The sequence below is a fragment of the Arvicanthis niloticus genome, chromosome 4 (genome assembly GCF_011762505.2).
Source record: "Arvicanthis niloticus isolate mArvNil1 chromosome 4, mArvNil1.pat.X, whole genome shotgun sequence".
NCBI lineage: Eukaryota > Metazoa > Chordata > Mammalia > Rodentia > Muridae > Arvicanthis > Arvicanthis niloticus.
The window spans coordinates 101,752,764-101,824,852 of record NC_047661.1 but is presented as its reverse complement, the minus strand read 5'-3'; positions in this window follow the sequence as shown (position 1 = coordinate 101,824,852).

Below are 72,089 nucleotides of genomic sequence, written 5' to 3'. Positions count from 1 at the left end.
AATCACAGACATTCCACTCTATTCTCTCTACAGCCTTGCTTTGATTGTTCTGATACTCACTATGGCCCATTACATTTTGGTATTTATACATGAACAGAGAAGAGTATGAGGAGGGGGCGTTCTTTACTGCTCCTATAGACACCACAGAAGAAAAGAGCAGTGCATGTTCAAAGGGAACTCAAGGGAAACTTATAAAGGCATCACTCTAATGCTATATCAAATATGTTGTGTTATTGGGAGAAACAGAATGAAAATAAATAAATAAATAAACAAGCAAATAATGAAAGTTCTTGAAATTCATTCGACTGTCCCATCGCAGTAATGACCACAAAAATAGAGTCTTGTTTTACTGTCAAGAGAACATGTCAACAGCTTTCTTTACAATTGATAATTATTGCAATTGCTCAATACTAATATCTACAATAAAACAAAATAAGATAATGTTGACACACAAAAGATGGTTTTCTCTGGTAATACATATTCAGCATACCTGCACATAGTTACTATCAGTTTTGACGTCCACCCAGATTAGAACATTTTTTAGAACCTTTGTGCCACAGCACAGACACTGAGGAGTAATGTTAGAGGTGAGTGAACACTTGCAGTTCTTTCTACTTTGTGGCCAGTGTACTTGATGTATTCTTTTATCTCTATGCTTACAAAGAAACAAGTTTGTGATTAGGCTATACAAAATATTTCTTTCAGAAAAAAAATGTGCTTATGAAATTACTTTATTTTTAGCGGCCAATAGTGAATTTTAAATGCTGGAGGGTTAATTCTCTGTGTGTTCAATATGAAGAAAAATAAACAGTTTGGCTGAGGGTTAATAATCAAAATATAATTCTCTCTCTTTTTTTATTTCAATAGGAAAATTTAACATTTCTTCAATTTCCATTTTTTTATATCAGTAGTGAAGGGCAGTTAGCAGAGAATTATGGATGGGTACTGCCCCCAAACTTAGCTATACAGTTCCTGATTCCTGCTAGTGGGGTACCTGTGCTGTGCTCTATGTTACTGCTCTGGGCATGATAGGTAATGGATAGAAAAAGAACCTAGTTGTCCATCAACAGATGAATGGATAAAGTGTGTGCCTACACAATAGGATCTTAGCCAATCCCCGAAGAAAACGGAAATCATGACACTTGAAGGAAAATGGATGTAAGTAGGATGCTAATTAGAATAGGCCAGATAAGATAGGAAAGATAGGAAAGATAGATACGTTGTCTTTCAAAATTATATTTATCCCTATTGCAAATTTCAGTGGGTGGAGAGGCGGGGAGGATCTGAGAAGGGAAACCATAATCAGAGTATATTGTATGGAAAAAAAACTATTTTCAATAAAATAAAAACAAAATAAAACTGCGTCTAATGACTTTGCGGTGTGTATAGATGTCTGTGCACTTGTTCCGGCTACAGAACTTCTGTGTGGTCAGAGGACCACTGGCCGGAGTGGATTTTCTCTTTCCATCCTGTGGGCGGGGATGGAACCCAGGCCATCAGCTTGGTACCAGATGCTCTCACCGGCTTAGCCATCATCATTCAGCACAAATATTACATTTTCTTTCACATTCAAATCCCAGACCCTCATCTTTGTATGTGTGTGAGTAGAGATTGTGAAATCAGAAAGACAACCCTAACGGAGGATTACGAGATATTTAAGAGGCAGAAAAGGAGAAGGTCAAATACAAGAGAAAGACAGAGCTGGGGTAATTGTACCATGAGGGTGAACTGGGGATTCGGGAGGCCAGGAGGCCAGTGAAATGTCGGGGAGTCAGGGAGAAAAAGAGCTTGTGAGGAGGCAGAAGAACAAAGTGTATTTTTAAATGCCATAATAGGATCCATTACTTTTTATAACCTATAGAACTCACAAGAAAACTCATAAAAACCAAGGCAGTAAATGTTCTCAAAGTCTTGAAAAGAACTTGAAAAGTCTGAAAGTCTGACCTTCCTTATTCATGGACTCGGTCAAATGAAGAGAGCTGGTGTCTATGAAGTGGTGGCCTCTTCTCCATGAAGCCTCAATAACAAAGTGAGTAAAACCCCAATCCAAATACTCTGTAGCTACAGTGATTTGATCATTAAATAATTAGAAAAACTTTTAATCAAAATGATTTTTTATTTAATCTTATTAATGGTTATGTTTTTTATTTTTTTACCTGGATATATATTTTTCCTTCTATACAATGTTTAGTGTATATAATTTCTATTGGTCAACAATTTTTCAAGTGTGTAGTTTATAATCTATATAGATATTTTATCCATCTATCTATAGATAGACAGATAATAGATACTAGAGGATGATAGCCAACGGCTAGTGTCAAGTTTGGCATTTGATAGTTCCTAGAACCGTGAAGACAATTTTTTTTTTGTATACCTTCTCTGGTGGTCTTTTTTATCCTAGTGTGAGGGGCAAATTGACCATTTCAATTCTTTTATTCATGAATGCTGATTTCCGTAGTGCGCATCACATGTGCTAAGGCTAACTTGATCCAGTCAGTAAAACATCAGGAACCTTGTGATCCATTTTGCTTCCTTTACTCTTTCCTACCAGTTCAGTCTCATAAAGCAAAGACTTTGGCATTCTTTTTGTGACAAGTCCCTTAGGGATCCTAGGAATGTCAATGACACTCTATTAACAGAAGTGTTTCCATATGCTGGGATTAAGGAAAGCCCAGTTAAGCATAATTGTTAAAGATATTTTATTTTATTTTGGAAACCAATTTATTAAGCCAGTAACTCATGAAATGTGCAAAATGCTGATGGCGATATAACTGGGTTGTGCATAATGATTTCTTTGATAGTAGTTTTTCTTATCTTTTGAAGAAAATATATAATGCCCTTATATTTTTTTACTTTACCAGTGATTTAAAATAGAAACCCTGAATCATTCATTAGTTTCATAAGACATAATGCAAAAACAGTTATCTGTGTCCTGCAGGCAACGAGGAGTGCAGAATAATCAAGCAGGTTGGAGGCACGTGATCCTGCCTAATTTTACCATTAATCCCTTTTCATAACCTCGTGAATAATTTCTCTTCATTTCTGGCTTTAATTGCTAGCAGCCCTTATTCTTCTCAGCCTCAAAAGACATCCAAGGCAGTTTTGAGAGCATGAAACTACAATTTCTCATTTCCTCTTATATACATTAAAATTCATTTCCCTATAATATTGCAACAAGGGACAAGAGGTAAAGGATAGATTTTACACTATACACCATGTTCTCAGAAAATGGACTATTATCTAAAAATAAAATTTGTAGGGATAGCTGTACACATCTTGCCTTTGTTGGTGAGACAATAATGACCTTGAAAACAGATCTACAAGGACAAGTCAAAAGTGAAGTTAAAAAAAATGAGGTTACACAGGCTATTATATTGTAATACATCCATTTTAAAAATAAATTGAAGTCCCCAAATTGAAAACAAGCATTTGACAGCACTCCTCTCCATATGAATATATAAACTAGGTGCATTTAACATATCAGGGCTGACACAAAGGAGCTAAAAGTCACCTTGGAGTGAATATGACCACTTTGTTTTAAATTTCTGTAATGAAAATTTGTCATTAAAACCTCCATTTCACTAACGGCATTGTATCATTTGTCCACAAGCAAAGTATTTCTAGACATTGCAAATGGCTTCCTTATGGCTTGTTCCATCCTAATGCCTTCATTGAAAGTGGGTTTTAATTAGTGTCATCTGGAATAAACTCAAGGTGGCCATGTGCCACCTCTTTGATTCTTTCCATTCTCACCACATTACCATTTTCCCTGTGACACTGTTCTTTATATCAAAACCCAAGTTAGATACTAAGTGTGAGTTGAAGAGGTACTCACACAGGCTTGTCTTTTTCTTGTGAAAACTGTCTTATCTTAATATCTGTTCATTAACTTTAAAACCATGGTATCCTTTAAAATACATATATATTTATTTGTTATATAAATGAGTACACTATTGCTGTCTTCAGACACACCAGAAGAGGGCATCAGACCCTATTACAGATGGTTGTGAGCCACCATGTGGTTACTGGGAAATGAACTCAGGACCTCGGGAAGAGCAGTCAGTGCTCTTAATTGCTGAATCATCTCTCTAGCCCAACCATGGTATCCTTGAGGAGATAAAGGGTGAGCAGTCTCTCACTGTACACAGCTCTTTGTGCATCACGCATGTGCATCAGTTCTCCATCCACTCACCAAATATACAGATCAACACACATTCTGATGTTATTTGCACAAGTGTAAATTTAAATAATGGAAGATACACTTTATAAACTAAATGGCTCTGGTCAACACGTTCTTTAAAATATTGCCGATTTTATTAAACAATTCAAGTATACATTCATCTTTAATATTTTATCAACAAACATTTAGTTTTCATAGTTTATATACATATATACAATCATACATACATATATATGTATACATACATATATACGTACATGTGTGTATATTATGGTAAAATAAAATAGGATAGAATCATACAAGAGGCAATGTAGACTGACTTTAGCTGTGTAGGAACCAAACACTGAACATCCATCCTGGAGCTCTCTCAATGGTCAGTAGTTAAAAGCATTTACCTTTGCTGTAGATCGAGGTTTGTATCTAAGCTCCCACCTAATTGCAGTTTCAGGGGATCTGAAGCCTTCTTCTGATCACTATGGGCACCAGGCACACATGTGATACACAAGCACACATGCAATCAAGAGACTCATACACATAAAAATAAAATAAATAAATCTAAAAGAATTAAAAATCGAAGTAACCTTGTAACTGTAAACTATTTCTTTGTAATAACATCACAAGCATTGTGAATACTTTGGTTATAATATATACCCATAGGCCCTTTCAAATAGACAGAAAACAAATCATGCTTATTAATTTTAAGTAAAATTTAGAATATGCACACTGTACTGTAAATTAAATTTATGTATAATCTCTATGTTTTCTATTTTCCCACCAACGATGAAAAGGATATGTGAATATATGCATATTTTCCCTCTTATTACTCAAGAAAGTAGCACTTGCTACATTCCCATTTTCTGATCTGAGACTCTAGTTTTTATTTTTATATAAGGTCTTATCATGCAGCCAATATGTTACTCAAATTCACAACAGTCCTCTTGCCTCTCCCTAGTGCTCAAACTGCAACTCTGAACTTCCACACTCAGCTGACATTGTCCATTCTACAATATATTCTTAACTTCCTCATCAGACAGCCTTTGCTCATAGTCAACTTGAATGCTCAAACTCATGCTCAGATGAACTCTCATGCTAACATCCTGTAAGCCAACATAAAATGCTACTCTCTAAATTCATGACATCTTTTTCTAAAACATAAATCACTTATCAATGAAATATTAACCATCACCCCACTGTCAAATGTTTCATACCCTGGCGTCTCAGATTTTAAAGCTTTTAAAATTAATTAAAAAAAACACACAGACAAATATAAATAATCCTTCCCTTTTATAAATGCATATTCTGATTTTATTTTTAATTACTCATTTAATTTAGAGAATTGGTTGTAGGAAATGTGATATTGATTGCACAAGTCCAAAATGGTAAACACATAAGTTTCCTAATAAAATGTATTTGAAATGCAGTGAGAAAGAATGCATATTGATGAACATCAATTCAACTGAGGCATAAAGATAATATATGCTCATTTACTTTTTGATGCTTTTATTATGGAGAAATGTAAATATCTCCTTTCCCTCAAATTTTAAAAAGTATTTCTTTCATTTTTAAAATTATGATTATATCATTTCCCCTCTTCTCCCTCCTTCAAAACACCCCCATATACCCCTTCTTGCTCTCTTCCAAACTCATGTCCTCTACTTATCATTATTTGTTTTTACATAGATATATTTATATGTCTGTATATGTATATTACTAAATATATAAATTCACCCTACTCAGTCTATATAATATTATTTTTACATATGTTTGAGGGGCTGCCAATTTTAATGAATGTGATAAATTAATAGGACTAATCTTGGAGAATGTAAGATTTTATTGCAGAATTATTTCTGTGTTAAATTAATTCTACACCCTACTCCACAATCTAATGGCTGGCTTTGGTATTGTGGAAATGGCATATGTTTCTAAGAAACTAACATTTTTTTCTATTTAAATAATCTTTGGATTCTGTGTAAGTATGCATTTTTATAATGTTGATTCAATAAACTATACCTAAAGCTAAAAAGAGACTTACCTCTTTTAATAAGTATAAACAGACTATTCTAAAATGAGATCATTAATGCCTTTGAATTCCAGAGGGCTGGTGCCTTCAGGATGCAGTGACTTGATTCTTCTCTTTTAAACTAAATACTTCTGATTTAGAAGTGACTTTTATTGTCCTAGTTGTCAGACTGAATTGCATTGGATTTATCGTCAGTATGCATTAACTCACATCAGATGTTCTATAATAAATATTTATAAATCTCTCTCTTCAGCATTTATTCAACCTTCTCAATGTGCTTATGTTGGAAATGAGAGAAACAACGGCTCTTTCATTTTCTCAGAGGAGCATTTGAGCAATAAGTTTAAAGTTTATTGACATTCTACACATAATAATAACACATATGCTCTTATCCATTTCTTAATTATTGGACTATCAGCCATACTGATGCTCTCAGACACACTTCACAAAATTAATGTCAATCAAAACCTGCTTTCAAGGCTCCAGGGTAGATTTCTCCTCATATTGCTAATTAGCAGACATGCAAAGATAATGGATCTGAGTTTCCAGGAGAGGACACAGTAAGTATATTAGCATGAAGCCAAGTGAAAAGATTCAAATTAGAAAATAACCAACTGAAGTAAAGATGAGAAGAAAAAGAAAGCAATCATTTAAAATTTTCTTTCATAGTAGTATTTCATCAATTTAATTGCCACTATATGAAAAAAAAATTCTTCAATACCACAAAATGTACATTGCATAGAACAATATTCTTTTTTTTTTCTCCAAACTATGGTCTATTCTACTCTAATTTCTATTAAGCCATATTTAATTACTTAGATTTCAAAAAATTCCAATTAAAAGGCCTACTCAAAGTGCTTTTAGTGCCTGATTTTTACTCCCTTTCAAATCTCTAAGACAGCTTCACTAAGAGAAGTAAATTGTACCTTCATGCTGTAATGTAAATCCAGTGTCAAAAAAAAAAAAATCTCAAGTTCTGACCCTACCATTTAGTCAATTAGAGTGTGCTTAGAAATTGCTAGATGTTAGGCAGTTTACAAAAGCAGTCAAGACAAGAACACTTACTGCTCCATAGAAATCAAGCATGTACTCACTAATCCAAACTGACAGTCCCAGTAATCACAGAGCAGCTAGTCACTGTTGCAGTAAATGCTCTGGAACTGACAATGGGAATAACCTGATGTGGGACCTGAAGCTTGCTGCTGGCCACAGACATTGGAGGAGAGGTAAAGAAGGTTATGTTAGCTGCAGTTACTTAAGACATTTACTATCAGGGTGTCCACAGGGTAAGAATCTGTCTCCAACAAGATTGCCCCCATTTCAGGAACTGACTCTAAACTCAGGTATCTCCAGAACATCTGTACCTCAAATTACCCTGTCACAAATGTGTGGCTCTCTACTGATCACTCAAGTATCATGATTCACTAGAATGATCCTCGGGACTCAGAAAGTGCTATATTAGTGATTACAGTCCTATCAAAATACAATATAAAACCAGGAAAAAAAAGAAAGAAAGAAAAAGAAAAAGGAAAAAAAAAAAGGATCAGACTCAGCTTATTCATTCTCTAAATTTGGAGACCAGTCCCCTTGCTCCTCAGTACACTGATGCTGGCACAGAGTCTTCAAAAGCAGAGATGATCTAATGCCTTTAGTTTTTGAACATTCATAGTCTTCCTGAAGGTCAAACTTATAGAATATGATTAAGGTTCCAAACTTATAATTACACACTCATGGCCAACATCATCATTCTTGTATAAATTCTCTAGATACCTGTAGAGAGAATCTATTGTGTACTGTGTGAAAGTATCACCTGTCAATAAAAAGCTGATGGCCTATTAGAAAAGGCAAGAAATAGAAGGAGAGAGTTCAAGTAGTAAGATTGGAACTCTGAGAGTTAGTTAGGCATGGGGGATTTACCACCAGGACTCTGAAGAAATGGATGTATGAAACTGAGGAGAGGTAACCAGCGGTATGGCAGACATAGAAATGTATAAATGGGATAGTAAGTGAGAGCTAGTCAGGAAATGAGCCCAAGTTTATGCCCTAGGCATTTATTTATAAGTAATTGTCCTAGAGTCATTATTCTGGGGTGCGGCTGGAAAAGTTCAAGGTTACAGATAATTGTCTTTAATTCTCTCTTCGCACAAGTTCAAAGGATGATCTGAGAAATGTACTCTGAATGGTATCAGAAGAGTGGCAAACATGATTGTAATAGCCAGAGTACCAGAAAAATCTGCTGTGAAATAGTCTCTCCCAGAAATGGCTGTATAAACAAGACCAGAACAATGGCAGTATCAATAGACATGTTAATGTCAAAAGGAAAATTTCTTGAATTCTACCCCTAAACAGAGAACTATAGGCAACTAATGAATGAGAGGAGATGAGAAATTAGACTTTCCCAGGGATGGTCCCTTTATTGGTTGTCCGATGCAGAGGATCAACCTTGAAACCATATTCACATGATGACAAAAATGGACTCAGCAGTATGCACATGTGTATGTGTATATGTATGTGTATGCATGCATATGTATGTAACAAAAACAATTAAGGAGAAACAATTCAGAATGGAGGGCATGGGATAAGTTTTTGAGAGAATATCCAAGATTATCTAGATATAGGAATAGTCTAGATGAAGGGGCAGTGATATAATTTTATTTCAAATAAAAACAAACAAAATAATCAAATATGTGTAGTTGGGATAGATAGAGTTAACAGGGTGAGCATGTGCAGGGGAGAATAGATGGAGTTAACAGGGTGAGTGGTCAATGACTTTTTTATAAAACTAATGAGGGATATAAGAAATAGAAAAATAAAAATTTTTACTAGCAGGAAAAATTGTTCTGAAGAAATGAGAAAGAATCCAAAATAATGCAACCATAAGAAAATAAAAATGGCAAAGAATCAAATGCCATGCTCTCTAAGTCATGCTAGTTTGTTTTGTTCTACTTTTACAAAATAAAAATTTTAGTAAAAAGAATTGTATGAATTTTTAATTAAGATTTGAAATTTGACATTTGCCAGTGGTTGTCAGAAATTTTATCTGAAAATAGATTTCTAATTGCATAAATAGCCATTATAGAGATTATTGCTAAAATAAGATCTTACTGTTAAATGTATAATGAATTCATGTTTTATCTGATAAGTTATACTATAGGAGTGAAACAAGAACAGCTAAAAGGGAAATGTGGAAGTCACACACATATGGACAGAAAATAATAAATTGTTGCTTACTATGTTTTATTATTTTAAATTTATTTTTTCATTCTCAATACGATTCTGTTCTACTTGGCTACAGAACAAATTAATGTTATATATGTATAAATTTAATATAACTTAAATATATCTTCATTTTCCAACTGCCTGTTTTATATATATATATATATAAATATATATATAAATATATAATATATATATATTAGAAAACACAAATGTAAAAATGTACTTGATCTATTTTAATCTTGTTTACCCTACACATTGCAGAGCACAATCCTTCCAAAAGCAGAATTAAAACAAATACTGTATACTATTTCTCAACAGTTTTATAGTACTTTTATACATTTTCTGTTTTGAGAATTTCATACATATATTTAGCTCATTTTGTTTACCATCTTTGATCTCCGTCTCATCCCCGCCAATCTTTACCCTCTTCTTTTTGCAAGTTCCCTTCTCAAATACATGCCTTTGTCTTTTGACATGTGACCCACTATGTTTAGCCATGTGAATCACTGAAGCCATGAGTTTAGAATGATCCAATGGAGCTGGTAGGCTTATCTGTAAATACAAAAGTGAAGACTATGACCACTCCTCCCCTACACTTGACATCACACCATCTGAAGACTGTTCAGCAAGATGGTGTGATGTCACAGAGGTGCCCTTCCTGTCTCTGTCTATGCTGGTTTGATGGTAGAGCAAGTTTTGTACATACTGACCTGTCAGTAGTAATTGCTTTGAGATCGGGACTGCAGTGTCATGCCCAGAAAATGATGCTTCTAACAGTTCCTCCTCCCTCCTTTTTTCTTTCCACTCGCCATTTGTCTATGTTCCCTAAGTCTTTAGAAACGGTTTCAGTCTACAGAGTGAGTTCCAGGACAGCCAGGACTATACAAAGAAATCCTGTCTCAAAAGAGAGAGAGAGAGAGAGAGAGAGAGAGAGAGAGAGAGAGAGAGAGAGAGAGAGAGAGAGAGAGAGGTTTCAGCAATTTATTCTTGCATTTTAAAATCTATATTTTAAAATTTATGTGCTGTATAGATCTGGTTTTCATTTGTGTTCAAATTGTTTCCCACCATTTTACAGCTATGTAATATGCCAACCTATTTTATTTTTTTCTAAAACTTTTTATCCTTTATCTAATTACTGGAATATCACACAGGACCTTTCATGTGCTTATAGAAAAATAAAGTGAGGAATGAAGACAGAGGTATAACCAACTATGGATTAAGAGAAACCGGCCAGCCAACAACAGACATCTCTAAAAGTTAGAGACGTGAAGAATACACAGCACAGATGAACTACCAGCACTATGTGGGTTTCAAAGAGCATCTGGTATGCAGAGACACAAAGCACACAAAAATTAATCATTCCAGCTTGGTAAGAGATTGAGCATCTCATACATCAACTTGTTCAAATTTTGCAAGGCTGTAAGTAGCACTTTTAAGTAGAGCAATTAATTTTTTCTTCATTAACTTTAATTGTGCTTAGAAGCCTGGAGATCTTGAAGCAGTTTCTAAACTACAAGCCTGCTTACTAAGTGGCTTTCCCCAGGTTCCTCACAAATCACAGTGACAATAAAAGCATTCAGTGTGGCCCTCATTAAGAAGATAAATAAAGGAACCATATAAATGCAGATGAGGTGTGTTGTTTAAGGTTTCAATTAAGAATAGAAACAGCGAATCACAATAGGGGATAATCACTGACTTCATAGTTTCCTATGATTCTTAACATATGTTGTCAGATAATGAGGTCTATTTAAGTATATTCACTTTCACAAATATATTTGAAAGAGAATGTTTACCTGGTGGCCAACAAGTGTTCACAGGACAAAGCTCATCAATAGCAAAGCCTTTTCACAGTGAGAGCATGCGGTGGGCCACTTCATTCGAGGACTCACTAGCATATATGTATCTCAGGACCAAGGAGATTCTGAAAATTGTTGCATTTAAAATTATTAATATAATTGCACTATTTTTCTTTTCTGAGATCTTTTGTTCAGCACTGAGTGTGAGAGGGAAATACTAGAGAATTATAGTCTGCTCATACTTGACATTATTTTTCCAGCAATTAAATTTCATGTCAGTTAGATATCTACCATTCTATGAAATTGGAGTAATTTGGAAAGTATGGCATTCTCTCTTGAGATATCAAAATGTACTTAATTTACTATAAAGTCCTGATGTTTTTCACATTTTGCTAGTTGCATGTGAAAGGATTACACTGTCTTTAAATACATAGACATGTACATGAGGGTATGGTATATTCTCAGGCATGTATGTATAAGTACATGTATGTATAAGTACATGTATGTATAAGTAAAATACATGTATGTATAAGTACAAATACACATATTCATAAATGTACCAGGGAAGGTGATAGTATTTATGATTTTCTACTCATATCTTCATGACAAAGTAAAAATAAATGTAGATGTATAATGTTGTACATAAATTCATCATTCTAATATTACTACTTCTTTAAAAAAACAATTAATTTATAGGTATCTTACACTAACTTGACTGATGTGTTTATCTTTACTGAATTATTTGATGTTTTGGAGAATTTTTACTTAAGCTTAAACTATACCGTATGCAATGGTGGACACATAGTAAAGCCCATACTTTTTTTGGTTTGATTGATGAATGATAGTTGAAGTGCCGAAGTAAGGATAGTTATCTCTAAATTATGTTTTCTCATTTTATCTCAATAATTCACTAGAGGTTTGAGTCTGTCCAAGTGCAAACTCTGCTGTTTAGAGTTATTTTCTAATAGGTTTAGAGCACTTTATTGTTAACATTGGTTTTGTTACTGTGCATGTTTTATGTGAATGTGTCAAAGTATGGCTGTGGCTCTGTGTCTTATAAGAAACAGGCAGGGGATACATTGTGTGTCTCTTAATCTTACTTGTAGGGAGGGTAGAAGAGGGCCTGTAGAATGCTGCAATTACCAGAAACAGCAGGCACTCATGCTAGCTGATAAATCTGAAGTTGAGTGTCTGACGTTTTCCTAGTGATTATGACTTACACCTTGTTTTACCATGTTACAAACCGTGATGTTCTGCAAAACTCTTTATTTCCCACTGAAGACCATCTGGCCTGGTTTTGAGCACCGTATCAGCTCTTGATGTCAGATCATTCTTTTTTCTCTCTTAAATAATTATTACTTATCAAAGATTTAAAAAGAACAAGAGAAATACACAGAAGTTTAGATATATAAAAAAATAGATACACGAATGGGTCTACTCATCATGTCCACCCAATATTTCTTTATCTATGCATATTTGAGTGATTATACACATATTCAAATAATCATATTAAATACTTTGCAGTGTTAATTAAAATTGTTGGACCTTTAAACTATGTTTTTAGTGATACTGGCAAAATAATGTTTCCCTTTTTGTTGTGTTAAGAAAAGAATTTAGGTAGAGATTAAAAGAGGCTCTAGGAAGATTTTATTAGCATTTAAGAGAAAAACAACAAAACAATTAGTCTGCAAATCTAAGCAGCTTCCAGGAAGGGAGAAATGGAGAATGGAGAATGGAGAATGGTGTTATTCACAGTGAAGGTCAGCAAGCAGCCTGTGGCAAAAGAAAGAGTGCTTCAGAGAAAGAGTGCAAAAGCCCATGGTGCCAGGGAAAGTATCCCCAGACTGTGGTCAGCATCCACAAGAAAAAGAAACATTTGTTCTTTAATGTTAGATCACTTTTCTGAATAACTCAGAAAATGGGCAAATTACAAGGTAGAGATTCTGCCAGCCATGCAAATGACAGTCCTGAGGAGGGGCATCTGGGACTGGAAAGTACATTATCCTACCAAAGGGATAATTGTTTCCATTTGGGTGCTTAAAATACCAACTCTACACCTAGATCTAGAAATGGAACCTAGAATATTGCTAAAACTGATAGCATGAAAATACCTATGTAATTCAATCAAGCAGAGTACTCAAAATAGTAACAGCAGCTGATTCATGCAAGGAACGTAAAACCCAGTAGTTGTTCAGTTTTGAAGCTAATTAGAATAACACACACACACACACACACACACACACACACACACACACAGAGGGGTGGGGAGAAAGGGAAAGAGAATATGTTTATACTTTGTCTCAATAAGCCAACTCCAGATATTTGCCTGAGTGAATCCAAGATAAAATATATTTTGTAATAGTAGAAGATAAAAGCAAAACAAATGGCCATATTGACTTAATATTTTGGAAATTATTAATAAATGAAATAAGCACAGTGTGTCATGGTGTCAACATACCCAACACTATCAAATATATAGCAATACCAATTCATATTTGTATTTTGCGTATGTTTGTAAATATGTTCTGATAATATCATACAGCCTGCTTTTCTCATACTAATATGAAATGAAATACTAAAATTTAAATGAAAAGATTGAAGAGAATAAAAAAATAGGGCCTAGGGACTTTCTAAATACGGTAAGTAGTGTCATGAACTAATTGGAAACTTTACATTGGAAACTTTTCAGTATACTTTTGTAAGAGGGAAGATAAAGTTATAATTATTAACATATCTATATCTCTATATATGTATGTCTAGATATACATATATATACACATATATCTGTGTATATGTATATATACCTATATATACAGATATATGTCTGTATACACATATGTATATATACATATATGTATATACATACATATATGTGTATATATATATATGTATGTATATACATATATATATGTATATATATACACACAGATATAAATAGTTATACAATATCCCAAGGAACAGTGAAAGAATATGTTTACCTGTATTTCCCTTATTTTTGGGTTGTTTCTATATGACCGTGCTTATAGCAGAATTAAATCCAAGGTAGTTTAAAAGTAAAATTTCATGTAATTTTACCTATGTGATCTAGGTACAGAGATATTCAAAGCTCATTTCATGACAGTGCTATGGGAATGAAGTATCTCTAACATCCAGAAATCACGGACATCCATGAGTCTAGGACATCCACAAGTCAAGCTAATTTGGTTTTATGCTGGATTTAGCTGCAGACAGCAGACTTTAACAGGACATATTTGCACCTCTTCCCTCTAGCTCTGACTCACTGAACACCTTATACACATCTATATAGGTAGGGCTGCCATTTCACATAGTCCAAAGTAGAATATTTTCATTAGAATCATGATGGGTAAAAACCTTTCAAAGAAATTCTACTTGAAATAATATATAAAGCACTTTCTTAGTGTTTTCCATAGATATTTTTAGCAAAGATATTAAAATTATTTCCCATCATGAACAAAAATAGGAAGTAAATTGTAGTAATATTTATTGTAGTGACAGTCCTGAAGCTACTTTGCATTATGAAAACAGATTTAACTGCCTTTACTTCATTATCTCTCATTCTAGTCAGTGAAGTCACACTTTTATTCATTCTTAAGTGAATAATTGAAAGGTTAAGTCTTATCAAAAGAGAAATTCTCAAATTCATCTAGAAAGGCGAAAAACACAGAATAGCAAAAACAATTCTTAACAATAAAAGAACTGCTGGGGGATTTACCTTCCCTGGCCTCAAGCTATATTACAGAGCAATAGTATACTTTTGTAAGAGGGAAGATAAAGTTATAATTATTAACATATCTATATCTCTATATATGTATGTCTAGATATACATATATATACACATATATCTGTGTATATGTATATATACCTATATATACAGATATATGTCTGTATACACACATATGTATTATTCTTAACAATTCTTAACAATAAAAGAACTGCTGGGGGATTTACCATCCCTGGCTTCAAGCTATATTACAGAGCAATAGTGATAAAAAAAAGTGCATGGTATTGGTACAGAGGCAGACACGTTGATCAATGGAATAAAACTGAAGCCCCAGAAATAAAATCACACACTTACAGACACTTGATCTTTGACAAAGAAGCCAAAAATAAACAATGGAGAAAAGAAATCATCTTCAATAAATGGTGCTGGTCTAACTGGCATTCCGTACGTAGAAAAATGAAAATAGATCCATATTTGTCACCTTGTACAAAGCTCAAGTCCAAGTGGATCAAGGACCTCAATATAAAACCAGATATATTAAATCTAATAGAAGAGAAAGTGGGAAAAAGCCTTGAACTCATTGGCACAGGGGGAAATTTCCTAAACAGAACTCCAATGGCTCATGCTCTAAGATCAAGAATTGATAAATGGGACATCATGAAACTGGAAAGGTGAAAAATTACAATTATCTATCACTTAATATCACAATATTGCAATTCTCAATCTATAGATTTTGGAGATAATATAAATATTAAATTCCTACAGAAAATTTAATAATTATGCAATTGGAAATTACTATTTTATTGTTTTGTTGGTCCATAAAAAATAAACTATGAAGTACTAGACAGATGTGCCTTCAGAGATGCTCTCTACAGAAGATTTCTGACACCTATATTTCCTTACATATGACAAAAATCCTCTGTAAATAATTTTTGCAGTGGCAAAGTAACCAGTAGCCACACTAATGCACAATACACTGCAATTGTATTTCAGTGGTTAATTTAAGGGATATTAATAGAATTTTTTGCTGTTATCTGGATTTTACAAATATTGTTAGCTCAGATTGTACTTTGAGATTTATTGGTATTTTTCCAAATTAAAACCAATGTTTTAAAAAAATATTTTACAGAAAGAAACATCAGTAGAAAATATAGTCATAAAAATCGAAATAAATTTTTATTTGTGTGCAGGTGAGTGTGTATGAACTGTGGTGTAGGGTGTGTATTTATGAATATATGTGTGTGTGAATGTGAGTGTGTGGTGAAAGATTTATATGTGTGAATGTGTATGGCTGAGTATTGTGGTTTTATGTATATGTTTGAATGTGTAGTGTGGGATATGTATGTGTATTTAAACATGTGAGTGTGTATGAAAGTGAGTCTGTGGAACTAGGTGTGTGTGTGTGTGTGTGTGTGTGTGTGTGTGTGTGTGTACACTAGGTCACAAAGAGGAAGTGGAGGCTAGAGAATGACATCACTGTCTGGCTCTATCACTCCCTGCCTTAGTGCCGAGTCTTTTGCTGACCCTGAAGCTAGGAAGGCAGCCAACACTCCCAGAAATCTTCCCATGTCTACCCTCTTTCAGTCACCGTGGTTGCAGGTACACATGACATTCTTATGTATTTTCTATAAATTCAAACTTAGGCCTTCACATTTGTGCAGAAGATGGTTCTTACTCACTGAGTCACCTTTCCAGTACTTTATGGAACTATGGTTTCTCGTTTGATACTTAGTAACTCTACTAGTTCTTGTTATGATATGGCCAGCCCTCAACAATTGCGACAGAGTCTTACTGATTTATTAAATTAGCTTTAGCACAATTTACTGGGTGATTACCCCTAAACTACTTTTCTACACTAGTCTGGATATTTTCCAGCTGCTCTCTCCACATTACTTAGGAATAGTCATCCTGTTTGTGCTGGATTTGCTCCATCAATCTGTCCTCAAGGTGCACTTCTCTTGGCCACACGCTCCTGGTTCTTCCTGTCTAATAGCACATTCTCTCTCTCTCTCTCTCTCTCTCTCTCATTCTTTCTCCTTTCAGCCTCATCGTTCCTACCTGCCCCAAGCCCTGAAACTGAGTAAAGTTTACCTAACATTAGGTGTATGTGAGAATGTGCTTGTCAAGACTTTAGCCTGATATTGGGAGGCAGTATTGAGAACTTGAATATATAGCACCATCAGCCTAACCCCCAACAGTTTCTAACATATAGTTTTATGAATTAAGACTTCTATAACTGTTCATATTTCAAAACACATTATTTCAAAAAATATTATGTTTACAAATTCAATTTTGACTCTGCATTAAAATCACTCATTAAAATGTTTTATAATAGTGCAGTGACTCTCAGCCTCTGGGTCGGGACCCCTTCAGGTTGCTCCATCAGTCTGTCCTCATGTCAAATAAGCTGCACATCATATATTTACATTATTCCTAAAATATATAAATTCCACATGCTCAATCTGTAGAGTGTTGCTTGTGTGATTCCAAGGCCAACCATTTGGCATGAGATAACCAACTGGTATGGTCTTCTCTGATGAAGATGAGTCTCCTGTTCTCAGCATTCGTATTTGCCTGTAGCTTTTTGTTTTTGCTTTCTTATGTAGGGTTGAGACCTCTTGAGTTTCCCCTTCAGCATTAACATGTCTAGATATCTTTCTTGTTCAGGACAGCAATGCTGGTAAGACTTCATGGGTGTATCTCCTTTAACATTTCTAGCAAATGACTTCAACTTTTAAAATCTTTCCACCCTCACTTCCACAATGATCCCTGAGTACCAGGCACCAAGATGCACTGTAGATTTTAGTTGGGACTAGGCTTCACCACTCTGCATTGCAATCAGTTGTGATTTACTATACTGGTCTTAAGCTTAGGAGTATATGAACAAATATTTAGGATGTAATCAGGGCTTATGTTGACTTAGTAAAGTGCTTCTCAGTGCTCTGAGATCCATAGCTTCTTCTGGTCCTGGGAGCTAGCTAGGATTAAAGTACTAGACAAACTTCCATTTTGTTGATGGATTCATCAGTCCAATTAGAGTCTGGTGGCTAACATCAAGGTGTGAGTATCATTATTGACCCTTTTCATGCCATGCCGGTTGGTCCTTGTAATAGTTCATAATAAACATTACATCTGAACAGGTCTACCAGTTGCTTCCTTCCTTTGTCAGCTTGCATGATGCCTTCTTGAACCAGTAATAAGAAAAAAGAAATGGAAAAATAGCAAAGTGAGAAGGGAGGTAAAATAACAATAAGGGTGTCTGAAAAGTCCATAAGAAATCATATTATTAACCATCTACCTAAAAATACCTATACAAACACATACAGAGTAAATGAAAATTCCTCATTTGAGTTGCTAATGCTACTCCCTAAAATCATATCTATCTAACAAAAACTTCAATACCAGGTATGTGAACCCCTATTTTTTGGGTTATTTGTGAGAATTGTTGTAGAAATGCCCAGAATTCTAAGCTATTGCTGTTTCTGCTGGTTGTCCCTCAGAGGTGAAGGTAAGTCACTATTACAGAAGATTCCATGCTTTTCAGATACAGGCCCAGAGTCCCTGTGCCAGATCTGGACTGAGAGACTCCTCCCTGACCATTAAATGTATTTTATCTAGCACATAATACAAAACGTTTGTGAATTATAAAATAATGGGATACCCTATAAGTTTCAATATATGTGTACTTTTTAAAACATGAATTAGTTTAAATATCCCTCTTTTTTCAAGTCTTTACATTATATGTATAAAGACATTGAAAGTCCATTCTTTTTTCTTATTGGTTATTTTATTTATTTGCTCTTCAAATGTTGGCCCTCTTCCTGGTCTCCCCTCCACAATACCCCCATCCTCACCTCCTCCCCTTTGCCTCTATGAAGGTGTTCTTCCATCTACTCATCCACTCCTGCCTCACTGCTCCAGTATCTTCCTTTTCTGGGCATCAAGCCTCCACAGGGCCAAAGGCCTCCCCTCCCACTGATGCCAGATAAGGCAATCCTCTGCTACTTATGTAGCTAGAGCCATGGATACCTCCATGTATACTTTTTGGTTAGTGGTTTGGTCTCTGGGAGCTATAGGGGGGGGTGTCTGGTTAGTTGATATTGTTGTTCTTTCTATGAAGTTTCAATCCCATTCAGCTTCTTCAGTTCTTCCCCTAGCTCTTCCATTGGGGTCCCTGGGCTCAGTCTGATGTTTAGCTGTGAGAATCTACATATGTATCAGTCAGGTGCTGGCAGAGCCTCTCAGGGGACAGCTATACCAAGCTCCTGTCAGGAACCATTTCTTGGCATCAGCAATAGTGTCTGGGTTTGGTGTCTACAGATGGGATGAATCCTTAGGTGGGGCAGTCTTCCTTTAGTCTCTGTTCCTTTTATTGTCCCTGTGTTTTGATTTTTAGACAGGAACAATTCTGAATTGATAATTTTGAGATGGGTGGGTGGTTCCATCCCTCAGCTATGGGTTATGCCTGTCTATTGGGGGTAGTCTCTACAGTTTCTTTCTCCCCTTTGTTGGTTATTTTGTCTAATATCATCCCCATTGGGTCCTGGGCCGAGACTCCTCTCTTATAGCGTGTTTAACCTTGGGTGTAGATGCTACTTTAGTTACTTTACTGAGTGAAGATCAACTCTCCCCCATCTTTCTGCTGGTATAGCCTTCCTAACCTGTGAGATACACCTTCTCCTTATCATCAAACCATCATTTATATATACATATAACAGAAATCAGGTTCTATTATAGTTATATTAGATCATAGTTTTATTTGTTATTAGCAAGCTATGATTGCCAAAAGATTAACAATTTTTCACAGAATGATGGCTACTCCATAGCCAGGAGTATGTTTCTACCAGTATGGCATAGGCAGTATCAATAAACAAGTATATCAAGTGTAATTATTAAGATATTTACATATCATTGTTTATGGACATATTTAGTACTATACATATTGGCATTTTGAAAAATATCACAATGATTCAACTCCATCAAAACCACAAGTCTCTCAATAAAATGCAGTTTTGTGATAGATTTAAACCACAGCTCAGAAGCTACCAAGCACTTTGTTCTTGTACCAGATGGTATATATATGACCACACATAGAATGTGAGACAGTGACATTTTTAAGTCTTCACACTGGGGCCAGATGCTATTGCCAGGTGTAGTGGCTGAGTAGATGTGTAAGATGAAACACAAAAGACAGAGAAAGCAATGTTCAGAGCACAGTAAGAACACTGCAGCTTCTCCCTCTCTCTCTCTGTTTCTCTGTCTCTTTCTCTGTGTGTGTGTGTGTGTGTGTGTGTGTGTGTGTGTGTATCACATTTTTCTTTCCAATTAATCTATTTTCTTAAAAAAAAATAGTGACACCTTTAAATTTAGTCAGTTCAATAACAGATGTTTGGGGATATTATCAAGTAAAAAGTTAAGAGAGCAAAAATTACTTTAATTTAACTATTAGAGCATTTTTTGATGTTTTCATATTTTATAATTTAGACTTACAATTTCAAATTCATCTGTTAATGCATAAATAAAATTTTACTAGAATTTTAAGATGATAATTATAATAATCTCATGAATATTTAGGTGTATTTTATCAGCTGTTATATGGAAAGTACCTAAAGAAGAAAAAGAATAAGATAAAACTAACAAAAAACATGGTTAAGGACCAGTGCTGAATGCTTCAGAGAAACCAGAGAAAAAGAGCATTGCCTTCAATGGTGCCTGTGTTATGGCTGATGGTGTCAGGAAGTCTGCCAATTGGAAAATGTAAAAGAAACAAACAACAACAAAAAACAACACAAACATTAAGACACTCGAAACAGAAAAACAAGTAACATCTATTGATCGATTTAAACTTTGAATCTTTTCATGTTTCTGAAATGCTGTGTGTGTTCTTTTTCAGCTTTTTTCCAAGTAATTTAGTGGAGCGTGCTTTTCTCTGACCCCAGTGTAATGAAGCAGGTGAGGTTTCCTCAGAGCACCCACTGTGGTTAATTTATCATGGTCACAAGCTTGCTGCTGTCAGATTCTTTATCTCTCTCTGGGTGTCTGTTGTTTACTGGTGGTAGAAGATTGATGTTTATAATTTTAAATTTCTATCAGGCACCTGACAAGAACGGTTGGGGAAAACTTAAACAGGTATTCAAGTTAAGTTTTGTGACTATTTTTGATAGAATGATGGTGAATAATGATGATGATGATGATGATGATGATGATGATGATGATGATGATGATGATGATGATGATAATGATGATAGTCTGTGGTCCTTCTGTCATTCTTGTGGGGACTGAACCCAGACTTTCCAGCACCCAGTGCATGTAAGGTAGTTTTACATGTTTCCTCCAAGTGATTATTCCCTCTCCCCAAAAGTACCTTCCCAAAGTACCCTTCTCTTTCCTCCTATACCTCTGCTACTCTGAGATGTGGGTAGTGTTCACACTTGGCACTTGGCAACCTAGGACAGTAGGCTTACCACATATTAGAGACTACCCACATCTACACAGAGCCTGATTCTTTGAATGACATAACCTAACCAAAGAAAAGAAAGATCCTGGTTAAAGAGAGAATGAGTCTTGTAGCCATTCAAAATGATCCACGCTGCACAGGTTTCCCCTGCCATCCTGTTTTGATGGAGTGAAGACCATATGCATGAGGAAAGTGGAAGGACTACTAATTAAAAGTCTCCTTCTTTTCAAAACATTTTCTGATGACAACTTCATTTTTTTCTTGATTCGAAGAACAAAGTGACTCACATGGGTTCTAGTTAGATCCAGCTTCATGTGATTGCTAGTGAGTATATTTATCCGAAATAAGTTTTTAGCTTCTCCTCTTCTCAGGCTTTCAGCTTCTTGAGGTGTTAACCTCTTGATCTATAGGGATGGCAGCATCCATTATAATTCTTCAGTGATAAACTGTGGAAGTAGATTCTTTTGACATGCTATGGGAAGTGATAAGCGTGCAGACTGGCAATATTTTCTAAAGAAAAAATGTTATCAATAAAGTAATTTTGTAAATGGAAATAGCTCTGTTACATAATCACCAAAACATAAATGGACAACAACAACAAAAAATAAACAGGCACAAGCAACATCTTTCTACTAGTATAATTAATTTAATTTGGTAACTGTAGAGGAATCAATATCGTCTAGCTGAAACTTGTATTTATAATCTGTCACCAACCAGTGATGTTATCAAGCATGGGGTTATAGGCAGCTCCAAGGTCTTATCTATTTACAGAAACTTTAGTCCAGGTTGACAATCTGTTTCAGAACTCAGAAAACTGTCAATAGTTTGTATAGACCTAGGCCATTTGTACTGAGCAAAGGAGGGTTAAAATATCAAGAAGCGTTAAGGCAGCTACTATACTACATCCCCAAAGTGGAAGCCCTGGTATCTGGTTCTGCAGTGAGACAAGCAGGCCCTCTTTTTAAGGTGCACTGTTAGAATCACCCCTGTTCTTCAGCAACCTCTATACATGAAGAGCAGGGTAATCTATTTGTCACTTTTTGTGTCTAAGTTGTAAGTTAGGATTTGTAAGCAAAGACTAATTGCAACTATAACTTGCAACTGTCAGATTGCAAAATACATAGGGTGGAAGGCTGGTGTAAAAGGCTGAGAAATGTTTTTGGGAAATTTGTGCATTTATAAGCATCCTGGAACACTGGAGAATCTGGGGATATAGGTGCCTGCTCTAGACAGGTTTAATGCTTATAAATTACTTGACAACAGCTTTTCTCTCTGACCAAAAATGGCCTAGTGAATGGTTGAAGGAGAGACTCAATATAGACAAATCAGGAAAAAAAAAACTTCAGGAAATTCATTTAACAAAACACATACTGTCCACAATAAACAATAAAATCATACCATGAGAAGAAGAGTCCGTCTGTCTGAATCTGAATCTTGTCTCTATGCTTGTCTGAGAGCTGTCTTGTGCTGTCTGTCCTATCCATTTCTAACAAAAGGCTTTTCACTCTTCTACTGGACAATATGGGAAGCATCACAGGGGACAGGAACCAGGACAAGTTTACAAAAATCTTTAACAGTGCTCTGAAACAGGAGATGGAACTTTAATGAGTCCAACTGACTCCCAAACACTAGAAAAGCAATCACAGACTTACAAAGTAATCTCTATGCTATTTTTAGTGTCCATAAGGGGTAGTCATTGAATGGCCCTGATTCATTCTATTTTTGGTTTTAGCATTTCTTACTATACTGTACATTCAAACCTATGTAGGTATTACTATTAGGTCTGGAGTCATGAAAAAGTACATAATTTAAGATGTAACTATGCATTAACTTAAATTGTAAAAGTTGATTACATTGGAAATCCAAGGCAGGTGAGGCTGGTTGCTACATTGTTCCTTTAATGGCAGGTTAAGCAAACAAACTAAGAACACAGCAAGTAGGGCTCTTAAATTTTAAGTAACTGCAAGGTATACTATTAACCTGCCTGTGGGATATAGAAATAGTTTCAGTCTTTCAAAATTTAAGAGATATTTTCATGATAATGCATTTTCACAAGGAAGCACAGCACAAATATTAGACTGGCTATAAATATTTTAAGGTAGCCATTTTAAATATATTTAAAAAGTTGAAGCAATATGGCTGACTGTGGTTTACTGTTAGCACACCCAATTACAGACCACAAATAGCCCTACTATTTTATACTGAAAGTAGCCATGAACAAAAACAGAAAGAATGACCAAGTGGGCCACTAATTCTATTTCCTGTCACAGGAGGTAGGGAGAATCTTTGGCCAAGCTGGGGGAGAAGAAGAAATATGACCAAAATAAATTTTATGCAAAAACTCCAAACAATGTTTTAAACAGGACACAAAGCTGGGGTAAGGTGGTGTAGAACTAAGATTGGGTTGGAAGAAGAGGGCCTGAATGTGTTTAAAATATGTTGTATGAAATCCTCAAAATTTAAAAAATATTGGCTTTTACCAGATACATAGCTTATTCTAAAAATCTGTAATACTTGAAAACGTTTGAAAATATGTGATGCTAGGGTGTACAGGAAGTGAAAGTTAACAGCAAATGGAGAACATTGCTCCATGATTCAACTTTCATGAGGCCATCATTCATAATGGAGTGATACATTGGGATGGGATAGCTTTGAGGTAGTTCAGGTGTGATAATTAAGTTCTCATTCAGCCTCTGGAAGTGCAACAATGAACTCTATGGGTCATCATATTGGAAAGAGGTGTGGTTGTGCTTCGGTCTGTCATTGGTATTCTATATGTGATGAATTGTTTGCCTTCTGCTCGCCATAAGTAAAGCAAAAAAATGTATATAAATCTATGTATTCACATTATAAGTAGACACTAGAAGCAACATTTATACCCAGAAATACATGAAATAATGTGTGATATAGTCATGGAATGAGAGAGGACTTATTTATTGATGAAAAGAAACAAACTGAAAAATACCATTTAGACATAAATGAATCTGAAGGAGAAAATTATGATATATAAAACAATTTTGACAACAACTATTGTCCAGACTATTTGTGGGATATATTTAGAACAAGCAAGAACATCTCTATAAAGCCATGTATTCCCCTGGCTGTGGAAGGAATAATTGGAGCAACTCCTCAATGGTAGAAGGGTTACTTTAGGGCAATAAAATTTTTCCATTTGAACTGATTGTTCTGTAGGTCATAAAATGTTTATTTTAAAATTATTAACATTGTTATTTGAATTTGTCCTCAGTAAATATGAAGTTCTAAGAGTTTCACTGATAAGTCAACTAGAGTCCTCTCCCACTTCACATCTTATACAAGTGCTGAGATTAAAGATGTGCACCACCATGCCTTGCTTGTGTATACTTCAAGGCAAAGTAACTAAGGGATAAAGTATTTCAATTTTAGTGTTGATTTTCATTTCACTGAGAAACAAAAATCTTCAAAATTCTTAGCATTTGTTTTCTTTGTTTTAACAAGCAAATTAAAATGCAAAACTGAGAACTGTGTCATATAAAAGAAAAATACATAGTTTATAATCAAATACTAAAACTACCAAAATTGTTTCTCAGTACCATTTAGAACCCATCAGTTCAGAGTAAAATCTTGTTTTCATCTTTCTTTCCAGTGATATCATTTGGATTTCATCCTCTTTTTGCATATATGTTATCTTCAAAGAGGGTAAAATTAAGACTCAAGTCTTGAGTTATAATATTTTTGTTGGCCACATTTGTAAGAAGTTAAATATATGATTATATGCAAATCAATCAGCTCTACAATAATAAATATTTGAATCAATAAATATGTGATCTATTTAGATACAAGTTGTAGCTGCTGTGTTCTGATATCTCCTAAAGCTGAAGTCCCAGCCTGTGTGTATCTAAGCTCTGATGTCACCTGTGCTACCTCATGTAAGTTCCTCAATGTGATAATCCCACTGCTTTAATTTGTGATGGTTCCATTGTCACTTATATTCTAAAGATGTTATAACAGAATAACTCATGTCTAGGTTCACTCAAATGTATACAATTATAGAAACTTAAAAATTTGTTCTAAGAAATCTACCTGCTTTAATACAGCATTATTTTGGTTAAAAATAAACTTTATGAATTAAGTCAGAGATTGTATCCTTCGAATTGATATATTTTCCTATCTTTGCTCAGAAATGAAGACATGCATATGATTCACAAGTGGTGGAAATAGTAACCTAGTGATGTAGTTTTATTGGTTATATTATTTATTTATACTTCAAATGCTATCATCCTTCCCAGTTTCAGTTTCCCCTCTCCAAACTTCCTCTCCTATTCTCCCAACCCACCTGCTTCCATGAGAGAGCTGCACCTTCCAACCACCCACTTTGGACTCATTGTCCTATCATTCCCCTACATTGTGGCGTTGAGCCTCCATAGGACTACGGACCTCCCCTTCCATGGATGTTCAACAAGGCCATCCTCTGCTACATATGCAGCTGGAGTCATGGGTCCCTCCATGTGTACTCTTTGGTTGGTGGTTTTGTCCCTGGGAGCTCTGGGGGGTCTGGTTGGTTGATATTGTTTTTCTTCCTATGGGGTTGCAAATCACTTCAGCTCTTCAGTCCTTCCTTGCTACACACTTCTGTTAGATTTCCTGACACTTTGCACATGTCCCCTGTCTCCTCCCATACCTGATCCTGTTCCCCTTTTCCCCTCCTCCTTCTTCCTCTCAAGTCTCTCCCCCCAGCTACCTCCCATGATTATTTTGTTCACCCTTCTAAGAAGTACTGAAGCATACACACCTGGTCTTTCTTCTTCTTGAGTTTCTTTCTTTCCTTCTTTCATTCTTTTTTTTTTTTTTTCAATCAGCAGAGGTTTATTGGGGAGAGTTCGCTAGCCAACAGTCAAAACTGCTCATCCACACAGGAACAGAATTTTGACAAAAGGCCAGCAAGCTGAGGTTTTTTTTTTTTTTTTTTAATGGGGTGGTGAAAGGATCAGGAATTTTCGTGTGGTTACACATGGTTGGTTGCATTTTCACACCGTTACACAAGATTGGTTGTTTTACAAATTTTGAACATCAGCAGGCTGTAACACTGAGAAAACCTCGGGGCAGGGGGTAACCAAGAACAGTGGAAAGTTAGCTACTTCTTACAACCACCCAGATGACTTGCATCTTTCTCTGCAGTTAGGAATGTCTTCTTTCTTTGGGCCTTCCCCACTCCAAGGCTTGAGGAATGTTAATCCAGCAAGTGTCCTCTGATTCAGAGATAATGTCCTCCACCCAGAATGTGTCCCAGGGAAGTGAAAACCTGAAATCTTACATTCAGTTCCTCCTTCTGTTACCTGCATTCTCTTGCTCAGGTTTAGAGTAAAGAAAAAGCATATATATATATATATATATATATATATATATATATATATATATGTATATATATATATATATATATATCATAAAATGGTCTTTATAATTTTTCACTCTATATCCCCACTTTTTCTGATTAGGTTTTGTTTTTAATCATAAAAACTCAATTATTAATGAGTTCATTTTCACCCCACTATTTCTGATTTGGATCTTTAGAAATGTTTAAACTCCAGTGTCATCATAATTATCATTTTCTTGACCTAAAGCTCGATATTGATCGTGCAACACAAAAAAACTGAACAGCACTTATCCTTCCTCTAATAAAAGTTACTAATCTATTTAAAACGTAAGGACCTATGGTTCACAAGTGGTCCAGCAAGGGAGGATAATAGGGTTGTCAACCAAGGGAACTTATTGAACCAACTCTTGAATCAACTTTGCTGCACCACTCTATCTTTCTGTCTCTGGTCTAACTTTAGCAGCACACGGACCTCCTTCTTTAAGAAACAGCAAGTCTAGTCCTCTTAGCAGCACCTGTCTCCACACCTTCGGTCACTCCTAGTCTCAATGTAACAGCTAGAGTCAATAAAAATAGGCTCTCTGTGGAAGCGTCTAGGGTGTATCTCAAACTCAGTTCAAGAGTACCTGAAGGGTGGTACTCAACCCAGGGAACTAGCTGGACAAGTATATAATAATCTTTGGCCTCTTCTAAGACAGAAGTAGATATATAAAGGATTAATCTTGAACTGCAAGTTCACCATTTATCAATTTTAGGCACTAAGTATCTGTTAGCAGGGCTCCTTGGGCTCTATTTTATTAGCTAGGGGTCTCAAAAAATTTCTATTTTTTTCAAACACACTTTCAAAGTTGTCTTCTGACTTTTACATATTTTGTGGCACATAGTTGTCTATATACACATAAAATCACATATATAATAAAGAGAAATTGCAAAAGGAACAAATCTATATAACTCTAGATTCACATTTCTATTTCAATCTTGGAATCACAAGCTGTCATTTAACTTTGGGTGTTCACACACTAAGCCCCACCCTCTAAGGCAGCATTACCCCTGTGCCTCTAGGGTGGGATGTCTCAGGAGTCAAGGCCTGCTGCTCTTTGTAGAATAGCAGGTGACCCTGAGCTAAACAGCAGGGTTTTTTTTCTGGGTGTTGGCATTTTCTGTTCAGTTGGCATCAGGCACAGGTGGTGTGGTGTTGGTGAACTTCAAGGAGGTCGGATGGTCACCAGCACCAGGAACAGTCTCTTAGTAGCCTGAAAAATCATTTCTCAAACAAAAGGGACATTCTTGGTGTGGAACAAGGACAAGGGACACTCTAGCCTGCACCAGTTCTTAAGGGCAATTTAGTTTTAGGGTTCTGTATATTCTCTCTACCTGTCCTGAGCTTTGGAGACAATATAAACAGTGGAGCCTCTAATATCTCTGACAATTCCTGACTTACCTTAAAACTGCTATCTGATCTGATTACCTAGGACACTTGAAACCTCAGGAAAGTCCCTATTCTAGGCTGCTTTTTCCTAGGTATTTTCTTATTTATTCTAAGTCTCATTATTTCTCTGGCTTAAACCCTGAGGTCCCTTAGACACTTTAAATATCTTGGCTGCTTGGTTGCACTCATATCTTAAGAGTCCATCTGTGCATTTAGCCTGGTAAGTCTTTTGCTTTCTGGGGAGTATAGTTCTCCCTTCTTGTGTGCACCATTGCCTCTTTTCCTCTAGATAGTAGCTGGCAGGATGGCTAGCAACCTGAGTTTTTTCTCTTACTCTGTGTTTTAAGTGAGGCCATCTCTTAGGCCCAAAACTGGGAAGGGCTCCTCTATCAAGCCACTTGATCTGTCCGGGTATTGCCTCAGGCCACTGAGTCTCCTCCCTTTTGGTGTCCTGGGCAACGAATATTTACAGCTGCTGGCTTCATCAGGGTTTCCTCTCTTGGTATATAGCCCTGCGGGCATGGGCTGTAACAAAAGCATACCTGCTTGTTGGCCCCAGGTTCCAAGGTTGCTCTCTGTACCGATGATCCCAGGGGTGGGGAGTCAGCCCAGATGTCATTTGTGTCCACCACAGTAGCGTTGGCTTGCCCATGACCAGCATGGAGAAAATTGCTCCCATCTGTAAAGCAGGTTACCTCAGCTCCTGGCTGGAGACAGTAGGAGAAGCCTTTCCTCTACTTGTGAGTTCTTGTCAGTTAGTTGCAGCCCATCAGGTAGGAAGTATATCTGGACACCCATCCTGGGGAGTAAATCTCAACCCAACAGAGGGTAGGAACAGTCTAGGATAACCATAAATGAATGGGATATCCAGTCCATCTCTTAGTCCACCATTTTTCAGGTAGTCCATGAATACATTTTGGCCCATTGGCCTGGAGGAGGACCCTGTGTCTATCAAGAGTTGGGTGGCTCCAAGCCATCCCATCTATCTCAATAGCTATCTTCACACAGAGCTAATATCTTCACCATTTGGGGTGTTTTTCAAGGCCTGGGATTTCCTGGCTCTGGCTTCTATTTGTTAGGGCCCTCTTGGACCCTGAAGCTGGCTCCTTTACTTGCAATGTGCACTCTGGTCTTTTTCAAGGAGTTTCTTATCTCCCTTTGATTGGCATCCTTTTTCTCTGCTTTCTGTAAATTCTTTTCCTGTTACCTTTCTTTTCCTTCACCTCTCTCTAGTCTCAGCAACTTACACTAGACCTTTTATCTTACACTAAACCTTTTATCTTCTCCACTCCTTTTCTCTATACTTACACTAAACCTTCTCCACTCTTCTTCTCCACTCTTTTCCTCTGGACACTAAACAGTCTCTACTCCTTTTCTCCACTCTTTTCCTCTATACTTTCTCAGCAACTTATACTAAATCTTTTAATGACTTATCTTGTAGTCTCTGTAGCCTCTGAAGCCTTGCCTATACTGACAGAATGTCAAGAAAGGCTGTGGGCAACTCATTCGATCCCTGCTTAACCTCATGTGCCTTGGTGAAAATTAGTGGGGTCTCATATAGCTCTCTCTCTCTCAAGATCTATCAATGGGATCTGGCGTGGGCCTTTGGGTGTCCCTTACCTTCTGTAATCCACTGTTGACCATGGCCTGATCAATTGATGGGGTCTCTATGTCTGAGGGAACATTCTTTCTTTGGTGTCCTCTCTTGTTCTTCACTCCTGAAGAACAGAACCTACAAGGGTCTTACGGAAGAAAGGCTTTTATGGGTGATACTAGATTTATCTAGGTGACTATATTGGGCACTAGATCTAGGTGCCTGAGGGATCCTGGCCTATCTATTGCTTTGATAACTAACTTACTTTTTACTATAAATTTGTATCTGTACCAAAATGGAGGCCTATTCTTTTGGCTCTCTGACTCAGGACAGCCTGTAACTTCTTGTAATAAGCAACCTGCCTGACCTGTCTGATCTGTCTGCAGGCAATTTTGTTGGTTCAGAGTTTCTAAGCTGGAGTCACATCACGTGACTTGTCTCAGCACTACTTATAGAAATCTCAGCGTTATTCACTCACTATTTTTTTAATAAAAAAATATATATATATTTATAACTCTCAGGTGAATAATCTTGTTGGGGCTGTTTGTCCAGTTGCCGTGGCTCTACTGCCAAGTTTTTAATTACCTGGGCCCTATCTATCTTCATAGGTGGCAGGTGGAAAGCCACCGATTCGTTACAGCAGCGACCCTGAGGTCCTCAGTACAGTCACACACACACACACCAAATTAGGTATCTGTCACATGCTGCCCCCTCTATAGCCTCCGCTAACAGCAGAGGAACAGAGTTTTCTTTTCTTGGCGGCCAACTTGAGTGGCTGGGTGGTTCAAGGGGGCTGTACGGGCTGGGCAAAGGCACCCTCCATGTGGTGTTACCTGGAGAACATCCTACATGTGGTAGGTGGGCTGTCTGAACCTGAACTGCGGTCATTGCCCCTTATTAAAGGACCTGCCTGCCTCTCTGCTTTGCAGCAGCACTCTTGTACTGGTGGCTTCATCTCTTTCCCTGCAGGCGATCATGTTATCTCTTTTTAACTCAAGATATTTAACACAGTAGATTAACAGCTAACACACAGACAATTTGCCAAGAAAACATACACAAAAAAATAACACAGGTAGCTCACCCCTCTCACAGGTGGCACATAAACCCAGTGATACAGACAGTTTTCTTTCTCCCCTGCCATGGGCAGAGACCAAGTTACACAATAAGGGCATAGAAAGATAGCCAGAAATCTGCCTGCCTCTGCCTCTCAAGTAAGACTACAAGAACCAGACAACACGGCCAGTCTTCACAGATTCAGATTTAACAGGTTCAGACGACTTGGCCAGCCTATGCTGGACCAAGTCTAACAGATTTCTAACATGCCAGCAATGAACAACCCAAAAATAGACACACTGCCATGACAGCACAACAAGTGAGAGCACAATAACTGCTGCCCTAGGCTGCAATGGCCATTTCTGACCTTTCCTCTCTGCCCCATTGTTAACACACAAAAAGACTAACTAAAACCTATCTCAAAAAGACTAACTAAAACCTATCTCAACCTCTATTGCCAGCTGAGAGGAATTCCACATCCTCTCCGGCACCTAGATGAACCCCCAGATGTATCTGGGGGGGGGGGTGCAGCAGCTAGTGACCTCACAGCACATCTGCTAATCACTCATTTATCTCCTCCTCGAGACAGAAACGTTAGAAACATTTACTGCCCCTCACGAGACAGAAACAGCTGCCAGTCCAAACCGAAAGTGCACTTTTCAGAAACCAAAACCAAATAATTCAGACAGACGGGCACAGACAACTTAGAAACCAAACAACTTATACAAACCTAGACAAAATCAGATGATTTAGACAACCTGGCACATGAGAAACCAGACAATTTCACACAACAACCAGAAAGACAGATTGGGATGGTCACAGAAAGGCAGATTGGGGTGGTCACAAAATCCCGGAAGACCTCCAAACTCTTGGGAGACCTTTCCTCAAGTCTCAAGAAATCACGACCACCCAAAAATCACAGGAAACCATACCTGGATGCAATCAGCAAAGGTCAAAACTGCTCATCCACGCAGGAACAGAATTTTGAAAAGTTTCATATGGTCTAGAGGCTATATCCACTTATCAGTGAGTACATATCATGTGTGTTCTTTTGTGACTGGGTTACCTCACTCAGAATATTTTCTAGTTACATCCACTTGCCTGAAAATTTCATAAAGTCATTGTTTTTAATAGCTTAGCAGTACTCCATTGTATTATATTTTAATCTGTACATTTGCCAATAGAGCTGACACAGGTTTTTGGAAAAGTGTCTTGTATATGAAGTAACCATTTTCAGAGCTTCCTTATTTCCAATTGAATCCCTATCCTTATGATTTTAACCATAAAAATCTTAATTTTTTAAAAGTCTGTTTAGAGTGTCATAACTAGTATTATAGACAGATAGACTTAAACAATAGAAATAAAAATTTGAATTCCATTAATAGAGCAAAGTATCCATTAGCATTAAGCTACAGACAGAGCAGTGTTTATTCTGAGACACTTGAGTCATTGGCTACAGACAAGTCTACTTGTTTTTTTGTGGGTGCATGGAAGTAATTAAGGTTGTCAAAGTTACTATTATTTTTTTTTGTTAAGACTCTAATCTCAGTATGTCAGGGCCCCATCCTCATGATCTTCAAATAAGTCCTATATTCAACTAATTCTAACATTAGAAGTTATGGATTTAATATATGAATTGTGATAAAAAAAGATACACAATTCAGTCCATCACAAACAAATATTTCTTTCAAGTAAAAAAATATTTTCATGTAATTTTCAATGACAACATAGTGACATATGCACTAAACAGTTTCAGAATTGATGGATTTTGTTTCCTATTTATACAGTTTGGAACTACATTTGATCGACACAAAAAGTCAGTCAATCCTTTAAAATATTACTACAAATAAACATGTATCAAATAAACTACTTTAAAAAGGAAAATAATGGATGAGGAAAACTGCTGATGAACAAGATGTTTCTTATTAACAGACTACTAGCAATTCTGTCCTGTGTTCTTCAATAAAACATGCTGGGTAGAAGTGATTGCATTTGAAGTTATTGGTACATTTGAATGCAAACTACCCAACCATGAAAAATGAGGCTTCCATTTGCTATAAAAATAAATTAGGAGGCAATGCTTTGCTGGCAAAGCCATTTGTGCACCTCAGTTCATAACTATTCATGGTACCATTAACAGATGTCTTTGCTCACATTGTGAGCTGCCTGATGATAGGGGTGTGTTCAGTGTTGCTTTATATCTAAAGTGAATGGGGGCAACTTGTTTTAGTATATAATAAAAACCTATCTTGATACAGAGATCCTATGGGAAATTATACAATAATGTTACCTACATAACTAATTTTCTTTTTATGAAATCATGTTTTCCTCCACACATTTAGAACTATCAAAAGGATTGTTTAACATCACCATTTCCATGTTAATATCTCAGTAAATCATAAAAATGTAATATTTGTGTGGAAAGTGCACTGTTTCCTTTGGGAACATGAGCTTTCACTTCTAAATTAGAAATTGTATGAAGTGAATGCCAAGCATGCTATATGTTGCTTAACAGTTCTAAGACTGCAATATTTTTATTCCCAAGAAGTTTCCTCCATGTTTAATAGCTTTCATAGTAGATTAAGTTGCTATGTAGGTTATTGGTGGGGGGAAGGACACTGTGAGGTACAATAAAGATCAGCAGGGTAAGAGGTAACCATGGGTGTTAACAGTGTCAGGCATAGTCTCTGAATACTATCTGCTTTGTGATTGGTTTAAGGACCATTCTAAAGGAGGTAATACATGCCTCTATTATAAATTGGATTAAGAATGCATGCTGTGGAACTTATAGATCCTCAGGTATGAACCTACCACTGATACTCTGTTCAGAGAAAGTGGTGTTCAAACTAAACTCTAAATTCCTGTCTCTAGACCCATCTCTCAGAACTCATCACACTCACCAAAGAAGTTTCTTCATTCAGTGGATGGATGATGGTTACACAGAAATTCACAGAGTGCAGAGTGTCAGAGGAATGCTCAGTAACAAATGGTACATCTATACAATGCCCTCCTCCTCCACTCCCAAATCTTCTCAAGGACAAGCCCAAAAGAGGAAGCAGACATTGTATGATCCAGAGGTTATGGAGGAGCAGAGCAAAACAGATGTCTCTGAAAATGGCATGGCTACTGCACATGTGAGCTAAGAGAAGCTATGGGATCCTGCACATCATGGTGTCTCAATATTCTAGCATAAGGTGGGGCGGGTTCATGAGTCACAACCCTTAGCTGAAGCGCCATGAGCAGTTATGAGTTCTGAGAGAGGGAGAATCATTTTTCTTTAAGTATTCAATTAGATAGTTTGACCAAGTTCCAGTGGATGGCCCCTTATTCATGAATATATATGGGCAGTGCAGATTAAATTTAATGGGCTTTAAACAACAACTAAAATTAAAACCAAGATAATATGAAGTGGAAGTGTGGGTAATAAGGTAGGGTGGACCTGAGAGCACTTAAAGAAAATATGATCAAAATACATTATATGAAATTCTAAGAGAATTTTAAAAAATATTACATAAAAGCACCCTTGTGGAAAATGATTTTATCAAATGAAAGGCATGTCGCTTGTTAATAGTGTCAACATAAGTCACTCCCAGCCCAGAACACTGGTTCCTTCCGGTCTGGGCCAGAGCACTGAGCAGATCTTGGGTGGCAGCTCTGCCCCCAATCTCCAAGAACCCAGAGGAAGCGGGATCCCAGGTGCTCTAACTTGGGCAGTATCCTCTCTGAGCTTGAGCATTGAGCAGATCTTGGGTGGCAGCTCTGCCCCCAGTCTCCAAGAACCCAGAGGAAGCAGGGATCCCAGGCGCTCTAACTCGGGCAGTATCTTAGGTAAGCAGACAGCAAGGGCTGCCCCAAACAGGGAGTAACTGGGACCCACAAGGACCCAGGAAGTCACTCCCGGTCTAGAACACTGGTTCCTTCCGGTCTGAGACAGAGCACTGAGCAGATATTGGGTGGCAGCTCTGCCCCCAATCTCTAAGAACCCAGAGGAAGCAGGGATCCTATCCTGTCTGAGCTTGAGCACTGAGCAGATTTTGGGCCCCAGAGCTTACCCCAGTAGTTATACCCACCCCACAAATTCTGATACAACCAAGATAATAGGAAAGACAGGCTCCAGTCAGAGACAGGGCAGGTAGCACTAAGGAGATACAGATGGCAAAAGGCAAGCGCAAGAACATAAGTATCAGAAACCCAGGGTACTTGGCATCATTAGAACCTAGTTCTCCCACAAAAGGAAGGCCTGAATTCCCCATGTCACTAGGAAAGCAAGATTCAGATTTAAAATCACTTCTAATGATGACGATAGAGGTCTTCAAGAAGGACATAAATAACACTCTCAAAGAATTTGAGTAGAACACAGGTAAACAGGTAGAAACCCTTAATGTGGAAACACAAAAAATCCCTTAAAGACTTACAAGAGAACACAACAAAACAGGTGAAGAAATTGAACAAAACCATTCAGGACATAAAAATGGAAGTAGAAACAATCAAGAAATCACAAAGGGAGACTACCCTGGAGATAGAAAACCTAAGAAAGAAATCAGGTGTCATTGACACAAGCATCACCAACAGAATACAAGAGATAGAAGAGAGAATCTCAGGTGCAGAAGATATCATAGAAAATATTGACACAACTGTCAAAGAAAATGCAAAATGCAAAAAGTTCTTAACACAAAACATCCAGGAAATTCAGGACACAATGAGAAAAACAAACCTAAGGATAATAGGTATAGATGAGAGTGAAGATTCCCAACTTAAAGGGCCAATAAATATCTTCAACAAAATTATAGAAGAAAGCTTCACCAATCTAAAGAACAAGATGCCCATAAACATACAAGAAGCCTATAGAACGCCAAATAGACTAGACCAGAAAAGAAATACCTCCTGTCACATAATAATCAAAACACCAAGTGCACAAAACAAAGAAAGAATATTAAATGCAGAATATTAAATGTAAGGGAGAAAGGCCAAGTAACATATAAAGGCAGACCTACCAGAATTACACCAGACTTCTCACCAGATACTATAAAAGCTAGAAGATGCTGGACAGATGTCATACAGACCCTAAGAGAACACAAATGGCAGCCCAGGCTACTATACCCAGCAAAACTCTCAATTACCATAGATGGAGAAACCAAAATATTCTACGACAAAACCAAATTTACACAATATCTTTCCACAAACCCAGCATTACAAAGGATAATAGCAGGAAAGCTCCAATACAAGGAGGGAAATTATACCCTAGAAAAAGCAAGAAAGTAACCATCTTCCAACAAATCCAAAAAAAGATAGCCACACAAAGATAACTTTACCTGTAATAACAAAAATAACAGGTGACAACAATCACTGTTCCTTGATATCTCTTAACATCATTGGACTCAATTACCAAATTAAAAGACATAGACTAATGGACTGCATACATAAAAGGGACCCATCATTTTACTGCATACAGGAAACCCACCTCAGTACAAAGACAGACTCTACCTTAGAGTAAAAGTCTGGAAAACAATTTTTCAAGAAAATGGCCCGAGAACATGAAAGCAGGGACTCATGGTTCCACCTGTATAGGTAGTTTAGGGTGGCCTTGCCAGGCATCAGTGGAAGTGGACAGCCTTGGTACCTTAAAGTTTGGCTTCCCTAGTATTGGGGAACTTCAAGAGCAGGGAGGTGGGAATGAGAGGATGGTGGGAGTACACACTCATAGTAATTGGAGGAGGAAAGATGGGTAAGGGGTTAGGCATCATTGGAAGTAGAGGGCCTTGGTGCCTGAAAGTGCGGATCCCCAAGTGTTGGGGAATTTCAAAGCAGGGAGGTGGGAATGAGAGGATAGTGGGAGCACATCCTCATAGTAATTGGAAGGGGCAAGGGGTTAGGCATCAGTGGAAGTGGAGAGCCTTGGAGCCTGAAAGGTTAGATTCCTTAATGTTGAGGAATTTGAAAACAGGGAGGCGAAAATGGAAGGATGGTGGGAGCACACCTTCATAGAAATGCCCAGAATTATATGGATTAGACATGATAGAGGCAGGCAGCCAGAAGACTAGATTCCAGAATTCAAACAAACAATTATCTTGATACTAAAATTTGTTTTGGGAATTGTATATTGCAGAATACATAGCCTTGGTGTATCTACTCATCAGGCAAGCTGAGCACACCTGCTCTTACCTCTGATGTCCTGGAATTCCATCTGGATGCAGTGAAGACACAGCGTCAGAGGCTTATCAATTTACTCTTCCCCCCACCTCTCTTCTTATATCTCAACACCCATAATCAGTTTGAAGAAGTTAATGAAGAGTCGGCACCCCCATTCCCTGGACTTGGGGACTGAGGTGGTTAATATTGGGCTGTCTTTCTAAGGAAAAGTAGTGGTTTTGTTGGAACAGGGAGGATTAACTAGGATTTATTGCATAGCCATAACTTACTGGTAGAAATATGTATACTTGTTATTAAGATGAAGCTATAATTTCTTAAATGGTACAAAATTTACTTTGATTTCAAATTTAAGGTTTTTATTAGTACGAGCTTCTTATAAATATAAAAGTGAGATGAATACTGTTACTGTCATAGGAATTGCGCCTGCATAACACATTTATGAATACAAGGCTTAGACCCAGTTCTTCTTTAACTTTTTTAACTTATTTGAGATGGTTAGACTGTGAGTTAAGGGCCTATAGCAAACTCATGGCTTTGAGTTTATTGTTAGGGTATTTTCTATATTTTCTTTAGAAATGGCTGAAAGGAGTTAACAGACAACAGCCCAGATAGCCTTACATGGATAGTTGGTTTTCAAAACATCAGAAATCCACAGAATTGACATTATTAACATTTCTGTATTAATGATCATTTTGATTAGAGATTTGTCTGCTCCTGACAGCTGCCTGTCTTGGATTCCAAGAAGAAATTGAGCATCTTTGAAGTTATTCCAATTGTGGTGAGACAGCTACTAGGCAAGAATTGCCTCTTTCCATCTACAGACAAAATACTGTCCAGAAAAGGACACACTTCAACTGATTATATCTGCCAAGACAGAGTAATCAGCCCTTAATAATTCTGCATCACTAGGTTTGTCAGATGATCCTGGGCCAGAAGGCTGAAGATCAGATGCTCCAACATTCTGTAGTATAGGGACTGTCCAGGTGTCCAGCGGTCTCTACAAATTGGCTATGTTTTAGAAGCTATGCTTTGTGCTTCCCATAATCTCAGTTAACTCTGTCATTCTGGATTGCTGATGGGGTTGAAAAGTTATAGTCTCATAGCCAATCCTTGCTATTTTTACTTTGAGAGAAAACATTTGAGAGGCTGGTTTTCAGCTGACATTCATTCTAAAGCCAAGTGTCGTGGCCCAAGAAAAATGTTGAGGCCCCACGTGGGCTGCCCCACGTTTGGCGGCCACTATATCCTGGCCCAAGTTGCCGCCCCGGTCCTCGGGTTGGGGTTCAACAAGAGAGAGGGGAAGGACTCGAAGAATGGAGACCAGACAGAGTGTGTTTCAGTCCCGTTTATTCTTCAGTCTCTCTTCTTCTCTCCAAGTCCCAAGTCCTAAGTTCCTAGTCCCTAGTTCCTATTCCCTAGTGCTTCCAAGTTCCAAGTTACTTCTTCCAAGTTCTCTTCCAAGTGCCTGCTACCTAATTCCTAATTCCTACTCCAAGTTGTACTCCAAGTTATACTCCAAGTTGTACTCTCTGAAGTGTCTCCTAAAAGTGTCTCCTCTGTCTGCTATATCTGATTCTCTCATCCCTCTTCTGTCTGCCTCTGCCTTTTATATGTCTCACTTCTAAACCATGCCTTTTGGTTACACCTTTAATCATGCCCTTAGGTCTTGTCTCTAAATCACTCTTAAGTCACACACCTTTAATCTCACGCACCCGAGGTATCTAAACCAAGATTATCAGAGTGTGCTCAGCTGTTGTAGGCTATTATAATCCAAGTCTCATGTCAGGGTATATGGCTCAAGATGGCTGGAAAGCTGATAGCCACTTTCTGCTAAAAGTCGGCCCCCAACAGCCAAGAAAAAAAAAAAAAAAACAGATTCAGTACTAAGTCTTTTATTTAGGAGAGATGACAGAGGTTCTGCTTAGTCAACAAAATGATGGACTGGGTATTAGGTCTATCTTGCACCTTACTGACATAAATTAGTATAGTTATGCTCTAACTGTATTTTGAGAGAAAAGTTTTATTTTAACAGGAAGGGTGATATGTAGGAGGAGCTAAGGTGGGAGGAGTACAGAGAGGAGGAGTAAGGAGAGGAGGAGAAGGAGAGGAGGAGCTAGGTGATAAGAGAGAAAGAGAGAGGGGGGCCAGACATGGAAGTGGATACTCACATGTCTCTGCCAGTCAAAGATAGTTGATATATCTAGATTGGGTATTAGGTTACACTTCTGATTGAAATTGAGCATTACCAAACTTATAAAGCCTTTGGTTGACATTTAAAAAATTGTATAAAAGCAAAAAGGAAAAGGGGGTATGGGATAGGGGTTTTCTAGGGAGGGAAATGGGGATAGGGGATTGTGGGGAGCCAACAGAAAGCAGCTATCATCTTTTCAACCATCTTGAGCCATATACCCTGGCAAGAGACTTGATTACATCAGCCTACAACAGCTGAGCACACTCTGATAACATCTTGCTTTAGATACCCAGGATCTTCCCTTGGGTGTGTGAAACTTAAAGCTGTGATTTAGAGCAGAGACTTAAGGGTGTGACTTAGAGATCAGATTTAAAGACAAGGCCTAAGGGCATGACTTAAAGGCGTGACTTAGAGGCATGGCTTAGAAGTGAGACACATAAAAGGCAAGAGGCAGACAGTAGAGTACAGTACAATTTGGAACTAGGAATTAGGTTATAGAGTACAACTTACAGTACAACTTGGAACTAGGAATTAGGTTAGAGTACAACTTGCAGTACAACTTGGAACCAGGAACTAGGTTAGAGAGTACAACTTGGAGTAGGAATTAGGCATTGAGGAAGAAGACACTTGGACTAGAGAACTCGGAGGAAGGATTATTAGGTATTAGGCACTAGGCACTTGGAGAAAGAACTTGGAGGCACTAGGGACTAGAAACTAGGGACTAGGAACTCAAGACTTGGGATTTGGACTAGGAAAAGAGACTGAAGAATAATCGGGATTGAATCATACTCTGCCTGGTCTCCATTCTTTGAATTTGTCCTCACTCTCTCTCTTGCTGAACCCTGACCCGAAGATGGGAGCTGCTTGGGGCAGTGCAGGCTCTAACAACTTAGCCCCCAAGGTTTCGGAAGTGCAGGTCCCAACATTGACAGAATGGTCCGAGACATTTTGGCCCCCAAACGTGGGGCAGCTCGGGCCACAACAGGGGATGACATCTGAAATGTAAATAAAATATAAAAAAAAAGTGGTGTTAGGTAAAAAAAAATTCCAGAGACACAATAAATGATAATAGCTTGATAATTATTGTTTTAAGTTATCTGGAAAGATTTAGAAGCCTCTAAGTACCTTCTCCTTGAATTCCTGTCTAGAGATCAATGAATGAAATCAACAGGTACAGTCAAAAATTACCTCCTGGGATAGGTCCAAAACCGTGACTATCCTTATTTTTGTGACAAAATACGTCACCAAGGCAAGTTCTGGAATGAAGGGTTTATGTTGGGTCCTGCTTTCATGGTATATAGAAAGAAATGAATGGTGGTGGGTGCATATCTCTAGACCCAGCTCTCACCTGTACCTGCCCCCATTGTAGCCCCAGACAAGGGGAAGAGACCTACATATGTATGTACATCATTCTAACTCCCATCAACTTGACAGTCAAGATGCCTTTTATCTTCACCAGGTTTTGCACCAATCTGCTAGTAAAAGCATTTTGTAAATTTAGATAATTTATGAACTACATCACCTTCTTAATAGTTCTAAATCACAATTTTCAATTTCTGAGTCAAGGTCTCTTTAATAGCAATACATTAGCATACAATATTTAAATATACTTGATTGCCTTTCTCCAGAAAAAATTTGTCTAATATATTATACACATGCTATCTCTAAGAAATAATACTGTACTTTTAGTAGCTACATGCATGGTTTATTTTGTTCCTGTGAAGGAAATATGTCATTTATGCATTGTTTCTTGTGCTATCTACCTGATTTTTTTGACAAAATACAGCATCAGTCACAATGTACCCATTAAGCCTGACACCAAACTAGTCACATTCGCTAATTGTATGAAGCCAATTTTGTGTAAAATATCAAGGTAAAGAAGCTTATTAAAGTTGGCATTTATGATGAAAAAAATCAACTCTTAAAATGGGTTATTTGGATTCAAGAATCTGATTAATTGCTTCTTAATAAACTTTTAGTAATTGAATAATTTATCATAATAATAATTAAATTTCTAGATGTAGGGAATAAATTTATTATAGACTATTTAAAGTGTTGATGCTTCTATGAAACATTTGTGAAATGAGAAGAAAATTTGATTTCTGCTAGTTGACTTTAATAATGTTGGAAAGCATCTTCACTTGGCAATTTCTGCTTCTTATACTTCCTATGGTTTGTGGGTTGTATCCTAGGTATTCTGTATTTTGGCTACTATCTTCTGATAAGTGTGTACATACCATGAATGTCCTTTTAGGTCTGAGTTAATTCACTTAGGATAATATTTTCTAGTTCCATCCCCTTGTCTGAAAAATTCATGATTTTAGTAGCTGAGTAGTATTCCATTGTGTAAATGAACCACATTTTCTGTATCCATTCTTCAGTTGAGGGACATCTGGATTGTTTTTAGCTTCTGGCTATTACAAATAAGGCTGCCAAGGCAGTCCACTGATTGGCCCAACTTGAAATCCATCTCCGGGGGTCGGGGGGTGGTGTGCAAAGGTGGGCATCAAGGCCTAACACGATCACTGCTGCTATGACATACTTACAGACAGGGAGCCAGGTATGGCTGTCCTCTGAGAGGCCCTACCAACAGCTGGCCGATACAGAAGCAGATACTATCACTCAACAATTGTACTGAAGTCTGGGACCTCTATGCTTGAATTAAGGGAAGGATTAAAGAAGCTGAATGGGAGGGAGACCCCATAGGATGACCAGTGGTCTCAACTGACTCAGACCTCAGAGAGCTCCCAGAAACTGAGCCACCAAATCAATAGCATACACGAACTGGTCTGAGACCCCTGGCACAAATATAGGCGATGTCTGCCTGGTCATGCCTCAGTGGGAGAAGATCTGCTTAATCCTTGAGAGACTGAAGCCCTAGGGAAGCGGGAGGCCTGGTGGTGGGGGAGTACTCTCCTGGAGGCAAGGAGAAGGAGGAATGGGATGATGAACTGTGGGAAGAGGAAGAGACAGGGAAGGAGCAATGACTGGAATGTAAATAATTACATAATGTTGGAAAGTCTTTTAAATGTTAAGTTAGCTTGAGTGCTCTGATGGAGACCCTAGAATACTCATGGCTTAAGCTCAATGGCTTCTCTTTCCCTTACTATGGAATAGCAATTCCATAGTAAGCTGTCTAATATGTTGATCTGCCTTCTCTAGAGTGTGTCACCAATGAGCTGAAAGACATGGCCATTGTGAATGACTGTGATGAAGCATGCAAAGTGAATGAATTAATAGGGAACTAATAATCACCTCTCCCACAGGCTATTATTTGCCCCCACATATATCACAGTAATACTAATCAATAATACCACTGTGTGATGAGGAGATTCAATGTCTACCTATATGTCACTGTGCAAATTCTATGAAATATTAATCACATTTTGAATTCCATAATAGGAAAATATGCAAAACCTGTTTGTGTGAAACTTGTTGATGTTTTCCTACAACAAAGCACACATTGGCAGACTGCACCCTGTATCTACGACCTCACAGCCTCTCTGCTATACACCATGTTCTTCAGTCTTCATTACTTGGGAAAGTGAATGGGCTGTGAAAGGAGTAGATGAATTTAGCCACCCCCAACCCCCACTACTTCATATAAACAGTTTAGGCATAAGCATTCTAGGTTCTGCATGGACACCCTGATGTATACAAAATACGGATCGTTTCCATTCTGCTTGTCTTATGCAATCCATCCTCACTGTAGGAAAGAATCATCATCACTACATAATTGACTGGAAATCAGCACCTGCCCTCTTTCTTATTCTTTAACTCATGAGGAAAAGTTTTGCCTAAGATTGTTATCATCATGTTGTCCAGAATTCATTCATTTGGCCAAAATTACCAGCTAGCTCAAAGCCTTTTTCTTACAAATACCTAAAAGATAAAATTGAACAACTTAAATACCTAACTAAAAGCTTATTTTGCTGTGATAGAAGAAAAGAATAAATTTGAGGGGCTACAATGTTTCTAAAAATGTCATCTTAAAATTTTGCAATAAATACATTTTTACTGTAGCCCAACATATTATTGATTTTTATAGTTTGTTATTAAATATGTATTTATATATATATTGACTTTAACTTTTAACTGTATGGTAAACAATATATGTATATATATACATATATATATATACACACATATGTATACACACATATATATACATTTTTAAAACTTTCAACAGAACAACATAGTTTGTTAAGTTTTGATTTTATTTTTATGTAATATTCTTAGTCATTTTTCATCTGTATTTACATTAATAACAAAATAATGTAGCCTCAGGAATAATTATGTTTCTATATATTATAAAAATTGGCTCATAAAATATATTCAAATATTATACATCAAATACTAATAACTTTAGAGTTAGGTAAAATCAAAATAATTCTGAAGTAAAATTTATTTAACTATCAGGTTGCCCAACATTTTGATGACAAATGTATTAACTCAAATTATTCTATGATTCTAACAACTTTGTAAGGCTCTCTTTACCAATTAAAAATGAAACACTTCCTTTCTATTTAAAATATATAAATGTCTAATCCAATTACTATAGATGCCAAAACCAGTTTTTACTTATTAATTTGTTTCAATTATTTTGAACTCATAAAGTATTACAACAAGAATTATACTACATTTTGTTTTTATAAACTAAAAGCATATTAAGTGATACAAAAAAGTCAGTTCTGAGTTTATTTTGCTATACCCAGATGGCATAGGAAGACTTAGTTTTTCGACCAATGTCAACATTTAAATTTTAAAACTGACATTCTAAGGTTAGGCTTCATGTAAAGGAGGAAGAAGAAGAAGAAGAAGAAGAAGAAGAAGAAGAAGAAGAAGAAGAAGAAGAAGAAGAAGAAGAAGAAGAAGAAGAAGAAGAAGAAGAAGAAGAAGAAGAAGAAAGAGGAGGAGGAGGAGGAGGAGGAGGAGGAGGAGGAGGAGGAGGAGGAGGAGGAGGAGGAGGAGGAGGAGGAGATAAAGCCAAAAGATAAGAATGGGGGTGATCATTATGAGTAATAATAGTATGCTTATTTTAATCCAATAACAAAAATAACTCCAGGAGAACTCAGCAATCCAACACAGTCATTATTTGAGAAATTGGCATAGAGAATGCTGAACAGTCAAATGTAGAAGAAGCTGTGCCTCATACTAGGATGTTGGCCATATTTTAATGGGTTGCAAACTCTAGGAGTTAAATGCAATTGGGATCCATAATTTTCCAGATTGTAAGAATCTCTCTAATAAAAATGCTTCCAGAACTATAGATTAGTTTAACGCACATTTAACTTGGAATACGGCTATGAGTAGAATGACATTCAAAGAGGTATTGAATATAATCATACTAATGGCTCAAGCAATAATAAAACTAATGAGAGAATGTTACCAGGATAGATTATTAACTCTCAGGTAATTATCTCAATATTTGCCATAAGTGCCATCAAACTATTTTGTTGTGTCATTACACAGAAAAGACAGGTATAGTGTAAACAAGTATTAGCAAGATTATGGGTGCAGTCCAGTTACACATAACACCATTGTTTGTTATGCTTGAACACATCAAACATCTTGAATCTTGCACTTAAAAGGCAAATACATTGTATATATTCTCAAATGCACCACATTCAAAAGTATCGTTTATAATGCTAAAAGGTCTTGGTATTGGCTCTGATAAGTCAACAGTGTGGAATACCTCTGTACCTCAGTGGCTTAACAAAGTAACATCCCATTTTTTATTCTTATATAGTCAAGAAGCCTGTACTGAGTATTCACCAAATTCTTGTCTACTTTGAGGCAATTCTATCAAGAGATGGTGTGTGTTTCAATCCTATGGGTTAAAGATTCAACTTCTTTATTTCCTCCAAGCACATTATACTTCTGCAATATCCAGCATCAAATCATTCCCCAATTTAGATACTGGAATGACTCTTGCTTCTTTAACCGATAAATGCTACTGACTTTCATTATCACATAAAAATTCCTATGTCTTTAATTCTGAAAAACTGAATTGCTTTATCAAGACATGTGATCAATTTCAATATATATATAAATGGAAATTTTCAGATAGACCAAAGGTCAAAATGAAATATATAGATGTGGTTAGGATTTAGAAAATAAAATGTTAGAATACATGCTGCAATCACTTCTATAAGACACAGATTTAAATAGTAAATTACAGTTCTTGATAAAAACATACACTAGGCATCCCCTGGTCCATGGTCAGGACTTCTGTACCTGTTTACCTCCACCCTGCTGTTGCGGCCCGAGCTGCCCCACGTTTGGAGGCCCAAGTGTCTCGGACCGTTTCTGTCAATGTTGGATCCCGAACTGCCCCCAAGCTGCTCAGGTCTGTGGGTCAGGGTTCAGCAAGAGAGAGAGTGAGGATGGACATGAGGAATGGAGACCAGACAGAGTGTGATTCAATCCCATTTATTCTTCAGTCTCTCTTCTTCTCCAAGTCCCAAGTCTTGAGTTCCTAGTCCCTAGTTCCTAGTCCCTAGTGCCTCCAAGTTCCAAGTTATTTCTTCCAAGTACCTAATTCCTACTGACTCCAAGTTGTTCTCTTCCAAGTGTCTAATGTCTACTCCTACTCCTAGTGTCTGAATCTCTGTTACTCCAAATTTTTCTGAACTCTCCTGTCTGACACTCGCCTTTTATATGTCTCACGTCTAAGCCAGGCCTCTAAGTCATGCCCTTAATCATGCCCTTAGGTCTTGTCTCTAAATCTGATCTCTAAGTCACACCCTTAAGTCACATACCTTTAAGTCTCACACACCCAAGGGAAAATCCTGGGTATCTAAAGCAAGATGTTATCAGAGTGTGCTCAGCAGTTGTAGGCTGATGTAATCAAATCTGTTATCAGGGTATATGGCTCAAGATGGCTGCAAGGATAATAGCCGCCTTCTGTCGGCTCCCCACACCCTGCTTTCCTGATTTCTTGCAAGCAGTTGAAGATTCTGATGCTTAAATGTCTCAGTTTGGAACAAGAAATGATACAGATAAAGATCTTCTTTCTTCTGAAAGATAAAGTCTTTCTTCTGAAAGAAGTGTGCTTTAATTTGCATAGTATTAATGCCTTTTCTTTTATTTGTTTCTAGTTTCACTATATTCTGACTTGATAAGATGCAAGGAATTATTATTAAATAAAAGACATTATTCGATGTCTTTTATTTTTGCTGAGAATTACTTTATGATGTAAAATGTGACCTATTTTGAGAAAAGTTTCATGTGCTCATATACTTTACAACTATTATTCTAAAATTGTTACTTAGAACATTCTGCATAGGCATTTGTCTGATATTTGTTGGTTAAAATTGTTCATGTAGATATTAATTTGATATAGAGTAGGTTTTTTAAACTACCACAGTTATGGAATCAGTACTTATCTCTCTTTTATGTCTGGTAGAATTTATTTTGTAAAAATGTTTGTGTTGTGTTTGTTGCATAAAATTATTATATCTTCTTAAATAATTGTCTCCATAATAAACACTTATTTTCAACTAATAAAGTTTTACTTATCAGCTTTTTCTTGGATAAGTGTTTGTCCTCTTGGTTTCCAGATACTGTTTGCTTGATATGGTTCTTTACTTCTCCTAACTTCAGTCTTTCTTTCCAGCTGAGGCTTGGTGTTGTACAGGAATCAAAAACTAAGCATTGTCTTTAAATGTGACCTGTTAGCCTTTGTCTTTCTATTAAAAAAAAAAGTAAAACAATTCCCCTTCAGAAGTAGCGAAACTTGTGCAATTTTTACCCATAATTTGGTAGGTTTTCTTCAGCTTCTTTTGTGTATTCTGGTGCATTTGTCTCTCCCTTACTGGATGGTTTGTGATGCTGACATTATTTCTCACTTCTCGTTGGTGTGTCAACCTTTCTAGAGTGACTTAGTCTCTTCCATGTTCTTAGGAGGAAAGACTGAGAAACATAAAGACTGGAGTATGAAAGTGAAAAATAGGGAAAGTGGAGAAGAAATAAATTAAAGAGTAAAAGAGAGGAGAGAAGGAAGAAGACAGAAGCAACCAAACAAAACGTGCTTTAAAGGAAAAAAATACACCATCCCATTCTTTCTGAGTATCTGGAATGGAGGACAGTTAGGACCTGTGTCCCGTGGACTAAACACAGGGCAGTGGAATCCATTCTCTTTCCTGTGTGCTTCTTCACTGGTCACAGATAACAGCAGCTTGCAGCTGTTTAGATTCTAGGAACTGGCAAGTGTTGAAATCAGTTTCTGAGACAATGATTTTCTTCAATGGCTTTGGACTGTGAAGAATGGATAAATGCCAGCAAAACCACAGGTCAATCATTAAGTAAAGTGTGTGGAATGCCTCAAAGGGTGCCTCATCTTATCCAATATTCTTGCTCCTTGGTCTCAGAGGTAGGAAGACTCGGGTGCCTTTGATTCCCAGAGCAATAAGCTCTGACAAACCCAAACTAAACAAACCAAAGAAACCCTCAATATAATTTCTAGTTACAGAACCAAAAGCATATATTTGAAAAGGCAGAGAACTCTTTCAGGAAGTTTATTATGCAAACTCTATGACCCTTATCTATCCAGATTTTTTTGTCTGCAGGGTGTTCTATGTCTACTATGACACTCCCTATTTCACCTATTGCCTAACAAGTATGCTTCCTCCCTCTGCTATGCTGAGGCAATCAGTACTACAGCATATGGACCCATTCACTGATGTACCAACATGTAAGATGTTACTGTAATATTTAAATCAGTGTGGCCCAATCTTGCTTGTTGTTACGGGGCTGCCATCTTCTCTACTAGGCAAGGCCTGACGCCATGAGCAGCACAGTGCTTCCACTGCTGCTCAAATCTGACCACAGCTCATGCCAGTCCAAAAGTACTGGCCCTCGAGACATCAGCATGGGAAATGGCTCTGTCGATCTCCCATGCTGTCTCCACAAGGCTAGGCTAAGCCCAGACCATCCCACCATCCACATGTTACCCAGTAGTAATGAGACTCTAATGCTTAAAGATTATCCAAAGTCTTTATATGTTTGGTGATGCTCAATTAACAAGATGCCCACATAATTTGAGGTGTTACCAATTAGCTAACCTAGATATAAGTTGTTACATAGGACGGTCCTGGAAACATGGTTCTCCATAGCTCCTACATCTAGCTCCTCCTCTTCCTTCTCCTCTTCCTCTCCTTACTCCTCCCAAATCATTAGTTCCTCCCAAATCACCAAGTTTATTGTAAAATGTAGCAGGGGAAATATGCTGCTACAGTAAGGTTTCTCTAGGTCTCGAACTCTGTACTTTTACATTCCAGTGCAATCTTATACTGCAAAAAACCATTCTATTCCTGTCATACCAATTCCAAGATGACATAGCAGGCTAAGGGCTAAAGACCTTAAATTCCCCGCCTTCAATTATCTCATTTGCTTATTGAAGTATATAAATATGTGTGTATATATGTATATGACTAATAGTATAACAAAATGTATTATGTATTTATTAATTCTCCCACATGTCTCAAAGTATATATTAGAAACATTATCCCTAATCAAACTGAGTTTCTGAGTTTAGCATTTCTGTAATAGCTCTTATTTAGATCAAATTAATTTTGGTTTGATCAGTTCTTGAGAGTTAGAGGAGAGAGGTACTGAAATGTCCAAGTAAGACATTATTAAAATCTGTCACAGTTACTGCTAGCATATGGATTCTTTAAGTATATATATGTAAGCATATATATGTAATATATAGATATATACCTATATATACTTCTGGTGTTCATTTTCATGTAGAAAGACACTGAGACATATAGAATTCTATTCCTTTAATTAGTAGTGTTAGGCATTCCTACAGTGCTTTGACTACCTTGGGCAAAAGACAGCTTCAAGCTGTCTGTAGCAGAACTTTTGCAAACACAACTCTAGTAATTTCTAGGTGACCCTGCAAACATTTCCACCAAGGCCAAAGGAAGTAGCCTCCACCTGGTGGGTGTAACTAGTGTTAAAAAGACAAGGCTATGATTTCTGAAAATGAAAACTCCCATTTATGATGAGGTATGCAGTGGTTCTTGCAAACACAAATATTCATTTGCAAGTCATGTGTACTGTGATCCAAATACCACTCCTCTAGCTATATAAATATGCAGGATATTCAGGCTCATTTTGTGAGTTGGCCAGGAGACACCTTCCTTGATGTTACATTAGACCCAATAAAAGCCATTTCTCAAATGTTCATTCCTTGCCCACTTTTAGCATTATAAGCTGTATTGTGAACTCAAAAAAGGGAAGCAACAGAATGACAGAAGATAGGTTGCTCTTTAACCATGCCAAGTCCAGCTTCTATCTGCTGGAGGAAAAAAAGCATCCAGAGAGTTTGAGAGGGCAGTCAATGAAGGAACAAGGGGCATGACAGTGAAACATTGGAGATAGGAAGATAAACAAAGATAGAAGACTATAAAGGGCCAGAGAAGCAACACTGTAGGCTTTGGTCATGGAAAGAGTTCCACAGCCTTTAGACTGTTAGGAACTCCCGGTTTAGGAGTTGTAATGCTGGCCACTGTCAAAGGCTGCTGAAGCAATCCCTTAGTTGCATAGATGCTGCATACCACCTGCTGACAGAGGCTAAAGCATCCTGACCTCTCTGGCCTGCACAAGACCCGTAACATTAGTAAATCTAAAGGCCAGTATCTGATGCCCTTTGAGGGCATTAACATAAGCAGGCCATAAGGATGCTGTTCCCACCAGCCTGCTGCCTGCACCTGTCAAACAGCAAGGGCTATGAAAGCTGCCAAGGGTTGGCACCCCTCTTTGCCCTCCCACAGTTTCTGTCAAGGCAGAACAAAAAAGTGCTCTTGCCAGCTGATTAAACATAGTTTGGTGCATTTTTCTTTCTTTCAAATGGTCTACTTACAGATCATTATGTTTTCATTGTGTGCAGGTCTTAGGAGCAAGTCATAAATACTTTATTTTCTTTTTAATAGAAAGGACAAAAATCAATAAGATAAAATGAAATTGTTTCCTATTGAATATCTGTACTTGTGCTTGATTCATCCCCACTTTGAAATAGACTATTTTATCCATCTTTTTTTATTCCAATAATTATGAGGAAGTAAGAGTCTGTGTGGCTGTTCCTACTCTCATACTGCCTTCAGGCTGGATTCCTGGGGATTGTTTAGGATAAACTATGTTACAGTCAGCCTTCCACAGAACAGAGAGGTAGATAACAAACCAGCACCACTTCATAATGCTTGTTAATTACTGTGGGGATATTTTCTGGAGGGGATCTCAAAGTAGAAGAAAGGCTCTTTACAAACAGGGCTCCATTTGTATCGAGACTTTTTCTGGACGGGGAATTGGCAAAAAAATGGAGTTTTATGTGACTCTTATTTCTTCAAATACACAAATGTGAAAGAGTTTACAGTTCATCAAGGTTTAAAGTGTTGTTCATTTGTCATATAACAGGACACAGTTTCAGTACAGGAACTGTGACATGCTCCTATATCACCTGATGTAGACATAAAAGGGGCTTATGTAATAGGAAGAACAACACATTAATCAACATTTTTTAAAAATAGGCACTAAAATTAGTGACTTTAGACAAAGGGTTTCCATGATAGCCATTTTTTGTAATAGTTTTTAAGAAATTCTCAAAGTAAGAAAATAAAAGCCCCTGGCCTGGATACCTGTGGCTGGAGCAGTCTCCCAGCCGATCTGCTCCCCTCTGGAAACTGAGTCAGGAGGCACCCTAGGGAGGTCACAGACTGCAGAGCTGCAGAGATACCCAAGAAAGGTCAAGGACCACAGAGCTGCAGGCATCCTAGAGAGGACACGGCACATAGAGCTGCAGAGCAGGAAACACCATATCCTGAAGCATCCTAGAGGAGCAACTACATTCAGAGTAGCAAACACCTAGCTGGTTTACTAGGAGCAGATAAACCATCTAAACAGTCACATAACCCCTAAAGAAATAGAAGCAGTCATTAAAAATCTCCTCACCAAAAAAAGTCTGGGGCCAGATGGTTTTAGTGCAGAATTCTATGAGACCATCCAGGAAGATCTAATACCAATTCTCTTGAAACTATTCCACAGAATAGAAACAGAAAGAACAATACCCAATTCTTTCTATGAAGTTACAATTACACTCATAACTAAGCCTCACAAAGACCCAATAAAGAAAGAGAACTACAGACCAATCTCTCTTATGAATATTGATGCAAAAATACTCAATAAAATTCTCGCAAACCGAATCCAACAACACATCAAAGCAATCATCCATCATGATCAAGTAGGCTTTATCCCAGGAATGCAGGGATGGTTCAATATTCGGAAATTCATCAATGTAATCCACTACATAAATAAACTCAAAGAAAAAAACCATATGATCATCTCACTAGATGCTGAGAAAGCATTTGACAAAATTCAACATCCTTTCATGTTAAAAGTCTTGGAAAGATTAGGAATTCAAGGTCCATACCTAAACATAGTAAAAGCAATATACAGCAAGCCAGTAGCCAACATCAAACTAAATGGAGAGAAACTTGAAGCAATCCCACTAAGATCAGGGACTAGACAAGGCTTCCCACTCTCATTCTACCTATTCAATATAGTACTGGAAGTCCTAGCTAGAGCGATTAGACAACAAAAGGAAGTCAAAGGGATACAAATAGGAAAGGAAGAACTCAAAATTTCACTATTTGCAGATGATATGATAGTATACTTAAGTGACCCTAAAACTTCCACCAGAGAACTCCTAAACCTGATAAACAACTTCAGCAAAGTGGCTGGATATAAAATAAACTTAAACAAATCAGTAGCCTTCCTATACTCAAAAGATAAACAGACTGAGAAAGAAATTAGGGAAATGACACCCTTCACAATAGTTACAAATAATATAAAATATCTTGGAGTGAATCTAACCAAGCAAGTGAAAGATCTGTATGACTAGAACTTCAAGTCTCTGAAGAAAGAAACTGAAGAAGATCTCAGAAGATGGAAAGATCTCCCATACTCCTGGATTGGCAGGATTAATTTAGTAAAAATGTCCATCTTGCCCAAAGCAATCATTCAATGCAATCCCCATCAAAATTCCAAATCAATTCTTCATAGAGATAGAAAGAGCAATTTACAAATTTATTTGGAACAACAAAAAAACCAGGATAGTGAGAATTATTCTCAACAACAAAAGAATTTCTGGGGAAATCACCGTCCCTGACCTCAACCTATACTACAGGGCAATAGTAATAAAAACTGCATGGTATTGGTACATAGACAGGCATGAAGATCAATGGAATAGAATTGAAGATCCAGAAATGAGCCCACATACCTATGGTCACTTGATCTTTGACAAAGGAGCTAAAACCATCCAGTGGAAAAAGGACAGCATTTTCAGCAAATGGTGCTGGTTCAACTGAAGGTCAACATGTAGAAGGATGCAAATCAATCCATTCATATATCCTTGTACAAAGCTCAAATCCAAGTGGATAAAAGACCTTCACTTAAAACCAGATACACTGCAACTAATAGGAGAGAAGGTGGGAAAGACTCTCAAATACCTAGGCACGGGGCAAAAGTTCCTGAACAGAACACCAATGGCTTATGCTCTAAGATCAAGAATTGACAAATGGGACCTCATAAAATTGCAAAGCTTCTGTAAAGCAAAGGACATTGTCAATAAGACAAAATGGCAACCAACAGATTGGGAAAAGATCTTAACCAATCCTACATCTGATTGAGGGCTAATATCCAAGATATTCAAAGAACTCAAGAAATTATAATCCAGACAACCATATAACCTTATTAAAAATGGGGTACAGAGCTAAACAAAGAATTCTCAACAGAGGAAACTCCAATGGCTGAGAACCACCTTAAGAAATGCTCAACATCCTTAGTCATCAGGGAAATGCAAATCAAAACAACCCTGAGATACCACCTCACACCAATCAGAATGGCTAAGATCAAAAACTCAGGTGATAGTAGATGCTGGCAAGGATGCAGAGAAAGAGGAACACTCCTCCATTGTTGGTGGGATTGCAAGCTAGTACAACCACTCTGGAAATCAGTCTGGAGGTTCCTCAGAAAACTGGACATAGCATTACCTGAGGATCTAGCTATACCATTCCTGGGTATATACCCAGAAGATGCTCCAACATATAATAAAGACATATGCTCCACTATGTTCATAGCAGCCTTATTTATAATAGCCAGAAGCTGAAAAGAACCAAGATGTTCCTCAACAGAGGAATGGATACAAAAAAAATGTGGTACATCTACACAATGGAGTATTACTCAGCTATTAAAAATAATGAATTCAAGAAATTCTTAGGTAAATGGATGGATCTAGAAATTATCTTGAGTGAGTTAACCCAATCACAAAAAAACACACATGGTATTTATTCACTTTTAAGCGGATGTTAGCCCAAAAGCTTGGAATAGCGAAGACTCTACCTGCAGACCACATGAAGCTCATGAAGAAGGAAGACCAAGAGGGGATGCCTCAGTTCTACTTAGAACGAGTAAAATAATACTCAAGGGAACAAATATGGAAACAAAACATGGAACAGAAACTGAAGGAGGGGCCATCAGGAGACCATTCCACCTGGGTATTCATCCCATGTACAGTCACCTAAGCTAGACACTTATGTGGAAGGCTGGAAGTGCATGCTCTCAAGAATATGATATAGCTGTCTACTTAGAGGTCTGCCAAAGACTAACACATTCAGAGGACGATGCTCACAGTTAATCACTGATATTATTAAGGGTTTCCCAATGGAGAACTTAGAGAGAAGACTGAAGGAGCAGAAATGGTTCGTGACCCCAGGAAGAAAGCAACAATACCAACCAACCAGAACCCCCAGGGTCTAAACCACCAGCCTGATAGCACATAGGGAGGGACCCAAGACTCTAGCGGTATATGTAGGGGGGGATGGCCTTTTCAGGCATAGGTGGGAGAGGAGTTTCTTGGTCCCATAAAAAACAAACCCAGAATGGGGGGGGGAATGTGAGGGTGGGGAGGGGGTAATGGGGGGTAGGTGCAGGCACTGCCTCATAGAAGCATGAAGAGGGGGGATGGGATAGGAGGTTTCTGGGTGATGGAAGGAAGTGGAGTAAGGGGATAAAATCTGAAAGGTAAATATAATACCCAATCTTTAAAATAGTGAGATGAATAAAAAGGGAAAAAGGAGTAAAAAAGAGAAAAAAGAAAAATAGGAGATTTAATAACAAAAAGGGAAAGATTTAGAAATTTAGGAGGCAGTTTATATTAATGGAATCAGCATCATAGAAACTGGAAAATCACACCCTCATAGAAGCACAAGGAGGGGGATGGGATAAGGGGTTCCTGGGTGGTGGGGGGAATGGGAAAAGGGGATAAAATTTGAAATGTAAATATTACAACCAATTTTAAAAAGGGAAAGAAAAAGAAAAGCTGTTAGAACCAACATCTTTAAAAAAAATGTCAACCCTCTAGAAAAAAAAAATTGTCTTGATATTAAAACTTGTTCTGAGAATTGTATATTGCAGAATACACAGCCTTGGTGTATCTACTCATCAAGCATACTGAGCAGACCTGCCCAAACCTCCGATGTCCTGGAATTCCATCTGGATGCAGTGAAGACACAGAATCAGAGGCTTATCAATTTACTTCTCCCCCCCGCCCCCGTCTAATATCTCAATGCCTGTAATCAGCTTGAAGAAGTTAATGAAGAGTCAGTGCCCCTATTCCCTGGGCTTGGGGACTAAGGTGGTTAATATTGATCTGTCTTTCTAGGGAAAAGTAGTGGTTCTGTTGGAACAGGGAGGATTAGCTAGGACTTATTGCATAGCCATAACCTATTGGTAAAAATCTGTATAATTAATATCAAGATGAAGTTATAATTTCTTAAATGGTACAAAATTTACTTTGATTTCAAATTTAAGGTTTCTTATTGATATAAAAGTGAGATGAATATTGATACTCTCATGGGCATTGTACCTGTATAACACATTTAGGAATACAAGGCTTAGACCCAGTCCTTCTTTAACTTTTTTAAATGATTTGGGACGGTTAGCCTATGAGTTAAGGGACTATAAAAAATTTATGGTTTTGAGTTTATTGTTAGGGTGTTTTCTATATTTTATTTTGAAATAGCTGAGAGGAGTTAACAGACAACAGTCCAGGTTACCTTACATGGATAGTTGGTTTTCAAAACGTCAGAAGTCCATAGAATTGATGTTACAAATATTTATACATTAATGTTCATTTTGATTAGAGACCTGTCTGCTCCTGACAGCTTCCTGTTGTGGATTCTAAGAAGAAATTGAGCATCCTTGGAGTTACTCCAGTTGTGCGGTGACAGCCACTAGGCAAGAATTGCCTCCTTCCATCTACAGACAAATTACTGTCCAGAAAATGACACACTTTCGGAATAGTCGAATGATTATATCTGCCTAGACAGAGTAATCAGCCCTTAATAATTCTGCATCACTAAGGTATGTCAGATGATTCTGGGCCAGAAGGCTGAAGATTTGATGCTCCAATGTTCGGTAGTATAGGGGCTTTCCAGGTGTTCAGAGGTCTCTATAAATTGGCTAAGTTTTAGAAGCTATGTTTAGTGCTTCCCATAATTTCAGTTAACTCAGTCATTCTGGATTTCTGACAGGGTTGAAGACCTATAGTCTCATAACAAATCCTGGCTATTTACTTTAAGAGAAAAGATCTGAGTGGATGGTTTTCAGCTGACATTCATTCTAAAGCCAAGAAAAAAAAAAGCCAGGTTCAAAACTAAGTGTTTTAGTTAGGAGAGATGACAGAGGTTCTGGTTAGTCAACAAAATGATGGACTGGGTATTAGGACTATCTTGTACCTCACTGGTACAATTAGGAATAATTATGCTCTCATTGTATTTAGAGAGAAAAGTTTTATTTTAACAGGAAGGGTGATATGTGGGAGGAGCTAAGGGGGAAGGAGTACCGAGAGGAAGAGATGGAGTAAGGAGAGGAGAAGCTGAAGGAGAGGAGAAGCTTGGTGATGAGAGAGAGAACGAGAGAGAAAGAGACGGGGGATATGAAGGCAGATGTTCACGTGTCTCCACCAGTCAAAGATAGCTTATATATCTAGGTTGGGTATTGGGTTACACTTCTGATTGAGCATTACCAAACTTATAAAGCCTTTGATTAACATTTTTAAAAATTGTATAAAAGCAAAAAGGAAAAGAGGGCACGGGATAGGGGTTTTCTAGGGAGGGGAAATGGGGAAAGGGGATGGCATCTGAAGTGTAAATAAAATATAAAATAAAAGAACCAAGTTTGGAAAAAAAAGAAAAGAAAAAATTGTTTATACCAAGGGGAAATTTACTTTAAAAATGAGAGAAAACTGTTCTAAAACATCTTTCCTGCTTTAGAACATTACTTGAGAAACTTCATGATAAGTATGGTTAGTACCATATAATATTATTACACAACCAGTCACAAAATTGGAATTTCTCATCTAAATGAAAGTCTAAATTCATATATTTACATTTCATGATATTTTCTGTAAATACCCACTATACTTAAACCTTAAATGTGGTATTTATTTATAAAGATACTTTATGCTATCACATAACAGTGTAGAATACATATCAGCAAAACTACAAGCATAAAACACATATAAAAATATAAAAACAAACACAGTCTTTATTTTTTAAAGGACATTATAATTGACAAAATATGTTTGTCTTAGCTAATAGTCTAGAGTGTTCATGATTTTATGTTTGTTTGAAATACAAACATAGTGTTAATAAACTAGATGGACCTCTAGATCCTGCAAGTCCACATTCTTGTGTGTTAGCAAGAATTGTTAGTAACTTCTTAAAGTTGCCTTTTTTAAGGGTTTTGCCTTCATGTATGTCTATATACCATGTGTGTGCAGTGCCCACAGTGGACAGAAGAGGGCACCTGATCCTCTGGAACTATAGTTACAGATGGTTGTGAACCACTGTCTGGATGCTTGGGAAGGAACCCAGATCCTATGCAAGAACAATTGCTTTACCACTGAGCTATCTCTTCAGCCGCTGAAGCTCTAGACTGTTAAGATTATTTCTTTTTTCTTGTAAGTATCATTAGTAGTAATTATTACTATCCTATTGTATCACAAGCAAATGAGCTTTAAATTTTCTTTAAAAAGAATTTAAATATTGAGACATTCTTGACTGTTAACTATAGATTTTATTCACATTTGGAAATGCAATTGAAGTTATTTGATTTGATTTTTGACTCCACCAAATTTTGTGGAAACAGTCTCCTTCTCTAGCAAAGTGGTTCTCAACCTTCCTAATGCTGCAATTCTTTAATACAGTTCTTGATGTTGTTGTGACTCCCCAACCATAAAATTATCTTTCTTGCTGCCTCATAACTGCAATTTTGGTACTGTTATGCATAATAATGTAAATACCTGATATTCAGGATTATCTGATATGTGACCCCTGTGAAAGGGTTGTTTGAACTACCTGTAGCCACTATTGTTTAACACTTTGAACATTATAGAAGATGTTAAAATAAAGCAAGCTGATTGATTTAGACCTTATTCCTAGCGGTAGAAATGACATTCTTTGCCTTCCCTGAAGCTGCTATAAAAATTAATCTACTGTCATGTATCACACTGTTTACACTGTTTTCCTCAGGGATATCTCACAAAACTAGCAGTTAGAATATTGATTATGAGAACATACAAACAACAAAGTGGGATAAAGGTTTCCCATCCAGACAGTAAAAAACTAGAGAATATTTTAGTCCCTTTTTCTACTGTCTGGTTAATTTTTATAAAATAGTTCAAAATGGCATGTTTTAAAATATTAGAGAGAAATAAAAGGTTAACTCATATTTATCATGTATCACCTCTCATTTTGCCCTTTGATTAAATCTTTTATAACTTGCCAGCTACACAATAAAATTATTTAAAATCCCTAGAAGAGTGAGCCATCTTGTATAACAGAAGTTTTCATATTAGTCACTGCCACAGAAGACATTTTGGGTATAACATTAGTATATCATTATATGTTCGTCAGACCTATTGCATGAGAAGTTAAAGCATGGCATCTTAATAAGTTATTCAAACTGAAATGGATGAGGCAGTTCCTCAAAACCACATCTGCTTTATATATGCCTCTGTGACCTTGACATATACCCAGATAAAAGGCACTTGTTATTGCCTGCTGATGTCATTGGTTACCTTGAATGCCACATCACAGAGAGGCTTTAGTGACACACTGGTCTTAATGGTTTCTAGCATATTGAATCAGTTGTCCTGATTACTCATGTGTGGATACATAGAATTTTTTATGATCATTAAGTTAGCTTAAAGAGGGCCAATAGGCTAAAAAAGGGAGTCTTATTTTAAATCTTTTTTTTTACATGTCTTAAAAAATATGCTTCATTTATTTGGAACTTCACAGCTTACTTCTAAGCTACCCACCCCCCTCCCAACTCTTCTGCACTTATGTGGTTCTTTCTTTTAAGTCCTTCATTTTTAACCTATTTTTTCTCTTTTTTAAATTCTATATTTCATTTATTTACATTTCAGATGCCATCCCCCTTCCCCATTCCCCCCTCCCATTAATCCTCTATCCCATTGCTCCTTCTCCTTTTTTGCATTTATACTGTTTAAATTACGTGCAAGTATTAAGGTCAGTTCTAGATTAAGGAACTAGCAATACAATAGATGCAAATAGTTCAGGAATAAGGAAGACAATAAACCCAGATAATGAAAAAATGCACAACAATAAACAGAGTCCTGTGATCACTATTTCTAAGGGCTTATCAGAATGATCAAAATATCTGAGCCTACTTTCCTGTGCTAGCCCAAAGTCATTTTCATGCCTGAAGCCTATTTTTTTGTTCTAGCCTAAGATTTAGATTTCTACCTGAAGTTACTTCTTTGTTCCAGCCCAATGTCCGATTCCTGCCTGCAGTCCATTTCCTTGTCCTTGTCCTATTTCAGATTCCTTCCAAGCAGCCCATTTCCTTATCCTTGGCCAAGGACAGATTTCAGCCAGGCAGCCCCAAAAGCTCTCCACATCTCCCCCTTTTTATTGCATAAACCAGATTGAGTCTGTCTTAAGTAATTCTGACAAGAAAATCTTCCTTACCCATCATGGAATATGAATTATCATAAGCACTGCACTTTTGTCTTAGGTTGGTAAGTCTCTGTGCAGAATCTTACCTGTCCTTGGCTTGCCAGCCTGTTAAATTAATAACTCTGTCTGGGGGTCATTATCGGTTTCCAGTCATGTACTTTGGCTGCCAGCCTGTTGATGTAGTTAGATACATGCTTTAACATGATGGGCAGGAAGAAAATTATTCCCTGAACAAGAAGGGCTAGCCTAATCAAGCTATTTATGCCATTCCTGAGGTTTTACCAAAATGGAAATACTGACCTCAGGCCATTAATAATTTTATCAGCATTATATACAGCCTCAAATTTCATCAGAGCTGCATTCTTTAAATTCATGATCTCACTATGCAAAGTTAACACACCCAGAGAAGTCTTAGGAATATGCCAAATATCCTACAAGTGTCTTTAAACTTTTTTCCTAATTATAAGGACAATAATTGTAAATTTTAGAAGTAACACTAGTCCAATGATATTTGTCATGAGAGTTGGTATGGCTCCTAATTTGTAAACCATGAACCTCCTTCAGATAATTTGAATAGGATATAGAGCACCATCCATTGTTCCAGATACATATTCAAAGACATTATCTTGCCAGAATGCAAACATGCCATGGCTTACAGTATGATCTGGCTAGAATATAGATATACCCTTAAAACTCACATTTAATCCCTAACAATGAATGTAAGGTTAGTTGGTAGAGGGAAGCAGTCATATTTGAAAGTGATTTCTAATTGAAGGGCAGACAAAGTGATGAATCAGAGAAAGATCTGACAGCATGAGTCAGAGATAGGATATATCCAACTCACAGGAGAACAGCATAGGTAAAGGAGACTACTCAAAAGCAAAGCAGAGAGAGATGGGGAGTTGGGGCAGGGGTGGCAGCTTTACCAGGGCAGTTTGACAGAGAAAACAAGTTAGACAGGGGAAGGCAGAATGAGAGAATAAGAAGAAGCCAGAAGAATAGAACACATTGGCAAAGTTAGTATGAGAGTAGGCAGATCAATTCAGTCAGAATACAAGAGAAGCTAGATTGTATTAGTCAGCATGGAAGATTTGATTCTATGGAGGCTAAAACCTCCTAGGCCTAGGCCTGGGGATTATTAGAAGAGAGAGGGAAATGCTCTAGGTTCAGCCCAAGCACTGTATTTGCATGGCTTGTGTACAGCTACCATTTCATCACTTCATATGAGGAAATAAAAGCAACTTAAAACACTGAGGTAATTATATAAGGCCTGATATTTGGCTATCAAGGATTTGAAAGATATTCACATATTAGTAGTTTGTTGAACAAGAATACATTTTAGGAGCTAGTTTCAGTATAGTTTGTATCTGCAATATCTCCCCAAAACTCTAGTGTTGGCCTAGTGGCCAACCTATGACATTATACATATAATAGTGTACACATATATGTAAGTATAATGTTTCATATATATGATTTCAGTGCTAATCACTTGTTGGAAAACCCATTGAAGATACTTCCCAAGGAAGACTTATTTTGACTCTCTCAACATTCCTTTGTTGCTTATAATGCTTTATATAGGTAACTAGTGGAAGAAAGTTATGTAACTAAGTACATGCCCTTAAACAGATATTCAATTCCGTAGACACCAAATAGAAAGCCCAAGCTCTATTAGCTCACACTTCCAAAAGAATAACTGAAGCAAACCATTTCTTGCAAACCCTTTCTCTGCAAGCTTTTTCTCTTTAGGAGCTGATTCATAAAATGTCCATCACAGTGATGGGGAGATGTGCACATTGTTGGAAATTGAGTTAATAACAATAGTATTAATATCTTTTCCAAGACTATCTGTTCATTATACACAAATGTTTTCTTCTCAGTTTTAGAAAGAAAAATCAAATACTTGGCTCCACTTTGAAAGCCTTCATTTAGCAAGTGTCATATTTCTTTTATTTTGCAACTTAGCAAGAAATAATTATTTTGCAAAGTTTATTCTGTTTGTGATACTTAGAGGTATAAGATTCCACTCCTTGATGTTTAGACAGCAGGATATATATAGCAAGTTGTTCTATCTGAGTGTCACAAATTTATTTAGAGCTCATTAGTTTATTATAATTGTTAAACTACTCACAAATATTGGTGATCTGGAAACAACGTATTATACATACAATCTAGTGCTCATATAAAAGGGATATTTCATACACAGGACTGGAGCTGAGGTAATATCTGCATTAAAGTTTACCCTTAAGTTTGGCATCAGATGCTCAAGAGTCTGTCTCGGAATTTGGCCAAATCATGTATCCATGTTCCTTCATGGGAGAGCCTGTCCTTCATGAGAGAGCCTCTCAAAAATGTGATCCAATTCTAGGATCTTCAGAATTTCCTGAACTCTAGTTAACTATCAATAAAAGAAAAGGGCTAGAGAGATGACTCAGTGGTTAAGAGCACTGACTGCTCTTTCAGAGGTCTTGAGTTCAATTCCCAGCAACCACATGATGAGCTCACAACCATCTAAAATGAGATCTGATCTCTCTGGTGTGACTGAAGAGAGCAATGGTGAATACACAAAATAAATAAATAAATCTTAAAAATTAAAACAAAACAAAAATCCTTGAATTACACTGAGATCTTTTTATCCCATTGATATTCCATTTACCTTTATTTAAAGAGCCTACAAATACATAAATGCAAACAACCATCATATGTTGGGATATTTTTATTCATAATTAGAGCTCTATGAATTTCTCAGTAAGTTACTTGTGTGCTATAATTTGAATGTGAAATATTACCTAAAACACCATATCTGTCTTTTCTGTCAGGCATTTTTCCTGTCAAGCTCCCACCAGAATTGTCCATTAAGTCCCAGTTACATTATTCAAGGGCTTTCCAAGCCCAATGTCCCAAATAATTCCACATTCCTCCTGTAAACCTGTTAGCTGTGAAGAACTTTGAACCATCCGTTTTCCACAGCAACTGCCCCCACTTCTCAGTAGCAATTTTTTTGTTAATTATTTCCTTCATCACTGAAACAACATTCTGAGTAAATCAACAAGGAAGAGAGAGTTTATTTCAGTTCACAGATTGACAGTATAGTCCATCATTGTTGAGACACCATGGCAGCAGAGTTTTGAGACAGCTGGTCACATTGCACTTAGAATTAGAAAACAGAGGGTGATGAATACTCATGCTTTGTTTATTTTTTCTTGTTATTCAGTTCACAATATTATCTTATAAAATAATGCCACCCATTTTCTGTTTCAACTAACCTAATCTAGATTAAAACCTAGTAGGCATGCCCAGAAGAGTTTCCCTAAGTGACTCTGCCAGTATTAACCAACACAGTGGATATCACAGATGTTTATTCTAAGAAATGAGAAAAGTATGAGTATTTATTCTTTATTCCATGTTATATAGTTTGCACACGTGTTATTTAAATAACAATAAGTAAAGAGATGGTTTTAATATTCTAAATGTGTGACATAAATATGAGAGTATTTAAATATCTGAGCTATGATTAATGGTCTAGTTGTTATTAAGAAATTAACTTTGTCATCTGAGTAACCAGTAAATATTATCATGTGATCCACAGCTTTATCAAGCCTTCAAACATTAGTCACTAAATTGTACATATGATAGCTACTCTTTGTATCATTGTTAAACAAAATACTTATTCCATTTTACTCTATAACAATGTTTTTCCATTGTGTAAATGTACCACAATTTCTGTATCCATTCCTCTGTTGAAGGATTTCTGGGTTCTTTCCAGCTTATGGCTATTATAAATAAGGTTGCTATGAACATAGTGAAGCATGTGTCCTTGTTATATGTTGGAGCATCTTCTGGGTATATACCCAGGAGTGGTATAGCTGAGACATCAGGTAATGATATGTCCAATTTTCTGAGGAACTGCCAGACTGATTTCCAGAGTGGTTTTATCAGCTTGTAATACCACCAACAATGGAGGAGTGTTCCTCTTTCTCTATATCCTTGCCAGCATCTGCTATCACCTGAGTTTTTGATATTGGCCATTCTGACTGGTGTGAGGTGGAATTTTAGGGTTGTTTTGATCTGCATTTCCCAAGCACCTAACAATGCTTTTCAATGTTCTTAATATTGTGACCCTTTACTACAGTTCCTCATGTTATAGCAACCCAAATCATAATTTTTTTCATTGCTACTTCATAACTATAATTTTGATACTATTATGAATCATAATGTAAATATCTGATATGCAGTATATCTGTTATTTGATTCCCAAAAGGGGTCCTGTTGTATAGGTTGAGAACTGCTACTCTATAAAATTTTGTCTGGAATAGTGTGGCTATGTGGGTACACTATATATTTTAAACATGAAAAAAAAGCCATATAGGAGAATGCCAGGGCAGAAAAATGACAAATAACATGACTAAAATATCTCTTCCCTTTATTTTGGTTGTAAGTTTAATATAGTTAGCTCCTACATGTCATAAAAATGGTACAACCAATTCTTGTTTCCTCTATTCTATAAAACACATCTTTGAATTTATATGAATATTTTTGTATTTGTTTGCTGTAGCTCAAGTAAGTTAATTTATTTATATTTGCTCTTAATTAATAATTCAAAATATCACTATAACTTTAAGTGAAAACACTGAGGGATCATTATTTATTTAGTAGAAATAGAAGCCTTCATAGAAAATATTTTAATTGTGACAATATTTCTTATCAGTGTTTATGACCTTAGTGAGTATTCTCTTAGTTGCTGCCTGCAAGGAACCTGATTCTACCATGGGGTGCCTGTCCTCCCAGCTCTTCCTTCACAAGTGGGATGTAAGGTTCGATTATCCTGAAACTCATTATTTTCTATAATTGTAAAACTAGTATCATGTGAAAAAATCTGAGGTCTGCTGCAGGTTCAAGTGATACCGGAATCCTTTAAACAGTGCCTACATTTGACTGTGTTTAAAACTTCAAGTGTGGGGAAATTCATCTTTCCAAATACGTGCCTTGAGCAGCTCTATTTGTAAAAGGTACACCGTGACTCTTCTCAGAGAAAATGGATTAAGGATGTTGTTGTTGTTGTTGTTGTTGAGATAGAGGGCCTCATTGTGTAGCCTGAAACTTAATGTGTAGAACAGAATGTCATGTAACCCACAGAAATCAACCTGTCACTGCCATGTTTTCAAGCAGTTGAGTCATAGGTATAGGGCTGCCCAAGCCCTTTGCAGCTCAGATCATGGTGCTATGTACAGTGGATTATGGAAATGGAGCTATCAGCCTTAATGTTTAAGCTATTGGGTATTTGTTTTGGTTGAGTAATATTTTTACCCCTGAAAATGTTCTTTGCCTTCATTTTTGGACAGGAATATTTAGTCTGCCCATTGTAACTGGGAAATACATGACTTTTTTCTTATGTCACAGGTTCATAGATAAGAGATCACTTTAAATCTCAGAAGAAACTGTGGACTTAGATCTTTAAACAGGGCAGAACTTTGAGATTTTTGAGAGATTCTTAGAAATGAACCAATTATAGCCCAGTGGTGTACTGTTATAATTAAAAAATAAAATCTCTCCCATACACTCACAACTTATGTATTCAGTTGCTTCCCTTTGAATTCAGTATATCCTGAGGGCAATGTTGTCAAAGCCAGAGGGACAGAGGTTCCCAAGTGTGAAGGTCACATCATGATATCATGTGTCTAAGATGATAGACTTAGAGCTTTGGAGATTAATATCTTGCTCTGGTCCAAGGTTTCTGCTTCTTAGAATCCTCTGTGTAAGGAAAATAATACTTCCTTGTTTTCCCATTTTGTATAGAAACTTTGTAACATTTTTTTCTGTTTTGTTTGGTTTTTGATATAAGATCTTTTAGTGGCTGGCCTAGGATGTGTTATGTAGATGAAGCTAGCCTTAAACATCTGGACTTTACAAGTTGTCTTAGCTCCTAGGCTGTTCTGACTCCAAGTAAATACTCTTATATTTTGTAGTATTTTGAAGGTTTGACCAAATTAAAATTTTGGGGCACTTGGTTATAGACTATATTCATTTTACCTTACTACATGATATGAAATTTTGGGGACCTGGAATGGTCTAGTTTAACAAAACGTATTTGGGTATTTAGTTAATAAAGATTGGACTCTGATGCTTCATCATCAATTGCCAACTTGATTGGACAGACACAGCCTCATATGCAGTAAGACACATCTCTGGAAAGGTTTGGGTATCATTTGAAGAGATAATAGTATATGTGTCCTCTGATGAATGGATTTTTTTTCCTTTTATGATTATCTTACTAGAGTTGAAGGTTGAGAAAGGGACTTCTAGTGTGGGAAAGTGTGTCCCTGGGGACATATGCTGAGAGACTGTATCCTACTTTGGTCTTATTTTTTATTCTGATTCCTCAGGCATGGTGGTATGTTCTTGTAATCCTTATGTTTTGAAGTCTGTCTGGAGTACATGGAGAAACTGTCTCAAGGAACAAAAAATGCTATTATAAAATTCTCCATAATCATTCTTACTACCTCTAGACCTATTCCACAGCACTTATCTCATTATTCTTTAATTGAGCATTTAATAATTATTATGGTCTGATTTATTTATACAATTCTCAAGTATTACTTGAATGCAGAATCTATGATTTTAATTTCATATTACTTGAACTGCTAAAATAGTTAACAAGTAATTAAGATGTCAGAAAATGAACTATATTTTTATAGCAAAAGACTTTAAATTAATAATTTATAATTATTAAATTATTTATATTACTATATTAACATAGTAACTTGAAGAGTCTTTGCTTTACTTATTCATAGAAAGTAAGATATTAACAAAAGATATAGAAAGTCATCTTAGTCTACCAATGTTAGTCCTTGGTTAATCTTTGAAGTGCTAAGAGTCAATGCCCTGGAGAATTTTAGAATATGTTATTTAGCTGAGAGTCTGTATTAGGCACTGTGGTCGTTTGAATAAGAGTGGCTTCCATAAGATCATGTATTTGAGTGCTTACTCATCAGGAATTGGTGCTACGTATAAGGATTCAGAGGTGTGGCCTTGTTGGGGTAGGTGTGGCCTTGTTAGGGTAAATGTGACCTCATTGGAAGAAGTGTATCACTGGGTATGGGCTTTGAGGTTTCAGAAGTCCAAGCCTGGCCCAGTGACTCTCTCTTCTTGCTTCTTGTGGATCCAGATGTAGAACCCTCAGATACGTCTCTAGTACCATTTCTGCCTGCATGCTACTGTTCTTCTAATGATGACAATAGACTTAAACCTCCAAACAGTAAGCAAGCACCAATTAAATACTTTCTTTTGTAAGAGTTACCATGGTCATACTATCTCTTCACAGAAATTGAATGCTGACTAAGAAAAGCACTAATGGTAAGTATATCATTAGAGGTCTCTGTGTCTAGCTAAAAATATTCATTAGACACGAAGTTTCAAGAGAGGAATCTTATGGTCTGAGCATTTAATCCAAGTCTGCTCATATTAACAAAACCATCTTGTCAACTGAGTAGTTGAGAATTTAGTTTTAGAAGAAATTCTTATTATATTTTATCATGACTTTTTTCATGTTTCTTTTAAGTTACCTGTAAAAAATAAAAGGAATCCATTTCCTTCTTTTTCTGAGAGTCCTTGCTTCATTTTTTCAGGGAGCAAAAAGAAGACAGTTAACACTTTAAATCTTTCACTGGTATCTCTGAGGCTGAGAGCTATACTAGTGGGACTTTTCTCTGATGTACCAAACAGCTGAGAGGACAATGTTAAGAAAGATTTGTTTTGTGTTTCAGACCTTACTGTCTAAATTTGACTAGATCTGTTTATTTGCAATAAACTGATGATAAGGCCAAATGTTATTTCAGTAGAAGAATTTGAAAAGGAAACTGCTCACTTCATGGAAGCAAGAGGCTTGGAACAAGAAACACGAGGTATCAATGTGGAAGACACCACTTAGAAGGACTTCTTTTCTCTACCTACTTGATACCAAGTATATATATTTTTAAGCCTTTCCTGTTTGTTTGAAACTATTTTAATGTAAGCATTGCCTGTTCAAAATATTCACAGAGTTCAGATGATTGCTAAAGCATTTACACACCAATAATGATTTATGATCATTATTGCTACCATACCTTATGGTGTGTTTGGTCTCTAGAACAAAATCCCTTTCTTGGCCACATCTGAAGTCTCTAGTATAGAAGAAAATGGCAAATGGGTTTAATATCTGGTACTAAAAGCCTGCTGGCTTGGTGGTTGTCAGTTTGGATTCTTTTTCTGTAGTGACTCATCCCATAGCTCTTTTCCATATTGTACCTTCTTTCTCCAATGAAAAGCCTGGATCCTAGACAAGGTAGGTCAAAATTAAAAGTGTGATCCTATAATGAATACTGATAAGGGAGAGAAGGAGAGAGAGAGAGAGGTCGAGAAGACAGAGAAACACAGTCACAGAGACAGACAGAGAGGGTTAGGGAAAGAGCAAGGAAAGATTCAGAAGCAATTAAGAAACACTGTCAAATTCCCTCTTACACTGCATTATATTACTGAAGCTAAATGGAGTCTATTAGGATCAGATGGTAGGTGTGAAAGTTTGTCTTGATTGTCAACTTGATAAAATTTAGAACTACCTAGGAATATCACCTTTGTCTCTGAAGGCGTTTGCAGAGAAGATTAACTTAGAGGGGAAACCAGGGCTCTAACTGGGAAAGATGAAAGTGAAGCAAAGGTTAGCCAGCCCTGTGTAAATCTCGTTGCCAGAGACAAATGACAGTCATGGCAGATGAACTTTGCTTAACTTTATTAACAGTTAAGAAAAAATTTAGCAGCAAATTCAGTGTTCAAATTGTGATATAAAGCAGTTACTGAGTGGTAGGACAATAGTCAATGCAATCTTTAGGATACCAAGAGGGCCATAATGTTACTAGAGATGGAAAGCGATGAATAATGTTTGCAGTACAGACACAAGAGGAAACTAAAGTAATGCAGGATTACCACCAAATGTGGGGAAATCACTGCCTGGTGATGTTTTTATAACCTTACCTAGAAGTGACTCATATATGGACATATAAATTATCTCCCACATGGATCATCAATGATCTACTAAAGAGTAGCTCAAACCTGTAACATTAGAGTTTATTTGTTTGATTGAAGTAGTATTCACATTTTGCATCTTCATAACTATGAAAAATATATGAACACATGTCTTGATGTTTTTGAACTCAAATAAATATTAAAAATGGGTATTTTAAAATGACAGGAAATTTAAGGTTCCATCCAGGAGAAATGACATTTGTCATAACGATATTTTGAGTTGTAAAATTCTATTAATTTATGAGTCTTGTAGAACAATTGCTGCAATGCCAAGGTGATGGAGAACATATTCAAGCATTTCTGTGGGCATACAGCTAAGACTCAGGATAATCATTTTGCTGTGGTCCATAGACTGTGCTATGTGCTATTAATTCCAAGAAAATTTAAAATACCTCAATTTTAAGGTGATGTTGTTGAGGGTATAGACTACCATAATCTTCTGTAATTTTAGCTTTTTTGGAAATGTCACTGCTATTGAAAAGTGTTGACAGTATTTTGGAGTAAGAAAACTCATGAAAAACCCAAAACATTTTAGTTTTTATTAGAGGAATTTCAAATGGAAAATGTGCTAGGCTTCCCTACCCTAAAAAACAAACTTTAAAGCAGGAAAAGAATGCACATATTATTATGATTTTCAATTCCATTTGAAATAATTCCAACTTTCCCTGACTCTAAAACCAAATTTCAAAATAAAAGTCATATGTATATATATATATATATATATATATATATATATGTGTGTGTGTGTGTGTGTGTGTGTGTGTGTGTGTGTGTGTAACATTAAATTTATTAGTGGTTGATTTACATCTACACATACTTTGTGTTTATCAATTAAACTGAAGTTAGTTGTCAAAATAACTTAAAACTAAAAAAAAAAAAAAAAAAAAAAAAAAAAATAGGCTATAGTCTTTGCTATAGCTTTACAGCACAATTTTAGATGAGTTAAAAATACACAATTTGCTTCCACAAAGCAATAGGCTGTACTACATCACAGACATTGCTTAATGTTCGTTATGCAAAGACCATCACACTGTAGACTCTGTGACCAGGAGGCCTTTGCTCAACCTGACTGAATCTTAGGCAAGCTCCCTTCTGTTCTCAGAATCCTGCCCTCACACAGACCTATGAAGGTCGAGAAATCTAACAGAGAAACCTCTTCATGTCCTGACTTAGAGCATTTTCTTTTGAAATGTAAAGTATTTGACTTGTGAATATTTCTAAAAGCCTCCTGACACTGTATAATGCACAAGAAGTTTCCCTAAGACCCATCCATGTCCTTTGCTACTGTGAGAAAAAGCAATAGCCCTCTCCTGGAATCAGGTGGAACCTTCTGTTTGATTGTAATGAGTATCTGTAACAAGGTTCAAAACCACCTGTTATCATAAGCAAAGAAAATCATTAATTATTTTAAATTTCTTCTACTGATTAAATAAAAGAAATAACATATGCAATGTGTTAGTTTTAGGACCACTATGACCAAAATCCTCACAGGAAGAACTTACAGGAGGAAATAATATGGCTTGTATTTTTCAAATGATCTGTTTACTATGTTAGGGAAGCTATGCTGGAGCAGAAACAGAAGTTCACACAATGTCTGTCATAAAGCAAGAAACCAAACAAAACCACCTGAATGTAGGAAGAGTCCAGGGAGAGAAAAAGGCCTTCTGGGAAATGCACCAGTGACCTACTTCTTTAAACAATGGCTTCACCAACTTTCAATAACTCTGTTGTGTCATGATCCATCAAGGAAACAGTTCTGTCTCAGACCTCAGGATCTCATCACCCTCTAATATTATTGAAGATATTTGCAAAGGTGGATATTTCTAACTCTCTACATATTTTTCAATCTGGGGTCTTGCTATATATCCCTGATCAGCCTGGAACTCACGATGCAGGTCAGGCTGTCCTTTAGAGGCAGTCTTGCCATTGCTTCCAAGGTGTAGGAACTGTACATGAGTCTCTTGGGATAGATTTTAACTTAGGATTTTTGTTGAGAAAACTATTGTGATCATGAGTTCCAGACTCTTCAAAGTTCTGCCTCCAGTTGCATTGCATTTGCATCCAGAAGTAGAAAGAGTAGCATGGAAATGAGAACTGTCTTACTCTTCTGTTGCTGTTACAAGGCACTATAACAGAGGCAACTTATAAAATACATGTTTACCTGGGGTGTTCATGATCATCGTGCAGGAGGAGCATGATGGAAAGCAGACAAGCATGGCACTGAAGCAGTAGCTGAGAATTCACATATTGAGACACAGCCACAAGGTAGAGGGAGCTATCTGAGAGTGATGTGGAATTCTGAAACCTCAAAGCTTTCCTTAGTGACTCACCACCACCAAAAGAGACATACTTCCTAATACTTCCCAAAGGGTTCCACTAGCTGGCAACCAAGCATTTAAATAAATGAGCCGATTGGGCTCATTCTCACTCAAATCATCACTGGTATTTTCTAGAAATACCCTTTGTTTTCAGAAACTGACCTGCAACAAAGTTAATAATAAGCTTCGAGGCAATGCAGGACTATGTGCTCAACCCGCTTTACCACTGTTTACTCAATCAGTTTAGATTAGCTTTTAAGAAAACAATGCAAGCAACCTCACTTTTCCTAATTCCTCACACACAGCCAGCTTTTCTGTGTTAAACAGAACACATAGCATTAATCTAACACTGTATGCTTTCCCTCCTTTGTGACCCTTTCATGCATCTGGCCCAGAATAATATGTGTGGGTGTATAATAAAGGAGCTAAGTATAATATTATTTGCTGAAAGCAGTGATTTTGAAAGCAACATTAAAAACAAATATCCATTCTAAATGTTAAAAATAAAATGTGGATAAATATTGGTAACATCTACTTGGGGTCTTCAGTACTATTCTGGGTCAGTAGGGGCCAGAAAATTAATTCTTTCCCCTTGAAAACCTGTTTTGTTTTGTTTTTCCTACAGAAAAGATCGTTGTCTACTTCTGCATACCTTGTTTTATGGCAATTCAATAAATGAAGAAGAAATCCTTTAAAAGGGACAGACAGAAGACACAGGTACAGATTGAAGACACAGATAGAGGTGGACAAATTAGATTGGACTCTTGGTTTTCTTCGGAGGAAGATGGCAACATGATTCCACAATAAAAGTGACCACACTATAATTCTATTTTAAAGGTTTTGCACAATTCCAACAATTTCTAACAGTACCCATGCTGTTAATACTGCGTGAAACCTTGAAAATTTCCCAGATTAATCAATCACTTATTTTATTATTATATTTTGTGCAGTGTTTTGCCTGCATTATAGCTTTTGTGCTGTTTAAAGTATTGCTTTATCTTGTACTCTTGCCTCCCTCTCACTGCCACGTGGTGGGAATTACTATAAGTTTGTGTGCCCTGTGCAAACCTTGTGCCCATACAGACCAGAAGTGGGTGTCAGATCCCCCACTGGCTTTAGGTGGTGATGATCTACAATCTGAGCCCCGGGATTGAACCCAAACCTTCCAGTACTCTTAACCATTGAACAATCACTCCAGCTCCACTGCCAACACTTTTATTTCTTCTTTGCTCTTCTCTCTCTCTCTCTCTCTCTCTCTCTCTCTCTCTCTCTCTCTCTCTCTCTCTCCATCTCTCTTCCTCTCTCTTGCCCTCTCTCTCCTTTCTTCCTTCTTGGTGAAATGCTATTCCATTCTATTTTCAACTTTCACTATTTAATTACTAGAGATATTCAGTATCATTTCATATTTTTTTTTAATTTGTGAAGCTTTCTTGGATAAATATAATTTAAATTCTTTATGATTTTTAAATCTGATTTTTCTGC